A 54773-nucleotide genomic window follows, 5' to 3' on the forward strand; every position below is an offset into this window, starting at 1 on the left:
CGAGGTAGTTAGAATAATCTAACTGTGTCTCGGGACAGGCCCTCACCACAGTTAGAATGCCTCCCATATACCTGTAATGTAGCAGAAAATTGCAGAATCGCTCCAAAACGATTTTAAAATCACCAAAGAATAAACGCGTAAATTTGAAGCTAAAACTGAATACAACTAACGTCACTGATAATTCGTAAGTCCTCAACACTGTAAAAATACGTTAAATAATATTGTAAACTGAACAATTTGAAATGTCACTTTTCTCGATTCAAATTGACTGCCATTTTACTGGAAGCTGTTATCGGAACACCCTGCTGTTTTCCAAAACGAATGCTCACTCAGGAACCGCCCACTACCGTATATGGAAAACAGTGAAACGTACCTTTTGCAAAAGAGCTTGAAGACGAAAAAGAGTACGATGTGCAGTGGACACAGAATTACCGTGTAGAAATGAAAGACGAACAGGCAGAGATAATCTCTGCAGTGCTAATGGGAAAACATAAGTGTTTGTTAGTGCAATGCGGTTAATTTTATTCATCCAGGCCTAGTGAAAGAAATTTTCATCAAAAGAAGATTATTAAACCTTCATATTAATTCAATTTGACACTGCAATGTTGACCTAACCTTATATTTCTTGATTTACAACGTTTATTGGAAGCTGTAAGTTAATTTTCCTGTAAAATAACGGCGTAGTAAAGATTGTAGTACATTTTCCGTAAAAGGCCATATCTCCATATTTGGAAGCTATTCGCTTACACAATGACAAGTTCCGATAAAATGGAAGCTGTACACAGCGAAATTCAAACGCTTAGGTTTTAGTTCTCTTTCTACGCTAATTAAAATGGAATTAATGGCGAGTCAGCTGTGAAAGTAACTTTTTTGGTTGTGTGACATGATTTTACCGAAACATGTACTGAGTGCAATTTTTATTTTGCTACATTGCGGGTACATGTATATGGGACGCATTCTATCGTTAAACCGTATGTAGTACACATTAAGTCGTACGTAGGATACAGTAAGCGGTGTATTCGTGGGCCTCCTTGTTTTTGGTGTACATTTAGTATGACATTCAGTATGACTAATTATTATACATCATTTAATGGAGTGCTTAGCTATATCGTGGGTGTAAAGATTGATTGTAAAAGAAATTAATGCGAACTGGATCACAAATGTTAAAAATATTTATACCTGTATAATCTTCACCCCAGACTTTATCAATGATGTCATTAATAAGTGCAAAATCTAAATTTAAGACACTCCCAAAAGTCTACAGAATTTATGAGAGTTTAAAATAGTATCAACTTTAAAATGTTTAACGGTATAATTAATTCCTTAATTATGAATGTGAAAGACATATAAACTTTAAAATTCCTTATTAGAGATGTATAAGAACTAATAATGAATAAGATGATAATAACTTCTCTGAAAATTTTAAGATTATGAAGGTATATGGAAAATTTACACCATCAAAATCTGGCTAGAATTCATCATAATTCTTGGACTTGTCATGAAGTTGTACCTATGAAATATAGCAACCTTTACTCCCTGAAAGCAGGATGTCATTCGTTCTACATTTATTATAGTGTAATGAATAAGACTGAGTACGACTACAATGTTAAAGACCCGCAATGTCATTAGGACAATGACGAGAGTGAAAAATCGTTTTGACCGTAGAAGACAGATTAGAAAATCTGAGGCCTACAGTTTTTCTTTCTCGAAATCCATTAATAATAGGTCAAAATTAAATTTTACTTGAGTCATGTAAGGAATCTGTGTCTGTGGTTTTACTGTATAGTAGCAGAAGTTTTGCACTAAGCTCACCAGGTGTTTCAAATGACAGAATTGGTATATAAGTCTAAAGTTCGTTGACTTCGTGCGCGCGAGAGTGATATCGATGTCTGGGTCATACCGAATTAAGGCTAAATCAAGTGAAAGTGAAATAGTAAGTGAGGGTCAGGCTTGGGTCTCTAAAAGATCCCCATAACATATGCCCCTTGATTGACATTCGGTACGAGAAGAACTGTCCTCCGTTACTGCCTGTGTGTTACATCACTCCCGGACTATATAACTTTTTCATGTAATTGTGTTCTTAAACCGCTCTTATGTTGAGAATGTAATGGTAGAGATAACATTTACAACTTTTGCTTATTAGTTATCTCTTTTAAATCTACAACTATCGTCGGTTTTTCTCACAAAAGAAACTTGGAAAGTCTCGTGTATTTTGTGAATTAAAACCCCCCAACAAACTCCATTTGGAGAACATATATTGAGCAAAAACGATTGATTAATTGTATATTGTTTAACGTCCCTTTCGAGAATCTTTCATTCTTATGGAGACGTCACTATTGCCGGTGAACGGCTGCAAAATTCAGTCCTATGTTCGGCACTTACGGCCTTTGAGTAGGGGGGATCTTTAATATCGTGCCTGCTGTGACACGGGGCCTCGGTTTTTGCGATCTCATCAAAAGGACCGCCCTAGGTAGTCGCCTCTTACGACAAGCAAGGGGTACTACGGGCCTATCCCAACCCACATCTCCACGGGAATAGCAAAAGCGAAAACATTAATCTTTACCATTACATTTGTTAAACGTTTACTTTATTAATGTAAGAATAAGCATTTTTTCTTCTTTTTGTAGAAATTTTGCAATTAAATTATTATTCTTCTGTTTTGAAATGAAGGTGCTATAATTTCCTTAGTCTGGTTCCCTTCCCACAATTCCCTTCGCACACTGTCCTCGGTGTAGAGAATGTGCGTACGAAATTGTAGGAAGGGGACATGACTCTATAGTTTTTCCTTCTTGGTGTTCGTTGACTTCGTGAACGCTAGGTTGAGAAGCAATACTTGGTAAGTGAGAATTCAACATGGTAGACCTTGTAAACAAATGTTTCTTATCAAGATTGTCACTAGCATAACAAATCCCACCGGAAGTAGCACAAGACATGTATATCACATTACTTCTATATGGAGTTCCAACTTTGGCGTTATATAGCGTCATGTAAGTTAATTCGTAGCTATATATAAGAATGTTAGACCAAAATGTTAAACATTTATCACAGCTTCATTAAAGCATATACTAAACCACATTTACAGATGGCAGGTGGAATTTTTAATTAGATTTTACATAAGATGTCAACTCACGTGGGTATGCAGACTACTAAAGGCAGCACATCTTGCTGCGTCACAGGTGCTGAGTAAGCACTTTATGACTAGTGCTAAATCTGCACGATCTACGGTATATAAAATACCAGTCAATTTTCAGAAATTGAAATTTATATTTTAAAAAAAACAACCTGAAATATTTCAGAATTCACCATTAAGTTATTCTGTTATTACCCCTTCAAATCTATCAAACTGGGAGATTCTGTTGATTTGAAATTAGTAAATATTATTGATAGATGTACGTAAGAACACATAAAGCAAGGTTCCGAAATCAAGTTCGCCGATTGTTACCAAAATGACCAAAACAGCTTTACAGTACATGAAAATCACAATTGATATATCAAAATTCATACATCTTACAATCTTTTCTTGTACTTTTGAAAGTAGAAAAGGTTTACATAATTTTCATAAAATTATATTGGATGTCGCTTTTTCCACTCCCATATTTATTTTTCTTCATTCTTGACGCAATCCAGCATTCTAAGCATGGTTCAGAATGAAGAAGTTTAAGTAGTCTAGAACAATTATGCCTTCAGAGTACTTACTAGAAGTTTCCTGGTTAGAAATTTTAGATATGGATAGATTAGACAGACATTGTGCGTTTTAAAACGCATGGTGCTTCTCGTATATTTAACCTTTAATTAGTTAAGAAATACACCAATTACATTACTGTTTTCACAATGCACTTTAATTTGTAGTATAACGATAGTTTAAGAATTAACATTGCTATTGGTGGGGTTTTTTTTTGGGCCGTTTTGTTGTTGTTGCTTCTTGCATCCCATTGGAAAAGTGCAACAAATTTGAGTTGCACTTAGCGCTACAGTGTGGGTTCTTGATCGTGCCAACGCTTACCGTGGCACGGAATCTCCGTTTTTAAGGCCATGTGCGAGAGACCGGTAACTTTGCTCCTAATGCCGGATGCTTGACGATGGAAGGTGAAGATAACAACAGTGATCATGATTAATGTTACATGTCTTAAAACTTGAAAGTTTGACGTAGTGCCAGGATATCGAGAGAAAAATTTGGTACCTTCCCATCATACACCGCAACCACTAGCCTACCATGACCGGTAATATACATTGTCAATATACAAGTATTAGTTTACGTAATAGTTTACAAACAATTCGATGTACTTAAGATTGGAATTTCAAGTTTTCAAAACAGATGATGGTATGAAATACGACGCTTCACACCCGTTTACTCCATAAAGCTTGAAAGCCACCATAAAGCGTTATAGTTCATAAACGCGCTTCATGAAAAGTATCTATGTGTAAAGCGTTGCAATGCATTCAAAAAATAAAATTTCTTTCTTATAGTTATACTATACGAGTTAAAGTTTTGTAGGAATTTGCGGTCGTTAAAATAAATGTACTATATTTACCAAGATTCATACGCGCAATGTTCACAACTGCAACACATTAATGAAGAAATGGCTATCAATTTGTAATGGAAAAATAACTACATATGTGCATGATAAGATTAGGAAAATATTCATGACATGCGATGTATGATAGCAATAATTACCCACGACATTCGATGTATGATAATAATAACTGAGAAGAAAAAACCTCTCGCTGTGACCTTCAATTCGACTTTTAGATATATCGATGACGTTTTGTCTATTAACAATGATATATTTCACTCATATGTCGATTTGATATATCCCTGTGAGCTCGAAATAAAGGACACCACAGAGTTGTCCACTTCTGCTTCATACTTAGATATTTTATTGAAAGTAGACATTAACGGCAAACTGACAACTCAACTGTATGACAAACGGGATGATTTCAGCTTCTCCATCGTCAATTTCCCATATTTGTGTAGCAATATTCCATTATCACCTGCATATGGTGTTTATATATCTCAACTGATTCGATATGCAAGAGCTTGTTCTGGGTATAGTCAGTTTTTAAATCGAGGTAAGCTACTGACAAACAAGTTGATGGTACAGGGATTTCAACAGTCTCGATTGAAGTCAGCATTTCGCAAATTCCATGGTCGTTATAACGATCTACTTCGTCAATACAACCTCGCATTGGGTCAAATGCTGTCTGACGTGTTTCATACCGATTGTTAAGCCGTTCTTGGCACACTGATTTTGACTGCGGATAACTCCGTTTACCTGATCAGGATATAGGGCTCACGGCGGGTGTGACTGGTCAACAGGGGATGCTTACTCCTCCTAGGCACCTGATCCCACCTCTGGTGTGTCCAGGGGTCCATGTTTGCCCAACTATCTATTTTGTATTGCTTGTAGGAGTTATGAGATTGATCACTGTTTGTTATCTTCACCTTGCATGATAATCATAACTATCCACGACATGCGATGTATGATAGTCATAACTATCCACGACATGCGATGTATGATAATCATAACTATCCACGACATGCGATGTATGATAGTCATAACTATCCTTGACGTGCGATGTATGATAATATAACTATCCACGACATGCGATGTATGATAGTCATAACTATCCACGACATGCGATGTATGATAATCATAACTATCCACGACATGCGATGTATGATAATCATAACTATCCACGACATGCGATGTATGATAATCATAACTATCCACGACATGCGATGTACATGTATTATAGCCATAAAGAGAAATCAAAGATTCATGTCTGTGCGAAAAATTGACTGTCACATTCACTATGCTGTCTGACGTGTTTCATACCTATTCTTATACCGTTCTTGACACACCGATTTTGACTACGGATAACTTCCGATTACCTGATCAGGATATAGGGCTCACGGCGGGTGTGACCGGTCGACAGGGGATGCTTACTCCTCCTAGGTACCTGATCCCACCTTTGGTGTGTCCAGGGGTCCGTGTTTGCCCAACTATCTATTTTGCATTGCTTATAAGAGTTATGAGATTGATCACTGTTCGTTATCTTCACCTTCTAGTTCATTTCTTTCTCTCAAAGCACTGACAGTGGTAAGTAGAATAATGATCATGTTTGCAAATACAACATACAATTGAGTTGTTAGTTTGCTGTTAACATCTGAGACATACTCAAATACGTCATAACGACTTATACATGTACATGCGCGTACAATGTACGTACATGTATATATAGTTATAAACTGGACAAAATGCTATAGATATACAATATCAATAGGTGTATACATTGAGGATTCACTATGTCATACCCCATCGTGTGTAAGTAAGAATCCTATAAAGTAACGTGACAATCAAATCATTCGACTTACATTGTACATGTTTTGTTAACACATAATTAGAAATTTCAGAAATATCTTTTAAAAATAATGATGATTGTATAATTGCCACGAGAATTTTCGAAAAAGAAAAGAAACCGCCTCTTCACAAAATTCGCCTTATACTTGTACCAATCGTTTTGACCATCCAATATACTAGTATACACTGTACTAACATGACAGTATACGTGTAGCCCCAGATGATGTATGTACAGATTGATATTGCATCACTGAGTGACGAACAGCATTGTTCTACTTATAACCTAAAGGCATACATGTAAATTTCTTATGGTAGTCTCCTAATTAAAATAAAGCGTCGCTGTGTAGGTTGAGTGAAACATAGGGGGGTTTATCCTCACCTCCGGAGCTGTCACCTGTCTGTCTTTTCATCGTCATCATTTGAATATTTTAAAGATTTATCAAACCCAATAGCTGTGTAGGTCGTAGACTTGCCAGATTCTTCTTGTGGAAATTTTAACTGTCATTGAAAGATGTCACCTCAACATTCTTGAAATAAAGTGCAGTCAAAAATAGAAAGTTGACCCATTTACCTGATGATCTGATTGTAAGTGTAATGAACTATGTTCGCAAATGAAATAGTGCATGTTTTTAGTGGAAAATATCGGTGTTTTAACACATACAACAATATGTTCATTTAATGAAACTGGTTGTGTTTTACACTATATTGTAAGCCAAAATAGCACGTGTTCTAGAGTCTTCTCCAAGGACAGTAAGTGTTTTGGAGTAGTGCTAGCTGTTTATTCGAAAATCAAGATAACTTTACTGAATTAATAAGATAACTTTTTTGAATTGTAAAAAAAAATACATTTTAAAGAGGATATTCGTAATCCTTACCATTAAAACTAGAATATGTCTAATATCTAATCTTACACCATGCGCGGATCCAGGATATTTTCCGGAGGGTGGACTTTTGGCGAGAAAAGAAAAATGAACCACTAAAATGAGCATCTAAGCATTATGTATCACTGATCATTACACCAGTACAAATGGGGACAGAGAATTTGAAAACCCACACGTCATATACACGTCACACACACACACGTCATATACTGCAACTCAATACCGGGTAGACATGGAAAGACGCGAATTCCTAATTTTCGTCATGTGCTTACGTTTTCTGGCATGAGGCTAATAGACTTGATCGAAATAATATTCGATTTCCCTGCCTGGTTGTACAATTTCTTTTCAGTCAATTTCTACTGATTAACGAAGTAGTACATGTACAGTCTAAACAGTACTGAAGTCAATGATTTGATCACGTGATAATGCAGTAGCATGGGATACCGTCAGTCAAAGGTTTACATTGTGCAGAAGTTTTTCTTTATTAGTAAATTATGTCTTGTCAACACGAATGCGCATTAAAAAGTTTTTACTTCGAATTAATTGAATTTGAATGAACAGGTTACATAAAAATCCAATACAGGTAAAAAAAAAAACATTTTTTTTTAAAAATTCGCCATTCTTATTGTCCAAATGGTAAAATTGTGTTACAAGATGTCGTCCAAGGCGAATTTCAGGACATTCATCTTTTAGATCTCCCCAAACAACCAACTTTGGAGCTCCGAAATAATTCTAAAAAATATTTGTTATTCAAAAGGATTACTTTAAAATTCTAGGCGGGTATGTACAACCTTGGTTCCATAAATTGCTAATGGAGCTTATTGATTACATTTCTAAATTGTGAAATGAATATATCTCTCTCTCTCTCTCTCTCTCTCTCTCTCTCTCCTGTATAAGAAATACAATACAACACTGTCTCTGATAAATGTATTTTTATGAATACGTATACGTCAAGGTCATCGTGTTTTATCGATCCTTCTCAAGATCTCTACCTGTAATCTCTCAGACTGTAACTTTGACTTCCCTTACATTTCTGTATGAAGCTCTCGGAATAGAACGATTGTTGATACGTAACAATTTCACACAAAGGCAAATCATGTCCTTAAAACAAAGTATATATTGAAAAATAAGTTGATGTTACAGGGTGTTCAGCAGTCTCGATTAAAGTCAACAGTTCGTAAATTCTAATGGTCGTTACAATGATCTTGTTTGCAAATACAACATGCAAGTGAGTTGTTAGTTTGCCGTTAACATTTGAGAAAACATGCCAGCTTATAAAGACGCACAATTCGTGCCCATGGAAATTCCAACAGGCTGTTAGAAACTTGATCACCAAAGACAACGGAGATATTGCCAATGAGGACCTCCACATCTTTTTAAACATCAAACACTAGAATACTTGTGTGGAATCAGAGTGGTGTTTAACGAAATATTGCTTTGGATGACTGATTACAAGATATGAATATTGAAATATATAATATTGATATAATATGAATATATGACATACATACTGATTTTGATTACGAATTACTCCGTTTACCTAATCAAGATATAGGGATATGGCGGGTGTGACCGGTCAACAGGGGATGCTTACCCCTCCTAGTCACCTAACCTCACGGTAGAAGTCTGTGTTTCCCCTACTCTAAATTATGTATTCTTTTATAGGATTTATGAGACTGTTCGTTATTTCTATTCCATTAAAATAACGACGATTCCTCTTTAAATGACTTGCTTTTATTAAACTTTTCCATTCCACTGCATTTGATATAAACTAAATTGCAACCTTTTTCGTTTTATTTAGAGTATTATTTTCCCCGCTCCTTGCCAGAGAAAACGGGGACGTAACACTGGTTGGTACAGGTGTTCGTGTTATAGAACGGGGACGTAACACTGCTTGGTACAGGTGTTCGTGTTATAGAACGGGGACGTAACACTGCTTGGTACAGGTGTTCGTGTTATAGAACGGGGACGTAACACTGCTTGGTACAGGTGTTCGTGTTATAGAACGGGGACGTAACACTGCTTGGTACAGGTGTTCGTGTTATAGAACCGGGCAAAACCGTTGTTGACGGAGTCAGCTCTTGGCTTTCTGCCAATTTCACAGTAAGCAATGCATTTTAAAGGGGCATGGACACGATTTGAGCTGAAATTTTCAATTTTTTCTTCTTCCGTTTTTAATGTTCAAAATGTTTAACTAAGGTATTTCTAATGGTCAGCAAAAATTTGAATGTCAGTTGTCGAGGCACATGGGAGATACAGAGCTCACAATTCTTTGTTATGTAAATAGTCTCGTGCCCTGTTTTTTGCTTACATATAAGCTAGATATACCAGTAAAAGTTCGTTTAAAGCAGATGTTTCAATTTACAAGTTAATTCTGAATATAATTTAATAGTTTCGAGTGTTTAGCACATCTTATTTTGTTTTCAACATACTATTTTCTATCAAGCAATCTATATGTAAACAAAAACAAGGCACGAGCCTTGTTTACATAACAAAGAATTGTGAGTGCTGTATCTCAATTCTAATTCAACAGCTGATATTCAAATTTTGGTTAACTATTTGAAATACGTTAGTTAAGCGCTGTAAACAATATAAATGGAAAAATAAAATTTTCAGCTCAACCGTTCCCATGCCCCTTTAAAGTAGAGTATTTTTAATAAAGCGTACATATAAGCATTAAACGATTTTATCTTCACACACGCAAATAACAGGAAACGGGGATTACAGTGCACGTCATCCAACTTGGTTGCAAAATGTCCCATGTTGTTAGCACAGAAGTTGTAAAAGATAATGATTCAATGCATAAGCACATTATTTAAAATATTTTGATAGATAATGATATGCCCCTACCCAAAGCCTTAAATTGTTCAAACCTTGCCAGTGGTCAACATTTTTCAGTTATATAAGTTCCAAGAATGTATTTATGCAACAAATGTAAATTGCTTTGGAGTGGCCTTGACATATTTGATTACGTTTGCTTGCAAACAAGTTTGAATCATTAGCACACATACAAATATATGCAAATTTTAAATACATTCGTCTTAACGATGCATCGATTATTTGGTTATGCTACTAATTCAACCTTATTTACAATAGTATGCAAAACAACTTTTGACTGACCTCCTGTTTTAAGGATTAAACCCATTTGAATGCGTATCCTACAGCCAAATTTAGAGTGATGCATTTGATTCTATTTGTTATCTATTATAGAGGAAATAAACGGAATTTTTACCTATAGCTATACAGCTTAAATGTGGAATGCCATAAAACACTCTGAAGAGACGGAAATAAACACCAGGTTGTAATGAATGTTTTTGCTGGCAAATTTTCATATTGTTGATTTTTTTTTACTTTGATTAAATGTGTGGATAAAGAGGATCTCTAAAATTACATTTCGGGATTTAAATGCCATTTTTTTAAATCTTAGAATTGGATAAATGTAGTCATTATGTGGTCATAAACAATGGTGAACATACACACACATCTACATATATTATATATCATATATACATACATCTACATGTATTATATATCATATATACACACATCTACATGTATTATATATATTATATACACACACATCTACATGTATTATATATACACATACATCTACATGTATTATATATACACATACATCTACATGTATTATATATACACATACATCTACATGTATTATATATTATGTATACACACACATCTACATGTATTAGATATATTATATATACACACACATCTACATGTATTACATATGTTATATACACACACATCTACATGTATTATATATGTTATATACACACAAATCTACATGTATTATAATATATTATAGAGTTTTTTCTCCGACAATCTCGGGAAGGGCGCCTCGAATACATTACGTTCACCGGAAGTACGGTACAAAATGGACGCTTCAAACCATTGTGTGGGTCACTTGTGAGTAATTATCAACATGCATTTATACTTGCTGTGGGGAGATCTCATCGTTTCTAACAAATACTTATTGTGAAAAAGACAATATTTTTTATCGTCGTATTTTTTTTTTTCAATCTTAAAAACATTCATCATGTAATAAATATAAACATATACATGTATAATAGCAATTATAGAGTATAAATAGCATACATGCGATGCATTTACTAAACTTTTCAAAGAGAGACATAAACGCATAAACAAAAAATCAAAGATGTATAGACAAAATCATTTCAAAGTATCAAAAAGTTTATACAAGAATTCTGGTTTTTCCCTTTAGTAATTTAATGTACAAATATGAAAGATACATGGACTCTGAATTATCTGTGAGACCACATCAGCAGCACAGTCTATTATTGTCTCCCAGATAAATTATCTGTGAGACCACATCAGCAGCACAGTCTATTATTGCCTCCCAGATAAATTATCTGTGAGACCACATCAGCAGCACAGTCTATTATTGCCTCCCAGATATATTATCTGTGAGACCACATCAGCAGCACATTCTATTATTGCCTCCCAGATATATTATCTGTGAGATCACATCAGCAGCACAGTCTATTATTGCCTCCCATATATATTATCTGTGAGACCACATCAGCAGCACATTATATTATTGTCTCCCATATATATTATCTGTGAGATTACATCAGCAGCACAGTCTATTATTGCCTCCCAGATATATTATCTGTGAGACCACATCAGCAGCACATTCTATTATTGCCTCCCAGATATATTATCTGTGAGACCACATCAGCAGGACAGTCTATTATTGCCTCCCATATATATTATCTGTGAGATTACATCAGCAGCACAGTCTATTATTGCCTCCCAGATCTATTTTCTGTGAGATTACATCAGCAGCACATTCTATTATTGCCTCCCAGATCTATTTTCTGTGAGATTACATCAGCAGCACATTCTATTATTGCCTCCCAGATCTATTTTCTGTGAGACCACATCAGCAGGACAGTCTATTATTGCCTCCCATATATATTATCTGTGAGACCACATCAGCAGCACAGTCTATTATTGCCTCCCAGATATATTATCTGTGAGACCACATCAGCAGCACATTCTATTATTGCCTCCCAGATATATTATCTGTGAGATCACATCAGCAGCACAGTCTATTATTGCCTCCCATATATATTATCTGTGAGACCACATCAGCAGCACATTATATTATTGTCTCCCATATATATTATCTGTGAGATTACATCAGCAGCACAGTCTATTATTGCCTCCCAGATATATTATCTGTGAGACCACATCAGCAGCACATTCTATTATTGCCTCCCAGATATATTATCTGTGAGACCACATCAGCAGGACAGTCTATTATTGCCTCCCATATATATTATCTGTGAGATTACATCAGCAGCACAGTCTATTATTGCCTCCCAGATCTATTTTCTGTGAGATTACATCAGCAGCACATTCTATTATTGCCTCCCAGATCTATTTTCTGTGAGATTACATCAGCAGCACATTCTATTATTGCCTCCCAGATCTATTTTCTGTGAGATCACATCAGCAGCACATTCTATTATTGCCTCCTAGATAAATTATTTTCCGGATAATCGTTCTTATCCTGAAATTAGCCCATGGCTAAAGTAACAATTTTTCTTTTATATTTTTAAAAACATTTACAAATTGTTGTTGTTGTTTTTATATACCTTTGAAAAGAAAAACAATACACTTTTTATGTGATAATGTACATGTATACATTAACAATAAAGAATTGAATTGAATCGTCGTATTTTGATTGGATATGAAAATGATGGTTACTGTTACAACAAATTCGAGGTTGTTTTTCTGCTGGCCAGAAAAGCCCGAGAATGTGCGTTAGCAGATCCATTATGTTCTTTAATATAACGCACTTAAAAGAGTTCTCTACATTAGCAAATTATGTCAATTACTCATTTCAACATGCTCTTTTCTCGGAGGTGAGAGGTTCTGCAGAAAATAAAAATATTCCTCTCTTTCTGCTTTGTCACTATTACTCACTGCGCAGGTTTACAAAAGTCCACTCAGTTTGATACGCATAACTGTCACAATATCTGATAGACTATTAATTTACAATGCAGGTAAACAAGAAAATTACATCTTATGCATTTTATTTCAAGGTGACAGATATTTTCTGCAAATCTAAAATTGTCATGCAGCGTGTTGATGATTGCAGTATTGTGCGTACAATGTTCTTGATTTGCACACAAACAGAAAAATGCAGAGCATCGACGATGGCGATTGTCAATTTAAATTCTTCATTTCCTTGCACTTGCATTTTCAGAAAAACCGAGTCTACCAAATTTAAGAGCTTTATCAAAGGATGAATAAAGTTGGATTTTAGTTTTGTTCCCCAAAGGTAAAATAAGTCTCTGCACACACGTGATAGCCTCCGGAAGTTCAGCTGCTCGGTTGACCCTGTTGAACTCTACACTTACCGGAAGTTCTTGGGCCGGTAGATCGTCTAAACCCGTAATGAATTGAAACAAATGCGCAGCCTCTTCATCTACAAAAAAGGGGCGGTAGTTTATCAGAGAAAGAAAACAACGACCTCTGCAAAATTACGTACATGGATGTAACTGCATTATCAAAAAAGAAAACAACGATTGGAATGACTTTGCTAACAGAAGGCGAGGTCTCGATTACTACACTTGCATGTCCGCCCTGACTCACACTTGCATACATTTCCTTTGTTCTCTAGTGTTGCAGAACGATCTGCATAAGTTTGAATAGTTGACAGAATTTAAAACATGTGAAGTGGAGGACAGGAAGAAGAAAGACAACCCTAACTTCGGGTACCTTCCAAGTCCTTGAGACATCGTAACGTGAATTTCTTCGCGTCCTCTTCTTCCTTGTCTTGTGCTTTCAATTTCTTCACTTCTGGGAGCAGTTTCTTTTTTATGTAGTCAGCCGTCGTTTTATACTTGCTCCGACACAAATACAAATGTTCAAAGTCCTGCAGATCCTTTGTTAGATCAAGAAAATTCAACACATTCAGGCCTATTTTCAACTGATCGTACATTTCTTTTCTTTTGTCGAACAACTCCCATCGAATCAGTGTTTGAACGTATAACATACGTTTACTTGGCTGTAAAAGAGAATGGTATAGTCACGTGCTTTCCTCCTAAATATCGTACCGAGAACATTGACACTTATTACATCATTGTACTTTCTATGGTGCATCGCATGAAGATATTGATTGATTTATAAAGTAAGTCTTGTTGGAAGAGTGGATGAAAAGGCAAGGCTACCGATATATAGAGTTCCAATCCCACATAGTTTTTTTTTTAACTATCTTAGTGATTTTAGCAAAGATAAATTTCGAACTTTATAACATTATGATACATACCTTTTTCACATTGATATGAGCAACAGGAATATAACAGCATGACTACATGTACATCTGTATTAATGTAAACTGGTTTAGTGTTTTTTGTTAGAAGACTTAATGGTACTCACTGTCACCATGTCAGTGCACGGCCAGCCACAGTTGTCCATGAACCGTTCCTCGTCTTCTCCAATTATTATGTCCAAATCTTCTTGGCTAGTTGCATTGCAGATCTTCGGGGAAATAAAACAACGATTTATGATTCAGATTACCGAGACCTATAGATGAATTAGGATTAAAAATATTGTTTGTATGTTAACAAAATAAAGAGCGGGGGGGGGGGGGGGGGGGGGCTAACATTACGTTGATACACCCTATAGCTGTTTTCAATTCTTACTCGTTTGTCATCAGAAACATATTACATCCCCATTGTACAGAAATTGGTCATTGGATCGTTTCAATTTAATGAAAGTTAAATCGCTAGCACTCTCATTTCGATGGTACATATACATTTTTACATGTACATGTATGTTGAATGAACATATTCTATAAATGAAAGTTGAAAAGAAAATTTACGTTTACAAATGAAATATGTCGGGAAATATGCTAAGGTCATTTCATTCATACATGAAGGATATTTTCCTTTTAAAACTACTTCCTTTTCCATGAAAGGAAGAACGAAATGTGATTGTTTAAGAGGATTAAAGAGAGAACTTTAAAGGTGTGTATATAGAACTATTTATAGATAAATGTGAAATGGCCTTACGGACGAGAATATCTTGTCAGAATACAAGCCTTACATATAAGATTGATATAATGCTCTAATTTCATTAAAGCCAATCAATTAAAAGTCGCATACAGTATTTTGTTTAACGTCTCACTCGAGAATATTTCACTCATATGGAGACGTCACCATTGCCGGTAAAGGGCTGTAAAATTTAGGCCTATGTTCGGCGATTACGGCCTTTGAGCAGTGGGGGATCTTTATCGTATCACACCTGCTGTGACAAGGGACCTCGGCTTTTGCGGTCTCTTCCGAAGGACCGCCCCATTTAGTCGCCTCTTACGACAAGCAAGGGGCACTGAGGACATATTCTAACCCGGATCCCCACAGGGTCAGTACTTTTGAAATTTTACTTTGAATACATTACCTGATTTATATATTCTGTCAACATGGTATTCACTATGTACAAACTACTTAGTTCGTGTTCAAATTCTCGATCCCTCAAATAGCTGACCAGAAATGGAGGAAAATATGGAAAACCAGGTCCCTCGGAAATCACAGAAAGAACTGCAATCTTTCCAAATATTCGAAACATGTCCCCACTCAAAGCTTTTCTATTTAACATCGGTAAAAGATAACTTCCAGGGCCTTCAAACATGCCCAAGGTTGGAGATTTAAATTCTTCGAGAAGCAGGGTAAAGAATTCCCTATTAGGGCCCCCTAGGTTTGTACACGGTTCCTCACTCCTCGCAGTGTGTAACTGAACGTCCAGGGGATTTAGTTCACTTCCTTGCTGTTTAAAATGGTGAAAGGCACCTTGAAAAAGACATGATCTTTCTATTTTGAGTACAACTCTCTTTCCAATCTGTTGTCTTCGTAGATCGCCAAGAACTGTCTGAAAGGTCTTTTTCTGAGACTCTGAAACTGAAAAAGAATGTAAAAAAAAATCAAAACTGAATAAATGCAATACTCAAGAGAGATTGTTATCCGTTTTAGAAAGACATTGCAGTTCATTCCTCGAGTTTTAGACTTTGAGACTAAGATATCTAGCTAAATGTAGTATTCCTGCAAAGTATGAATTTCATTTAATGTTAAATTCTAAAACTCCTCGATTACAATCATGCATGAAAGAGCACCGTTCTATGTTCGTGATTTGCTTTGGAAGGGACACATTATCTGTTAAATGAAGTTTTAATGTTGAATTCTGTTCTTGGTGTAAATAATACACTGGTCTTTTACCCATCTCTCTATTAAAATCGATTTCACGAAATGAATTATTCACCGACAGATCACGTTGCTTTATCATAATCATACCCTACGTTCCTGTGAATAAATCAATCAATATCTTCAAAGAGGCAACGCCTTGTCAATAAAACCAATGTTCATGTTGCTCTTATATGTTTAATTCCGTTCTCATTCATTGTTGTACAAATTTTGCCTTGAAAAATGAAATCTTCAGATTTAAGATGACTGTAAAAGATAAAGTGTTAAAGAGCCATAACTATCTTACTCACGAAGCACTTTAATGTTAAGTTTATGAGTAAAATGGCCGGTGTTTACACATCGATCAATTGTTTGATTCTTATTCCCATTTATTCACTGTACTTTAAAATTAAAAAAAAAATCGCCGAATCTCCGTACATTACTTTATTTCTTTTCGGACGCATATGATTTATTGATGTGTAAATTCTCGTTCAGTTTTATTTTTTGTCCAATCAAAACAATTGTAATGAATGAGATTTTGTTTCTTTTTACAGATTGGTATTTACTATTCAGTACTGTATTTCGTTCGTGTTCATGGAGAGAGAGAGAGAGAGAGAGAGAGAGAGAGAGAGAGAGAGAGAGAGAGAATGTAGAATACGTCAACTATGTAATAGAAATGAGATTAGTGATGAATTTCATTATATAATATTTGTAAAAAAGCTAAGTAACTCAATGTTTCAAGGTATTATTACACAAATCCTAACATTCATAACTTAATCAGCTATTCAATGTAACTAATGGAAACACAGAACAAAAATAACTAGCTAAGCTTACTATCTGTACAGAATGTATATACTGATGTTGACCTATTCTGTACAGAATGTATATACTGATGTTGACCTATTCTGTACAGAATGTATATTCTGATGTTGACTTATTCTGTACAGAGTGTATATACTGATGTTGACCTATTCTGTACAGAATGTATATACTGATGTTGACCTATTCTGTACAGAGTGTATATACTGATGTTGACCTATTATGTACAGAGTGTATATACTGATGTTGACCTATTCTGTACAGAGTGTATATACTGATGTTGACCTATTCTGTACAGAATGTATATACTGATGTTGACCTATTCTGTACAGAATGTATATTCTGATGTTGACTTATTCTGTACAGTGTGTATATACTGATGTTGACCTATTCTATAACAGAAAGCTTAGCTCACTATCTGTACAGAATGTATATACTGATGTTGACCTATTCTGTACAGAATGTATATACTGATGTTGACCTATTCTGTACAGAATGTATATTCTGATGTTGACTTATTCTGTACAGAATGTATATACTGATGTTGACCTATTCTGTACAGAATGTATATACTGATGTTGACCTATTCTGTACAGAATGCATATAATGATGTTGACCTATTCTGTACAGAATATATATACTGATGCTAACCTATTCTGTACAGAATGTATATACTGATGTTGACCTATTCTGTACAGAATGTATATACTGATGCTAACCTATTCTGTACAGAATGTATATACTGATGTTGACCTATTCTGTACAGAGTGTATATACTGATGTTGACCTATTCTGTACAGAATATATATACTGATGTTGACCTATTCTGTACAGAGTGTATATACTGATGTTGACCTATTCTGTACAGAATGTATATACTGATGTTGACCTATTCTATACATAATGTATATTCTGATGTTGACTTATTCTGTACAGAATGTATATACTGATGTTGACCTATTCTGTACAGAATGCATATAATGATGTTGACCTATTCTGTACAGAATATATATACTGATGCTAACCTATTCTGTACAGAATGTATATACTGATGTTGGCCTATTCTGTACAGAATGTATATTCTTATGCTAACCTGTTCTGTACAGAATGTATATACTGATGTTGACCTATTCTGTACAGAATGTATATACTGATGTTGGCCTATTCTGTACAGAATGTATATTCTTATGCTAACCTGTTCTGTACAGAATGTATATACTGATGTTGGCCTATTTTGTACAGAATGTATATACTGATGTTGACCTATTCTGTACAGAATGTATATTCTTATGCTAACCTGGTCTGTACAGAGTGTATATACTGATGTTGGCATATTCTGTACAGAATGTATATACTGATGTTGACCTATTCTGTACAGAGTGTATATACTGATGTTGACCTATTCTATATCAGGAAGCTTAGCTCACTATCTGTAGAGAATGTATATACTGATGTTGACCTATGCTGTACAGAATGTATATACTGATGTTGACGTATTCTGTACAGACTGTATATACTGATGTTGACCTATTCTGTACAGAATGTATATACTTATGTTGACCTATTCTGTACAGAATGTATATACTGATGTTGACCTATTCTGTACAGAATGTATATTCTTATGCTAACCTGTTCTGTACAGAATGTATATACTGATGTTGGCCTATTCTGTACAGAATATATATACTGATGTTGACCTATTCTGTACAGAATATATATACTGATGTTGACCTGTTCTGTACAGAATGTAGATACTGATGCTGACCTATTCTGTACAGAATGTAGATACTGATGCTGACCTATTCTGTACAGAATGTATATTCTTATGCTGACCTATTCTATGACAAGAAGAGCTCTGTTTATGAAGTCTCACTTACTCTGTTGGGGCGTAAAAGTGCCTTTTTTCGATGCTTACTCCTCCTAAGCACCTGATCCCACCCCTGAACATATCTTGGGGTCGGTGTTTGCCCAGCTCTCTATTTTGTTTCCTTGTGGGAGTTGTGAGATTAACCACTGCTCGTTATCTTCGCCTTTACATTAATAAGATTATATAAATGTATAAGATTTACCATGGGGAGACTTAGTTCTCCCGGTTAAACATTCTTTTATCACACACGTTTGTTTTTATTTTGTCTCACACACACACACACACACACACACACACACACACACACACACACATATATATATATATATATATATATTGCTATCCTTTTCTTGCATAATCTTATCCCAGCCTTTACTTTGTTTTCAAGTCATTTGTTCAAGAATAAATGACCAAACCTCAATCTAATTTCATGTCTATTATATAGAAGTTCATCTGATAGGAAGATGCAAATACAAGCTGCGTCAAACTCAGATAACTCAAGTTTTCAAATAGTTGTCGATATAAATATGTATTGCTATCCTTTTCAACGCTTTACTTCTTTGTATTGTAATAAAATAAAACTTTGATTGACTCATCAAATTACACTACGAGTCCACAATGGAAAAAAGGGCATTCTTGTCATGCTCCACCAGAGAAAGTGAGACTTGACACTGCATAGACAAAGCTCTTTCTGGTATAGAATAGATCAACATCGGTATACTTATAGTATTCTTCACTAGTTATTGTTGTTCAGTTAATATCACATATGTGTACGGAGAAAGCGGTAAATTTCAAAATATTATTTAAAACATGTTATTGATAAAATGTAAATACAAGTAAATGAAATATTTGTTTTTTACATTGTTAAGACAAATTTGCATTTTGTCATTTAGTCATTCACCGCTCCGTGTCTCTAGCATAATAATTGTAAAACAAAAAAGATAAGAGTGATCAATAAATGTTTAAAGATCACTACTATATTTCGACTCTGGTCAATCAGCAACGGTTGTGGATAACTTACTTGCTGGTGTTGGTTTGGACGGAGTTTGTCCCCCCATGTTGGCATTACTGGATATTTCCCAGACTTGTTCGGAATAAATAACTGAAATAAAACTAGATACTTGGCAACTAGTCTTAGAAATGCATATGTTTGCAAACATATATGCAAAAATGAATTAAATATTTCTTATTTAAGTTTACGAACATGCTTTGTTCTGAAAAAAAGTTCAAATTCAATCTACTTTACACTATATTTGATAGCATGAAAATTTCGTTTACAAGATCCTCCAAATCGCATCAAAGTGCTAGCTAAAATGTTCTAATGGTGCCTACCTGAGTGGGTAATAAACGAGAATGAGGACAAGCTATGTACAGGTACTGTTTAAATCCCTCACTTTATGACATCTACCCATACCGCTTCGATTACCCACGACGAGGAAGTTTAAAATCAATATTGCAGTGGTTCGAAATATTGTTTGGCAATGTGTCAAATTCTGAAAAACAGGGACAAACAACAGACATCGAGGCTCGGGCATTTAATATTTTCTTGTGAGATCCTCCCATTAAGATGTTGCGTATGATATTTTGAATTTATTTATTGGTCAATTTCCATATCGTGGTCTGTTTTGAGTACCTAGGATATATTTTGAAACAAGCTAGGAGATAAGGTGAGTTTATATTGTGTACGTGTTACCATTACAGAAATTAGGTAGTAACTGTTTTATGCATATTCGTTACAAAGCGGTTTTTAAAAAAGGTGATGGTAGCACTTTACTTATTTTACATTGTAAGCTAGCTATCATAGAATAATGCAGTATTGTGCTTTTGGAGCAGGTTGTGATGACGCCATTGTGTTTGGCAATTTGTTTGAAAGAGTTACTTAGTATTAGTCTAGGTTAGAGATAAGAATTATTTTTCTTTTGTTTTTGGAGAAAAGCATGATGCCAGTATCAAGATACTGTTACATGATGGGGTTGTTGACAAACAATGTGTGTTAAAACATACAGTACAAGGCTTGTATTGAATTTACGGTGATTTGAAGCACGCACAACTCGTTTTACCTCCTCTGAGGTAATTTATTCTGCCAACCCATAAAATTTGTACTAAAGTCTATTTGCTATTGTGAATGTACCTTTGTACTTTTCTGTTGTAAAATAAAGGACAAAATAACCTTGCAATAATGTTTTGCATTTAGCGATAAAAACGCAACGTTTAAAAGCCAAAAGTTTAATTCTAAACACATTTATTCAGAGTGAAACAGGCTGGAGGTATCTGCAAAAACAAAACAGAATGGGTGCCGAAACCAGCTCATCGTTCCAGCAACCAAGCGACAAATTCAAGGTCTGTATTTTAATTTCTTCCACGATCTACAAGTATAAAATTTCCAATAAATTCCATGACGTAAAACAAAAACATTACTGCTTCATTTATATATATATATATATATATATATATATATATATATATATATATATATATATATAATACTTTAGTGCTGTGTTGATTATAGCTGTACATCTCCTAAACTTTACTCTGTACACGTTACAAACACTACCATAATAAATTAACAATATTCTCATCGTTGGAAAATTATTCCTTAGTCTATTTCCCAACAAAAGCTCTCGACTTCGGGCGTTATTCTTCAACACATTCCGCATAAGTAATTACCTTTTACATAATAATACAACAAGTAGTTTAACGACTTTATAATTCCCCAAAAAGATTGCTACACTATGTACATGTATTACCCCCGATTTTGAATAAATATTAGCGATATTTAATTTTAGCGATCTCAACACTTTCACTAATAATGCCAAAATTAAATCGTCGCTAAAATTCTACTTATACGGTGTTATACTTTGTATCATAAACGTTATTGGCACATGTACAATAAATCTGATTCAGAATTCTGACACATTTTATCTTCTCATATACTTCAGAGTGCTCTCAAGAGAGTTGCTGATGTTGCAAACATTCCAACATGTGCAAGTAAGTACGCATTTGAATAAGGTACAAAAAAAAATAAAGCATCTTTACCTTTAATTTTAAGATGATCATTGCACTCTGGTTGGTCTCTATTAGAATTATCCTTCCTGTGGGGATCCGGATTAGAATAGGTCCTCAGTACCTCTTGTTTGTCGTAAGAGGCGACTAAATGGGGCGGTCCATGTCATAGCAGGTGTGGCATGCCGAGCGTAGGTCTAAATTCCGCAGCTCTTCAACGGAAATGGTTACGTCTCCATATGAGTGAAAAAATTTCGATGGGGGCGTTGAACAATATACAACCTATTCTCTTTTAGAGAAGTCGAGAGGCATAGCTTTCATCGACTTCTCTTCGCAAGCATTCATATTTTGATTCTGGAAAACGTGTAAATGCCGGAGTCGGTGACGGTTTATGCTTCGACCGACGTTTCGACTCAGATGTGCCTGGATTTACGCAATAGACAACTTGTTTTCAAACATTTAGCAGTAATGCACAAAACTGTCACAAGGAAATCAACACTTACCTGCTTTTAATTCATTTTCAACATGTACCTTGTCCCGGGTTTACGTTAATTGGTCTTGGGAGCTGTCACAACAGGGGACCAGTTAAGAGAAAGCAAACTGACGTAAACAGAGTTGTGATTTAAACCCGGGACAGGGGCATGTTGAAAATGGATTAAAAGCAAGTAAGTTTTGACTTCCTTGTGACGGTTTTGTGCATTACTGCTACATGTTTGAAAACAAGTTGTCTGTTGCGTAAATCCAGGCACATCTGAGTCGAAACGTCGGTCGAAGCATAAACCGTCACCGACTCCGGCATTTACACGTTTTCCATAATCAAAACATGAATGCTTGCGAAGAGAAGTCGATGAAGGCTATGCCTCTCGACTTCTCTAAAGAGAATATATACAACCAACCCAAAGTTGTCATTACATCAGTAGTATAATACAATTGTAGATCATGAAATACAGAAGTACAGGGCTTCTCTAGTATTACGAATTACTGTACTGATATGCATGTACACTGACTTCGTTTATCTTCGCTTCAGATTTTTGGATGTACAAAGAAAAACTCAGGCCAATTCTGGAACAAATTATCGGAGATGAACAAATTAAACAGTGCGTGAGAGTAGAAAAATCACAAATGTTTAAACTTGCCATGTCACATTACAAAAACAAAATTGGTGAATCCCGACGGGGAAACTTCTTTTCTCGCCACGAGTCGTTGATGATCGTTTTTGACGATTCCAGAGAATTCGACTATGATGGAGGGGGTTATCGAAGAGAATTTTACTCTAATTTCTTTCGGACAGCTATCAGAGATCGAGGACTTTTCGTCGGAGACTATCCTCGTTTAGTACCGAATTTTACAAATGACAGACTGGACGACCTGACTGCAGTCGGTATCGGAATTGTCGAGTCCATTTTGAATTTTGATTGTGGATTCCCATACTTAAATCCAGGGTTGTATCATTTTATGGTAGATCATGAAGATTTTGAACAGTATCTAATGATTGAAGATATCCCAAATCCAGCTGTGAAACATTTTGTCCAACAAGTAATTTTATCAAACATAATACACACAGAGATGCTTTGTCAAAACCGTATAAAAATGCGATCTTCATCGAATTCTATTAACGTTTGGTTGTTTTAATTATTGTTATATCCATATTTTTATGTCGTAATTAATAGATATTGGAATGCAAAACAGATGACCAAATAGCCGCTGTGATCCAAAGCGAGGAGGGGGCTCTAGTAGAACACATTGGTTGGCCAGTGGAAAAACAATTTAATGCAAGTTACACCAATATCAAATACCTTTCAGTAAAGTATCATATTGTTCCAGCTGACTCTGTGCTATGTAGCAACATAAATTCATTGAGCACATAAAAGAATGCATTTACATTTTAAAGAGCCTGATTGAATAGGACTGATGAAATATCAAACATTACTGTAAATGCTATGCCTTAAAACATTGTAGATGAGCAACCGAGAGCAGTTAGTCCACATGCTGACAAGATACAGTATCATCGACGAAAGGAGGCCTGCAATAGATGCACTCAGGAGAGGTCTTAACTTTCTCAAATTCCTTGATAAGATAAAGGACATTTCTTTGCTGGAGCCACTTTTTGTCCACTCTGACGGATATTCAATCAATAAAGAGTATCTTCAGAAAATCTTGCTTCCGGCGCTGGAGGGCCTCAATGCCGACAACGACAAATTGAAAAAGGCGAAGGATTTCGCAATTCGCTCTGTGAAGGAGATAAATGGTAAGGTTAAAAGTTGCAGAGATACTCGCTAGGTCATACTTTGGCCCGTTGATATTTACCGAAATTTTAAAGTACATAATGCAAGAATTGTTTGAATGAAATTGTTATGAAGAGGATAACTATGATATTCAAAATAAAGTGACATTTTAGTAAGGAATCATGGTTGACTTGAATTTATTATTTACAAATAAATGCATTTCCCGCCATTTCGTTTTGAATACCGACAAATGGTCGTCATCGTGAACGATGGGATCAGAACTGACTTGTGTACATGTATATGGGTTGTATACGTCGATCAAGATCTATCAGTTTTTAAATCGAGGTAAGCTACTGACAAACAAGTTGATGGTACAGGGATTTCAACAGTCTCGATTGAAGTCAGCATTTCGCAAATTCTGTGGTCGTTATAACGATCTAGTTCGTCAATACAACATATCATTGGGTCAAATGCTGTCTGACGTGTTTCATACCGATTGTTAAGCCGTTCTTGGCACACTGATTTGACTGCGGATAACTCCGTTTACCTGATCAGGATATGGGGCTCACGGCGGGTGTGACCGGTCAACAGAGGATGCTTACTGCTCCTAGGCACCTGATCCCACGTCTGATGTGTCCAGGGGTCCGTGTTTGCCCAACTATATATTTTGTATTGCTTGTAGGAGTTATGAGATTGATCACTGTTCGTTATCTTCACCTTGCATTAGGATCTGACATGTACACATCGAACCTATGCTTTCTATTCAAAACATTGCTTTTAAAAGTAATTTTCATTAAACATTTTGCTTTCTTTGGAAAGAAATTTACTTGATATCATAGAATCAGATATTTTGAAAATTGTAGCATTTGTTTTCAGTAGCTGGTGGAATATCACGAAGGCTCTTCGCTCTTGCTGTCTTTTGTCATATTCATATCGAAAAATATTTTTAAAACTTTCAAATCTAATTTAGTGTTAAATTTGATTTAACGAATGATTTATTTCAACGGGCTCACGGCGGGTGTGATCGGTCAGCAGGGGATGCTTACTCCTCCTAGGCACCTGATCCCACCTCTGGTATATCCAGAGGTCTGTCTTTGCCCAACTCTCTATTTTGTATTGCTTATAGGAGTTATGAGATTGATCACTGTTCGTTATCGTCACCTTTTTAAAAATACATGTACATGTATATCAGAATGAATATTTTATAGAATACTATTGTCATTGTACATGTCCGCTGTCATACTTCGCACAGTACAATGGAACTTGCGTATAAAAAGTCTAATAATATAATAATACGTATGCTCTGAATTACAATTGTAAAATGCAAAATATTGAATTGATTAAAACCATTCGAACACATTTGCAGATGAAGAAGCAATGGCGCTCTACCATTTCATCACCGGTCTATCAAGTCCATCTGTAAGCCAAGAGGTACTTCAAGCAAAGTTCATTAATGCCAAACCCGAAAACAAGATCCCAGAAGCCATGACGTGTTTTGAAACCCTAATGATTCCTCTTGGGAACAAAAATTATAAGGAATTCAAGGAGTCTTTTCAACATGCCCTAAAAACATTTGACAATGTCGATTATTTGTCTTGCGGATGATTGTGTTCTGTACTGGTGATTAAAATCCATGGCAATAGAATACACAACCTGCTTAGTATGTACTAGTATGTATAACACATTGGGAGAGGGCCTACATATGCTATGTCTGTTGCCCGATCCTACTGAGTTTCTCAATAAAATATGTCTAGATTTAAATTAAATACATTGAGTTTCTCAATAAGATATGTCTAGATTTAAATTGAATACATTGTACGTATCGATCTTCTGCATCTAGAATTGTATGATATTGTGATGTTCTCCCTATTGTTGCCATAACTTTACGAAATGGTATATGTAGAGCATATTATATCAATAATCATGTGGACACTCTATACGTATGTACAGAATCATTTAAAAACTCCTAACGGAGAATTTGCAATTTGAATTCTTGTAATAATCGTTTGTTTGTCGTATATTTTGAAATATGCCGATTAAATATTTCAAATCCAAATGTAATAGTTATTCACAATATGAGTTTTCCATAGGCAAAGATAAGTTCCCTGGTTTATTTTTGTGCATGTGATGTGCATAAACTACCACAGTAGCGCGTGGATCTGGATTAGAATAGATCATCAGTACACCTTGTTTGTCGGAAGAGGCTACTAATTGGGGCTGTCCTATTGATGCGACTGAAACCATTCTTTTGCGACCATTTGCCAACGAAGGAAGGAAAACTGGAACACACTTTAAAACAACTTGAGATTGAAGTACTTAGATTTAAAGATGATTTGAGGGACGTGCCAGAGTTTTGCAGAGCCAGATTTCCGAAGAGAAGCCTCACTCTAGAACCAGATTTTTAAGGGGAAGGTCTCATTCTAGAGTTAGAACTCTGATATGTTGCACTCTAGCGCCAGACGTCCAGGGGGAAGTTTCACTCTGGAGGCCAGACGTCCAGGGGGAAGTTTCACTCTGGAGGCCAGACGTCCAGGGGGAAGTCTCACTCTGGAGCAAACTTCCAAAGACAGTCTCACTCTAGAACTATCTTCAAGGGGGGAGGGGGGGTATCATTCTACAGCCAGGCTTCGGGATGACGTCTCGCTATTGAGGTAGTCTCGAGATCACTATGTAAAACTTATACGGTACCAATTTTGATGCACCAGATGCGCATTTCACAAATAATGTCTCTTCAGTGATGCTCAACCGAAATGTTTGAAATCCGAAATAACTATGAAGTTTTAGAGCTAAATATAGCCAAAAACAGCGTGCCAAAAAAGTGGAGCCAAATTCGTCAAAGGATAAGAGCTATGCATGAGGGAGATAATCCTTAATTTTGAAATGAATTTCTAAATTTTATAACAGCAATTAAATATACATCCGTATTTTCAAGCTAGTAACGAAGTACTTAGCCACTATATAACACAGACAATGAGCAAATACACTTTTCAGTTTCCCCCATTTTATCTTCACTTTCAATTTACCCGTATACTGCAGAAAAATGTTATCATAAGTGATCTACATTTTTTTACCTCTTTAGTTTGTTGGCAAATCTTGCAAATATTATAGTATTTTGTCATATTACACGTAAACATCACAAACATTTGGTTAAAATTATTCAACAAGAGGTCCATGGGCCACATCGCTCACCTGCGTCACCTTAGCCCATATTTAAAGATTTCCCTATATATTCGAATGTAAAACTTCGATCTCTATTGTGGCCCCAACCTAACCCCGGGGGCCATGATTTTTACCAACTTGAATCTACAATATGACAGGAAGCTTTCATGTAAATGTAAACTTATCTGGCCCAATGATTCTTGAGACGATTTTTAAAGATTTTCTCCGTATATTTGTATGTAAAACTTTGATCCCCTATTGTGGTCCTATCCTATCCCTGGAGGCCATGCTTTTAACAAACTTGAATATGTACTATGTCGGGAAGCTTTTATGTAAATTTCAGTTTTTCTTGCTCAGTGATTCTTCAGAAGGTGTTGAAATATTTCCCTTAAATATTTGTATGTACCACTTTGATTCCCTATTGTGGCCCCCTCCTACCTCCGGGGGATCATGATTTTAACAAATTGAATCTACACTATGCCAGAAAGCTGTCATGTACTTTTCTGGCCCAGTGGTTCTTTAAAAAGAGTTTTAATGATTTTCTCTATATATATTTGCATGTAAAACGTTGATCCCCTGTTGTGTCGCCACCCTACCCCCTGGGACCATTATTTTAACAAACCTAAATCTGCACTATGTCAGAAAGCTGTCATGTAAATTTGTACTTTCCTGACGCAGTGGTTCTTGAGAAGATTATTCAAGATTTTCCCTATAAATTTCTATGTAAAACTTTGATCCCCTATTGTGGCCCCATCCTATCCCCTAGTAACATTATTTTAACAAACTTGAATCTGCACTATGTCATGAAAATTTCATGTAAAAACTACTCTGAAATACAGTAGGCACTGAAGTGTACCTTTCAGAATTGGTGTCAAACGGGTGTAGCGATCCATAATTTTTTTAATTTTTATTTTTAACTTTTTCCACAAATATGATCTCATTTTCTTAACTTTCAATTTACACAGAATCCATTTGAAGTGTATATAACGCGATCTGTATCAAAACTAAGAGAGAAATGGTCGACTACGTTATTGAAAAGAGGAACGAGTCAAGCTAGAATTGTTTGTATTGGCGAAATGTTGGATAGACCTTTGAATTATTGAAAGGGTGATACACACCACACGTTACTATATAGATGATGCTATCTATATCGCTATTGTCTGTTTCTATATCATTTTTGTTTCATCCAATTAGATGAAATGATGTATGTATTTGTAACAAATAGTTTTAAAGAAAGCAACGTCATCTCATTGGATCTAGAGCCGAGATGTCCAAAGGAGTATAAGAATCCCAATTGCAACGAAACGGAAAGAGCTTTTTGCAACTGCACCTTTAAAAGCCGATAATGGAATTACACACATGTATGATGACTCATTCGAAGAACCAACACTCGCAGTTTTCAAGAACAACTTAATAAACACGTTCTACAACTTATAATGAAAGATGGAGATAACGAACAGCGATCAATCTCATAACTCCTATAAAGGTGAAGATAACGAACAGTGATCAATCTCATAACTCCTATAAAGGTGAAGATAACGAACAGTGATCAATCTCCTAACTCCTATAAAGGTGAAGATAACGAACAGTGATCAATCTCCTAACTCCTATAAAAGTGAAGATAACGAACAGTGATCAATCTCCTAACTCCTATAAAGGTGAAGATAACGAACAGTGATCAATCTCCTAACTCCTATAAAAGTGAAGATAACGAACAGTGATCAATCTCATAACTCCTATAAAGGTGAAGATAACGAACAGTGATCAATTTCATAACTCCTACAAAGGTGAAGATAATGAACTGTGATCAATCTCATAACTCCTACAAAGATGAAGATAACGAACAGTGATCAATCTCATAACTCCTATAAAGGTGAAGATAACGAACAGTGATCAATTTCATAACTCCTACAAAGGTGAAGATAACGAACTGTGATCAATCTCATAACTCCTATAAGGTGAAGATAACGAACAGTGATCAATTTCATAACTCCTACAAAGGTGAAGATAACGAACTGTGATCAATCTCATAACTCCTATAAAGGTGAAGATAACGAACAGTGATCAATCTCATAACTCCCATAAAGGTGAAGATAACGAACAGTGATCAATCTCCTAACTCCTATAAAGGTGAAGATAACGAACTGTGATCAATCTCATAACTCCTACAAAGGTGAAGATAACGAACAGTGATCAATCTCATAACTCCTATAAAGGTGAAGATAACGAACTGTGATCAATCTCATAACTCCTACAAAGGTGAAGATAACGAACTGTGATCAATCTCATAACTCCTATAAAGGTGAAGATAACGAAGAGTGATCATTCTCATAACTCCTATAAAGGTGAAGATAACGAACTGTGATCAATCTCATAACTCCTATAAAGGTGAAGATAACGAACAGCGATCAATCTCATAAATCCTATAAAGGTGAAGATAACGAACAGCGATCAATCTCATAACTCCTATAAAGGTGAAGATAACGAACAGCGATCAATTTCATAAATTCTATAAACAATACAAAATAGAGGGTTGGGTAAACTTGGACCCCTGGACACACAAGAGGTGAACATGATTACTTCTCGTCGGTTCAGATATTAGCGCGAAGAGGTCATTGACCGGAGTATCTGGAAAAAAGAGCACTTGCCCAAGTTGGCGACCACAATACTCTTTCAAATACAAACACTGCCGATCCTGAGAATCTAACCGGGGTCGCAGTTTTAAAACCTTAAATAGCCACCAAATCATCTTATGTCAAACATTTAAAAGATACACCAAGAAAACGCGAAAAACACTTTCTCCTCGGATACGTAGCATGGATTTTCCCCATAGCATGTTATGCAAGCTGACAAGTAGAAATGGATGAAGAACACCTATAAAGGTCTAAAGTAGATAGCTGCAACATCATACAACAACATGACCTGATCTTGAATACTGCTCAAAATAAGCATGTAGATGAAAAGGTGAAGATAACGAACAGTGGTCAATCTCATAACACCTATAAGGAATATAGAATTAAGAGTTGGACAAACACGGACCGCTGGACGAGCGGTGGAATCAGGTGCCTAGGAGGAGTAGGCACCCCCTGTCGACCGGTCATAAGCCCTATATCTTGATTAGGTAAAAGGAGTGATCCGTAGTCAAAATCAGCTGTCTGACATGCTTCCTACCAATTCTGATTTTAACTACAGATTACGCCATTTATCTGATCAAGATATTGGTCTCACGTTGGGTGTGACCGGTCGGCAGGGGATGCTTACTCCTCCGGGCACCTGATCCCACCCCTGGTTTGTCCTAATTTTAATTTTGTATTCTTTATAGGAGATGTGAGAATAATTATACAGTTCGTTATCTTCACTTTTTCATAATACAATATCCTAAATTAGGCCCAAACTATTCTGTTCAGTATACATATAATAGTTTATTCACTCTTATGCGAGATTTCTTGGAGAGAAGTGTTTCTGGGGATTCACGTATTAATTTTGTGTGTGTGTGTGTGTGTGTGTGTTTCAGTCCTACCCTTGGGCCCCCAGAAGAACATGGAGCATGAAATTAATAAGTATGTTAACATACCTCAAACGATAAACGTGTGTGTGTGTGTGTGTGTGTGTTACTAAATATAAAGCTTCTGAAGATTTGAAATGAAAACGCTAAAGCTTTACTGAACGTCTTCGTGTATCTTTATTTATTTTTTACCTATATATATATATATATATATATATATATATATATATCATCATAAGTGAAAAGGAATTCACATAACGAAATAGACACCTCAACACGAATATGACTGACCTTATCATAAGAAATCTATATACGAAACATGAAAGCTCTATCTGAAATAGTTCAGGAGATATTGAATAGATCAGAATTTTATTAAAAGTAGATCAAACTTCCAGATCAAGATCATAAGGTCAAACACCAAAGCGTAACCCATGTCTCCACATAATAAGTAAAATATTCTCGAGTGGGATGTTAAACAATATACAACCAATCAAAGTATAATACAGTCTAGGAGCATGGTCCTTCATTTGAACAAACTTCAATCCCCTTCAACAAAGGATGATTTGTACCAAGTTTGATTGAAATTAGCCCATTAGATTGAGAGATGAAAATCTGAAAAAATTATGGACAGGTGGATTGTGTTTTATTTAATGTCCCTTTCGAGAATTTTTCACTCATATGGATGTGTCAACAATACCGGTGAAAGGCTTCAAATTTAGGCCTATGCTCGGCGCTTAGGGCCATTGAGCAGTGAGGGCTCTTTAGTGTGCCACACTTACTGTAACACGGATCATCTGTTTTTAAGGTAATCTCCGAGGACCCATGACATTCACACCTGATGCCGAGCGTTTGGCGATGGAACTGTCACTACCTGTTTTAACGACTTTGGTCTGTCGCGGCCGGGATTCAAACCCGGACGTTCTGCAAGCGGCGCAAATGCTCTATCTCTAGACTACCGCGTCGGTTGACAGATGGATGGATGGACAATAACAGACAAAAAGTGATCAGTAAAGCTGAATTGAGCTTTCAGCTCAGGTAAGCTAAAAATGTTTTTATTTATTTGTTGATTATTTTATTTGAAGTGTGTATTTTATTCAATTTTCAATGTTTATTTCGGACACAATTTTAGATCAGTTTTGTAACAACAGGTATTGCATAAGAGCTCTAACATATTGGTCCTGGGAGATATTTTTTTAAATAAGCCATTCAAAAAGTTTAATCATGTTGATTTTTTGTTATCTTCGGAATGTAATGCAATACTGATATAAAATAAAAGTTAAATTTTCTGTATTATGGAGGCCATGCACCTTACAACTGACCAAAAATCACTATAGTAATTAAAAGATTTTCTTTTTAACTATTTATTAGTCAAGTAACGCTGTATAAAAATCTGGAAAAAAATATTTAGCACTAAATGTAACATTAAGCAATTAAACAGCATACCGTATGTTTTACATTTATCATTTTATTTCAGTTTGATTTCACTTGTCAATAAGTCTGATAACATAAAATATATGTATCAATGTAAATTTTCAAGCAATATTGATACACGTACATGTATATGATATCAGATTACAGAAATGTTGCATACAGTCAAAATACTACACTTAATTCATAATATACAACCAAGACTGTTAAAAATATTCCTTTCAAATAATACAACTAACATCTATATCTAAATATAACAATAAAAATAAATAAATAAAACAAAATTTTGTAGCGTACATTACAATAAACTAACAAGACATTGTCAAAATAAATACATGTATATCTTCACATAGCAGACAAAAAAAAAAACCAAGGCACTGGTTGTATCTCCCATGATATTCATGTTTTAACACTTAAAATACCATCATCTTATCTTAATTAGAAGAGGGTTTATTATTACATGTGTATTTCATTCATTAAAGCTGATATTTCCTTAATTTTTCATACTTAAAATGCAAAGGATAATCCTATTTTTTGAATGAAGATCATCACAATGTGTATGTGTGTATTTGTTTTAAGAACTGAACTTGTTTGTTAAAAAATTCATATGAATGCTTGCACGTATTTCAATAAAGGAAAACAAACTTAGAAGAAAAAACCCCCACTGAATGCAAAACATTTCCCTATCATGCAGAGTTATTATCTCCCTTGATTTTCCATTCACATTTGAAATTTGAAAATAAAACAATATAGGACATCTACAGCGTACATATCGATGGAATTCTCAAAATATACAGCATACTAACATTTTTTCATAATGTCAATTTTGCACTTTTATTAAATATGAACTTGTGAAAAGAGAAAAAAATTGAAAAATGAAATATAATTACAAATCATATAACAAATTGTTTCCATAAGACCACCCTCATTTTAGAACATAAAATTATATGCGTAATGGGTCTATTTATGTATCCGCTCTCCTATCACATGTAAAGAAACAAATAATGGGTCTATTTATATATCCGCTCTCCTATCACATGTAAAGAAACAAATAATGGGTCTGTTTATGTATCTGCTCTCCTATCATATGTAAAGAAACAAATAATGGGTCTGTTTATGTATCCGCTCTCCTATCACATGTAAAGAAACAAATTCTGTGTAAGATCAAATCATACATAAAACACGACTTCATAAAAAAGTTTTGAGTAGCTAGTAACACACAGAACTTTGAAGAATTAAACTTTCTGTTGAGTTCCCAGCTCCACATCTTCTAGAAATTCATCATCCCCTGCCCTAAGATTGTCTGTTAGTCTGTCTGTGGAGGCTGTTATAGACAAGACAATCCAGGCTAATATGGCCATACAACAGCGGGCAGTGTTAATGTCCCGCCAGGCAGTAATGTCCTCACCAGCTGATGATAACGTATTGTTGCCCTGAAAGGAGAACAATGTGTATGAAATACATGTACACTCAGTCACTACAAATGATGAACACAAATGGACACATGAGGCCCCTGGGATCAACGCTCACCTGAGTCACCTTGGCCCTGTGATTCCTCTTTAGAAGACTTTTGAAAGATTTTTTACCCTTTTTATTCCAATGAAAAATTTTGACCTCATATTATGACCCAACTCTAACCTCATTTCATGGACTTACATGTACATGTAACTAAACTTGAATCCACAGAACATTGGGATTCTTCAATAACATATTAATAACATGGAGTTGCTGTTCTGGAGAAAAAAAAATCCCTACATTTAATTTAAAATTTAATCCCAAATTTTAGCCCCACCCTACCCTCTAGGGTCATGATTTGAATAAACTGGAATTTGCGCTATCCGAGGATACTTTCATATTAACCATAGGGGCTAATCCCGTTTTGGGCCCGAACTCTGTGATACCATAAATCACAGAGTTCGGGCCCAAAACGGGCTTAGCCCCTGTGATATTAACATGATGAATCATAGCACTTTTGCTCTTGAATTTTTTTAAAAAAGTATTTACCTTATATATTCCCATATGAAACATTAATCCCTATTGTGGCCCCTTCCTAACACCAAGGCCATGATTTGAATAAACATGAATTTGCACTACCTGATGATGCTTGTACATGTATATTGATATTACTAATCAGGGCCATGTTACTCTTGAGAAATAAATTTCTTTTTTACCCTATATAGTCCCATATAAAACTTTGTTCCCCTTTTGTGACTCCTCTGACCTGATGATGCTTGTATATTGATATTACTAATCAGCCCCCCCCCCCCCCCCCCCCCCCCCCCCCCGACCCCATGATGATTTAAACAACTCACATATATCGGTACACTACCTGAGGATATTTGCATATTAATATGACTAATCATGACCCTGTTGTTTATGAAAAGATCTACATTTCCCCATGTAAAGTTTTAATCCTGTATTATAATTCTACCCTTCCCAGAAGGAGGAGGTGTCATGATTTGGACAAAATTGAATCTCCATTATATGTAAGAAAACTTTCACATACGTTAAATCTTTTCTATCCCAGATGTTTTTGATAATATGATTCCTTTATCACACCCACCCTTTTGCTTCATTATCTCCCCTTGAAAGGCGGATGGTTTGAACAAACATGAATCCCATACACCCAAGGACACCCGGAGCCAAGTTTGGTTGAAATTAGCTCAGTCATTTTGGAGAAGATGAAATTGTGAAAAGTTTAGGAAGACAACAACGGCAATATACAGACAATGGACAAATTTTGATTAGAAAAGTTCACTTGAGCCTTTGGCCCAGGTGAGCTAAAAACTAAAACCATTGTGCTTAAAAGCATGTGCCTATGTAGATCTATGGGACATGGAAAATTAAGGTCATTTGAGATAAAATACATTTATAAGTTGGTATTACATGCATAAAGTAGAACATCTTCTTGAGACACAAGCTTCTCACACCTGCATACAAGTACAAAGTGCATACATGTATATAAAATTAAACATTTTTGCATAAATGTAAAAAACATAATATCAAACTTCATTTTAAATGATGAATAGTTAATCCTAAAACCTTCCATTGTTACGCTCTGCAACTGTAACTAACTGCTCTTACAAACTGTAATGGATGACCAGGGAGGGGATGTCCTTTGGTTGGGTGGGTGGGTGAGGGGGGGGGGGTGTAGTTACAAGTCTGAAGATATTATGTTTGTACTCCTTTATATAACAAAAAAATCAGAAATAATATCCATAAAGCTTACGTATTGGTTTTTCCAAAGTTGAGGATATCTGTCATAGAGATTGATTTTATCCTCCAAGTTAGCCATTGAAAGACTGAGGATTAATGCTATAAAATAGATGACAATGGAGACAGTCCCAGTCTGTAATGTGAAGGATTGAAGTATGAATCTGCGTGTGGGACGTCCAATATCAAACCTGAAATATAATATCACACCTTAAAAACATCTTCATGCATGAAAATAAAGCTCACTGGGAACATTGCATAAAAGGTTACAGCATATCCTTACTAGAAATATCACTCGTGCATTTTTTATTTCTATAGTCTGTCTAATATTGTAGGGAGAAATTTAGAGCAAGTGAAGTCCTATTCCCATATACTACTGCACAGTGTATTACTTCTTCTAATAAACAGTCTGAATAAATTTCCATTGGTTGTCTCTAATTAACTCTGCAAGTGTTTGAGTTACTACATGTGCTGTTCTTGTGTATTATTCAATAGACAGTTACTCTTTACATTATCCTTACCTATCACAGGCTGAAATTGTACACAACACCAAAAGAATATAAAACATGCACTGAACTGGCAATGCTAGAATTCGGTAGTGCTCCAGAAAGTCCATATATGAAAAGTACAATAATATATAAGTCATTGTTAGGTGCCACATAGCAATGCCTGCAGTTAGTCCATGAAGAAAGAGGCAGAATGTCACAAACACCCTGTGTGACCCTATAGCAAACAGAAGGGTAGACTCCACTGGCTGTTCAGGCTCTTGTTCTCGAATAGCCTCTTCTTCTGCCCATTTTTTGGCAAACTTGACTTTGTTTTCTCCTTTAAAACCACCTGTACAAAATTTATGAAAAAAGTCAATCATTGGACTTTTGAGAAGAACATTCCACAATAACATGTACCAGTATGCTAGATATTACATGTATAAATTATAGATATATATTTCAATTGGTGTTTTCAACCAATCCTTCGGCCAATATTACATGTACAATGTTTGCTTTCATAAAAAAAACCCACATACTGTCTGTCTCAATGAAAAGTTTCTCCAGTGGCTGACTCTTCAAAACTGCAGTCTCTGTTGTGTACGGGTGCACACGTACTTCGTCTTGTTCTTTTTTACTTTTGGGACTCACGACATCCTCGTGTATGGTTTGTAACTCTGCTGCAAGAGTATCCCCCCATTCATCCTCCTCTCTGGGAGTGGCTGTGGTCGAAGCTGGCTTCTTTTTCTTCTTTCCTTTTTTCCTTGGTGTGCCACTTCCTTTTGTATCTTTTGATATGAGACTTGCTTTGCTCCCAGTTACATCCTAAATGAAGGAAAGCATAATAATTTCATCCAGAAATCAACTTTGTATCAATTGATAAACGATTTTTTAACATGTATGATGATTTGAATTTATAGAACTATTTTTCATTAACCAACAACCATATATCATTTATAGTGAGCTAAGCTGGCATTGCGAAGCGACGTGAAATGATTATTCATTTCAGTCATCACGTGATTTATTCTTCATCAGATGAAAAATTATGAGGATTACAAATATTGTTCCTGGAAAAAGGTAGCCGTCATTGCAGTATACTTCATTGACAACCCCGTAGATAAAATAATTAAATTGCTTGGAAAGTTACCACAAACGTTTTAAAATTTTTAGACAAGTTTTCTCATACGTCCGTACGTTTTGTTAATGGTTTAAAAGAAAAACACAAAAGACGTCACAGTGCACTCTTTACATTGACTGCATTATATTTCCCACATCAAATGAATACAAGCATCAAATGCGTATAGTTGTGTTGTGTGATTTTTTAAAGGGATGTTAGGAGTCTTCACTCATCTCAACAGTCACACCATCAAACATGTTATTTTAAATTAGATGTTATATATGTATATTCTTTCTTCAAAGTTTTAACCTCATCTGGTATTAATACAAACCACTCTAAATAAGATTCTTTGACTGACAATAACCAGTCCAAATTTCAAATAAGAAATTTTCATGTCAAATTACACGTAAACATGTTACAACACATCACATGGTTTACCTGATGTTACCAATTTCTCGCATTAGAAATTTATGATTGCCATCTTACCTCTTCTTTACTAGCTGCACTGCGGGCTGATGTAGGATCCACTTCGCTTTCTTCTGTGGACGCGGGTTTCTTGCGTTTCTTCGGAGTTGGTTTGCCAGCGGTTTCCCCCTCTTTCTTTTTCACAACCTTTTTCTTTGTTGGGGTTTCATCGGATTTTGGAGATGTTGTACCGTTTGTTTCCACGCTTGGAGCTTTCTTCTTCTTCTTTCTCACAGGCTTTTTCTGTTCATCACCACCATCTCCTCCATCGGAAGAGATGGGAGGGAGTTTTTTACTGCGCTTCGGTGGATCTTCTCCAGTGTCCGACATTTTTGTTGTCAATGTAAATTTTGTCGTAAGCGGCCTTGGAATGATTATTGATATATAGAGAAATGTGAGCTTTCTTGAATATGAAAATTATCTAAATATCTTTATTTCATTAAAAATTTGATACAAATAAACATTAGTGCGCCAGACATTTAAAGAAAATTACAAAACAAGAGAAAAGACTATCAAATATATCGGGATTGTTATTCTAATACAAGGATGTCGATCCCGAAGTAAAAAAAAAAAAAAATGACTGCACCAAAGAAGTCGGTTCTCTTCATCTGCCTGGGTATGTTAATCGGTGTCCTATGCTAACTTGTTGATACTATATATTTTGTTGAAATACTAAATATGACAGTAACAGTGTATATATGTGTTGTATTGTTGTGGCCAAACAGTCACTCAGTAATTATGTACAGCACAGGTGCTTGGCCTTGGGTCTTACAGTTACAGCTGTACACTCGGAATATAAGATGAGTGATCGCCTTCAAGAAACCTATTGAAGATTATATCACTTTTGAAGGGGGTAGCGCTTTTTTAGATTAAAAAAAATATTTGAGGGTTAAACTATTTACAATGCGAGTTTGAATCACTTGATGAGTTGAAGTTGATGAAGATGCTTTGAACTGAGCAGTGTCCAGAGGGAGGTCATTCCAGTTTTTTATAGTGTGTGGGAAGAATGAAGTTTGCCAAATTTGAGTTCTACAAGATGGATTTTGAAATGAGAGTATATGCATGTAGTGTAACTGAGAGGTGGGTGAGTATGTCTATTTTTTGAATGATCACATTTTCATACCTACCTACCTATCTATCTACCTACCTAGTCCTATTTTGTACAACATGGTAAGCTATATGTCTGTTTGTCTGTCTGCTAGTTTTCTCCATTGTAGGCTATGTATCATGTCACTGACACTAGAAGTGTTGCTGTGTTTGTCAGTGATGTATCATGTCACTGACACTAGAGGTGTTGCTGTGTTTGTCAGTGATGTATCATGTCACTGACACTAGAAGTGTTGCTGTGTTTGTCAGTGATGTATCATGTCACTGACACTAGAAGTGTTGCTGTGTTTGTCAGTGATGTATCATGTCACTGACACTAGAAGTGTTGCTGTGTTTGTCAGTGATGTATCATGTCACTGACACTAAAAGTGTTGCTGTGTTTGTCAGTGATGTATCATGTCACTGACACTAGGTGTTGCTGTGTTTGTCAGTGATGTATCATGTCACTGACACTAGAGGTGTTGTTGTGTTTGTCAGTGATGTATCATGTCACTGACACTAGAGGTGTTGCTGTGTTTGTCAGTGATGTATCATGTCACTGACACTAGAGGTGTTGCTGTGTTTGTCAGTGATGTATCATGTCACTGACACTAGAGGTGTTGCTGTTTGTGATGTATCATGTCACTGACACTAGAGGTGTTGCTGTGTTTGTCAGTGATGTATCATGTCACTGACACTAGGTGTTGCTGTGTTTGTCAGTGATGTATCATGTCACTCACACTAGAGGTGTTGTTGTGTTTGTCAGTGATGTATCATGTCACTGACACTAGAGGTGTTGCTGTGTTTGTCAGTGATGTATCATGACACTGACACTAGAAGTGTTGCTGTGTTTATCAGTGGTGTATAATGTCACTGACACTAGAGGTGTTGTTGTGTTTGCTAATGATGTATCATGTCACTGACACTAGAGGTGTTGTTGTATTTGTCAGTGATGTATCATGTCACTGACACTAGAAGTGTTGCTGTGTTTGTCAGTGGTGTATAATGTCACTGACACTAGAGGTGTTGTTGTGTTTGTCAGTGATGTATCATGTCACTGACACTAGAGGTGTTGCTGTGTTTATCAGTGATGTATCATGTCACTGACACTAGGTGTTACTGTGTTTGTGATGTATCATGTCACTGACACTAGAGGTGTTGCTGTGTTTATCAGTGATGTATCATGTCACTGACACTAGAAGTGTTGCTGTGTTAGTCAGTGGTGTATAATGTCAATGACACTAGAGGTGTTGCTGTGTTTGTCAGTGATGTATCATGTCACTGACACTAGAGGTGTTTGTCAGTGGTGTATCATGTCACTGACACTAGAGGTGTTGCTGTGTTTGTCAGTGATGTATCATGTCACTGACACTAGAGGTGTTGTTGTGTTTGTCAGTGATGTATCATGTCACTGACACTAGAGGTGTTGTGTTTGTCAGTGATGTATCATGTCACTGACACAAGAGGTGTTGTTGTGTTTGTCAGTGATGCATCATGTCACTGACACTAGAGGTGTTGTTGTGTTTGTCAGTGATGTATCATGTCACTGACACTAGAGGTGTTGCTGTGTTTGTCAGTGATGTATCATGTCACTGACACTAGATGTGTTGTTGTGTTTGTCAATGATGTATCATGTCACTGACACTAGAGGTGTTACTGAGTTTGTCAGTGACATACCTAGCAGCCCATCCCTGAATTTTGTTTATGTCCTCAGACAGTAAAGTATAGGTCCCTCACTGAGCAGGCATACTATCTCTTGTCCAGTCTTACTAGGGATTATAATGTAAGCCTTCTTCTTTTCTGAAAGTGTATAAGCAGAATTTTTAGCAAGGATTTAATTTTGGCATTATTAGCGACAGTGTCGAGATTGCTAAAATTGAATATCGTTAACAATTTATTCCATATTGGAGATAATGGCTATCTTTCTCGGAATTATAAAGTTGCTAAAATTAGCTCTCACTATAAATATATTATATATACCCATAATTCGCTAAATTTGTGTCTCACTAAAAATACCATTTACAATATATTCATTGAGCAGTCATATACTCTTAGGACAGTCTTACTAGGGATTGGTAAGCCTGCTCCTTCACTCACTTACTGTGAGAAACATAGACCCTCCACGACAGTCCTCCAGCAAACATGGTTCTGGGCTGTTCTAACTGGTATCACACGCCTTAAATTCTTTCTCTGTATCACGCCTCCAATTGTTTCTAGGTTGTCCCCTCTTTTTCTTACCCTGCAGGGTCCAAGTTAGAGCCTGGCGTGTGGAGCCCGGGCACTTCTTCCATCTGATTTGTAAGTCCATCAGCTCCTGCCCAGCTCTCCTCTACAGTTCCTCGTTTGTGATCCTTTCAAGTCATTGGATGTTAAAGATGTGTCTGAGACAGGTATTGTGGAATGTGTTGTTTTAGACATTCTCCATGTCTTAAATGGACTTAACATTGGAGTTGAGGATCTGCAGTTTGGTGATCATGCAGATGTCGTTTTAGACCTAGATGTGAATGCTGCTCATGCCTTGCCAATTCTTGACTGTGCCACCCTGTCTGTCCACCACACTCCCTAGTAAATGAAGGAGGAAGAGGAAAGGTGACAGCAAACATCCTTGTTGAACTCCGGTCTTTATCTCAAAACACTTGGACATCTGTCATGGCATGGTAGGTGCTGTGGATCAGGGAGGAAACAAACTTCTCAGGTACTCAGCAGTGCCTCAGTAGCTTCCGCAGTGTCACTAGGTCCAAGTTGTGGAATGCTTTCTCATCGTCGATGAAGTTGATGTAGAGGAGGAACTTCTACTCCAGTGACTGTTCTCTGATGATATACAGACTGGCTATCTAGTCAGCACATGACCTGTGGCATTGAAAACCTGCCTGCTGGTCGCGGAGCTTCACCAGGGGTCCACTGTCTTTTTCATCCTCTTGAGAAGATCATCTTTTTGAGGACTGCCGAACACTGACAGGTAGTTTCTGCAGTCTCTCATATCTCCCTTCTTTGATGAGGAAGCCCTCCTTCCACTCCTCCAGGATTTCCTCACTCCTCCGGGATTTCCTCTCTCCTCCGGGATTTCCTCACTCCTCCGGGATTTCCTCTCCTCTGGGATTTCCTCACTCCTCTGGGATTTCCTCTCTCCCCCAGATCTTCTTGACTAGTTGGAGTTAATATTTTTAAAGTTTCTTTTAAGTAATCCTAATATTATATTGTTTGCTGTTTTAGTAATATTATTTATGTGCATGTTTCATTTATCGTACATGTATTTTATTGGTTTTTAATTGTAGTAAATGTGTTGCGGGAGGCCATTTTCTATATACTTTCTCAAATTCCTAGTTTATCTTAATTATTTGGAAGAGTTTTACAATCATTATTTGATTTGATGGTGAGGTGAGCAATTATGTCATCTGCAAAGAGGTGAATTGTGGAATTTAAGCACAGAAACATGCATGTAACATATGTATGAATAGTAGTATTTATATACATATGTAAATAGCTAACTTGGTTGTCTGTGCCCACTATTTATATATTAAGAACCAACCCTCTGTGATGTACAAATCTACTGTCAACTCTAACCAGTCCTTAAAAAAAGTGTTGACTGAAGTTTTGTCTCAAAATGAAACTCAAGCTAAGATTCTTTGTCACTGCTGATCTCTAGTTTGTATTATCTTTAAACTATAAAAGCATATACCCACTAAGCTGCAATTTTAATAAACAAACAATATAAAACATAAATCAGGGGCAGATCACTCCATATTTCCAGTGTATAGTGGATTGGTAGGCTCAAAAAAGTAATTTCTGTAACAACAAATTAAAAACAAATGAAGCTTTATTTTGTTGAGTAAATGAGTGAATATACAATGTATTTGTTTTTTGAAAGGTTGATACCATCAAGAAATGGGAGGATTTGATAATGAAGTCCCCTCTCAAATTAACTGAATGCAGGATCTCTTTAATGTATATAGTCAAGAGGTTCACACAGTTAGATTATACTAAGGTTTGATTTGTCTGATGTGATTTACATCTATTTTTCATTTTTATAAGCCCTAGTAGATGGTATATGATTCAAAGTTCAAAGGTGAAAAAAATTATGGAGCCAATTAAACATTATACTAATTAAGCACTGGAAAATCAGATAGGGGAGGGGGGGGACTTGAATGGGACATAATGTTTTACACCCGTGTCAGATTCTGGGATATCTTCAAAGAGTTAAGACACAAATTGGGGAGTAATGTGGACCATGGCACAAACTCAGGAACCTGGGTTCGAATCTAGTCTGCCATGTTTCTTCTGCCTTGTTGTACAGTATTGTTTATATGCCAAAGATAATGGCAGAGACCAAAAGGCATAAATAACAGTTTCTGACAGAAAGTTTACATTGTAATAAGATTTGAATTTAAGATGCAAGTATACAATGGAAAAAAAGAGAGGTGATTATGAAAACTTCATGATGCAGAATCTTTGGGGAAAATAAAAGTTTATAATCAAATCAATAAGATGTGTATGTCATTTATTTTTCATTATTTACAGGAAACATATGTCGATCGCCCATATCAGAGGCATTGTTTATAGACCTGCTGGAAAAGAAAGGGGAAAGAGATTCTGTAAGTTTATGTGTGTATGTGTATATAGATGTCTGTTGTAGGTGTGGTCATTTTGACAGTAACCAGATAATGGCGTAAAATAGAAGGAACAAGGAGTAACCATGTTTTTTATACACGTTACAACATGTATATTTTTGATGTAGGACTTTTGACAATCTGAGTAAAATCAGCTCCTCTTTTTTTAGCTCACCTGAAGCGAAGGTTCAAGTGAACTATTCTGATCACATTTTGTCCAGCGTCCGTCTGTCTGTCCGTAAACTTTTCACATTTTCGACTTCTTCTCCAGAACCACTGGACTAATTTCAACCTAACTTGGCCAAAAACATCCTTGGGTGAAGGGCTTTCAAGTTTGTTCAAATGAAGGGCCATGTCCCTTTCAAAGGGGAGATAATCACAAAAATGCAAAAATAGGGTGGGGTCATTTAAAAATCTTCTTCTCAAGAACCACTGGGCCAGAAGAGCTGAAATTTACATGAAAGATTCCTGACAGAGTGCAGATTTAAGTTTGTTAAAATCATTGCCCCTGACCCTGAGGGTAGGATGGGGCCACAATAGGGGGTCAAAGTTTTACATACAAATATATAGGAGAAAAAATCTTTAAAAATCTTCCTCCTGTCTGACATGTTTCATGCTGATTGTTAGACCGTTCTTGGCACACTGATTTTGACTACAGATAACTCCGTTTACCTGATCAGGATATAGGGCTCACGGCGGGTGTGACCGGTCAACAGGGGATGCTTACTCCTCCTAGGCACCTGATCCCACCTCTGGTGTGTCCAGGGGTCCGTGTTTGCCCAACTTCCTATTTTGTATTACTTATAGGAGTTATGAGATTGATCACTGTTCGATATCTTCACCTTTCCTCTCAAGAACCACTGGGCCAGAGAAGTTAACATTTACATGAAAGCTTCCTGACATAGTGCAAATTCAAGTTTGTTAAAATAATGACCCCCAGGCGTAGGTTGGGGCCACAATAGGGGATCAAATGTTTAGATGTGAATATACGAGGGCAAGTCAATTTATTTTCGGTTGAGATTCGACACCTCTTCTTTTTTGATGTAATTGCCCTCTTGTGTGATGCACTTAGACTAACGGTGTTCAAGGGCTGAAAAAGTCAGGGTCCTTTCTGTTGACCCACTCCTCAACTGGTGTCACGACTTCTTTGTCAGACCGGAAATGACGTCCACAAATATCCTTTTTCAAGGTTGGGAATAGGAAGAAGTTGCTAGGAGCTAGGTCAGGCGAATAGGCAGGATGTGGTATTAATTCATACCCGTTTTGCTTTACAGTATCCATTGCAACTTTGCAAGTGTGGACTCTCGTATTGTCCTGTTGCAGCAAAACATCTTTAGAGAGTTTACCTCAGCGTTTTTCACGGATGGCAGTTCTCAGCTGGTCTAGCAAGTTTACATAGTACACTCCAGTTATTGTACTTCTGTTGGGTAAAACGTCCAACATAATAACGCCTTTTGCATCCCAAAATACTGTGACCATCACCTTGCCAACAGATGATTGCATCTTGAACTTCTTTGGCCTCAGGAACCCATGCCCTGGGCTTTATTGTCTGGCTCATAATAATGAACCCAAGTCTCGTCTACAGTCACCAGATGCAAAAGAAAATCATCTTTTGACCTAAAACGCTTCAACAAGGCGCTGTATACTGATGCTCTGGTTGCCATTTGCTCAACGCTAAGGGATTTAGGGACCAACTGGCTGTTAGCTTGCGCATACCTAAACGATCATGTAAGATTGTTGAAACACTACCATGTGAAATGCCTAATGCCTGCGCTATTTCTTCCACCTGAAATCGCTTATCACAGTATACCAGATCCCGAACTTTCTTACACATTTCTTCGTCAGTGGCATCCGGTGGGCGTCCAGACCAGGCTTCATCTTTTAAAGACATTCTACCGTGTTTGAATTCCCCTACCCAGAATTTAACCTGAGCATAAGATGGTGCAGAAGACCCATTAGCATCGGCTAACTCGCCGTGTATTTCCTTACCTGTTTTACCTTTTAAATACAAGTACTGAATTATAGCACGGTATTCAACTTTAGATGAAAAGTATGCCTTTGCATCACTAGCCGTGTTTAACATTCAATATCTTACTAAAGAATGACTCAAAATGCATGCTTAAAATAAAGTTTACATGTATCTTATCTTATGATCTAAGAGCAGAGTAGTGAAGTGGGACAGTCTGAACAAGGTACATTGTACATGTATTCAGGTGGTGAGGTTAATTACAAATAGTTGCTGATTACTCAAGATGATCTAAATGTTTATAGAGAATGGAGCCCAAATAAATTTTCATATAAATTGAATTTCTTTTGACTGCTCATTGAATTGTCTGTAATGATGAATTCATTATATTGCCATCCCCACTTTATTGCCGAAATTGGTCTTGAACAGAAGTTGGCAATATATCGAAAGAGCACTGTATTTGGATTTTTTGAAATCACTCATTCCTTAGTAAAATGGTCTTGATCTACCATGAAAATCTATTGTGTGTCCAGTCCTAATATAGCTGAATATAATTACATGTAATAAAGTTATTGGTCATCCAAAATCTTTAGAAAAAAGTTACATGTACATGTATTTGATTTGTCGTACCCAACCAACTAAAATGAATCTGCCCCTCTGATTTCTTTCTACACCTTCTTATGATAAGATTTTTTGGTCGATGTTTTGGTATTCTTATGTGGTAAATACTTATGTATCTCCGTGGTGCAGTTCCTCAGTTTCAGGTTAACAAATTGTCATAGCTATTTACAGCCCAACAAGTAAATATTTTTTTGTTTTTTACTGTTTTCTGTCCCATTCAAGAATTTTTCACTTATGTGGAGACATCACCAGCTGCAGGCGAAGTGCCACAAATTTTGACTTATGTATGGTACTTAGGGCTATACCAGTGAGGGTTCCCTATCATGTGAACACCTACTGTGACAATGGACCTCTGTTTCTATAAAGTGATATCCAAGAGACCAGTGCCTTTCACTTCTGCTGTCAGAAACTAAGTGAAGGAACAATCACTTCAGGACTCTCACTACCTATGTTAAACAGCTTAGGTTCAGACAGCGCTGGAAATGAGAATTGATCTGTCACTACCTATGTTATACACATTAGGTTAAGACAGCGCTGAAAATAAGTATTGGTTTGGGCAAAGCAAGTGTCCTAAACTCTAGGTTACTCCGACCAGTTGATTGAATATAAATTTAACATGTTCAATAGAGAAAAATAAAATAGATATTTTTTCCAAATTACACATGCATCTACCCAAATTGTTTATGAACAGTTGAGAGAGGACAAAAAAAATTCTAAGACTTGTTAAAGGTAGCATAATATTTAAAAAGGATACAAACTTGGGTGTTAATTTTTTTTTACCTCTGTAGTCAAAGACAGTCAGATGTACAATTGTAGATGCCATTCCTTCTATTTTATCCATTGGTGACATGATGTGACTGTGTTATTTCCTCTGCTATTTATGAAGTTAAATCTTTTGTTGTGTGTATATGATCTACATTTAATGTGCTAACGATATTCTCCAGATATTAAGAAATCTTAATGTTTTTTGTGTTTCAGTGGAAGGTTGATAGTGCAGCTATTATAAATATGCATGTTGGTCAAAATCCTGACAGTAGAACAATGAAGACACTGCAGAAGAATGGAATTACCTCCTACAGCCACAAATGTAGACAGGTACCACAATTATCTCCTACAGCCACAAATGTAGACAGGTGCCACAAATATCTCCTACAGTCACAAATGTAGACAGTACAATTGCCTCCTACAGCCTCAAATGTAGACAGTACAATTACCTTCTACAGCCTCAAATTTAAACAGCACAATTATCTTCTACAATCACAAATGTAGACCGTACAATGACTTCCCACAGCCTCAAATGTAGACAGTACAATTACCTTCTACAGCCTCAAATTTAAACAGCACAATTATCTTCTACAATCACAAATGTAGACAGTACAATTACCTTCTACAGCCTCAAATGTAGACAGTACAATTACCTCCTACAACCTCAAATTTAAACAGCACAATTACCTTCTACAGCCTCAAATGTAAACAGGTACCACAATTACCTCCTACAGCCACAAATGTTGACAGGTGCCACAATTACCTCCTACAGCCACAAATGTTGACAGGTGCCACAATTACCTCCTACAGCCACAAATGTAGACAGTACAATTACCTCCTACAGCCTCAAATGTAGACAGTACAATTACCTTCTACAGCCTCAAATGTAGACAGTACAATTACCTTCTACAGCCTCAAATTTAAACAGCACAATTACCTTCTACAGCCTCAAATGTAGAGAGTACAATTACCTCCTGCAGCCACAAATGTCGACAGGTGCCACAAATATCTACTACAGCCATAAATGTAGACAGGTACCACAATTACCTCCTACAGCCACAGATGTAGACAGTGGCACAAATATCTCCTACAGTTGCAGATGTTGATAGAAAGTTTTTATTTTTTTGATGGAATCACCATACCATCCATGTCGGTCTATCTGAAAACAGCTGTTTTCCTTCCAACTTTTTGCGTAGGCCTTAATTTTCTATTTTATGGATGTTGTAAAATGTCATGATTCCAAACCAAGGTCATTTGTTCAAATTCAAGGTCACCAGTAAAAAAAAAATTAAAGTCACGGTCCTTATGTATGACACAAAAGCTTGCTTATGATCATACTGTATTATGATCCTGAGTCAAGGTCATTTATGTCAATGTCACTGGTTAATTGATTTTGTTCAGGTCATAATTTTGTAATTGGAGAAACGTTAGCAATAAATGTCATCAAATTTAATCATTAGTAGAAGGTCAGGTTTTTATGATCCCCAAGTTAAGATAGATTCAGACATTTAACTCATCAGATAAACTGGTGGATTTTTGCCAAGTGCTTGTGTTAATTTCATTGGAGAAATCCAGATTTAGCATGCATTTCAATATTCACTGAGGTAAGATATGGTACTGAAATCATTTAATGTAAAGCCGATTAAATAATGATGACAATGGACTTTTGATAAGTGTCTGATACAGAACTTGGAATCTTTTGTCATCATTTTGTATTCTATTTTTTTTAAATTTTGATTTTGACTGGATTACTCCGTTTACCTGCTCACAGCGGGTCGCCAGGGGATTCATACTCCCCCTAGGCACCTGATTCAACCACTGGTATATCCAGGGGTCCGTGTTTGCCCAACTCTCTAATTTGTATTCCTAATAGGAGTTATGAGATTGACCACTGTTCGTTATCATCTTCACTTTTCTTTCAAAATAACCTGTACACACATTAGATTATGGCAAACAATATACCATGTTTAGGTGTTATTGTTTTCACCTTGAAATTCTTCATTATTCTTGGGCTGCAAATGGTCATTTACATTTATCTTGATAGTCCTACATGTACTGTATACCACTACATGTACTGTATACCACTGATATTTTGTGAGACTTTATTTCCTTTGTAATGCCTTATTATCAGCAAAACTTTAAAATTGTTCATCAGCAATTGTACTAAGGAAACATTGTAATTCTTGTGGATATGCAGTGTTGTTAGGGTGTCCTTTTATGGATATTGTTTCTGTACAGTGTTACCTTAAATAGATTGTGTATTTCATTGTGGTTTGAATTTCATGGGGTAGGGGTACCTCCACGAAATGTAATGATTCCCGATATTACATATGTATATACATGTAGAATTATTTATGAGAATCTTAATGTCATGAATTTACAAATTAATTAATTAACAGTACATTTAACACATATACATGTAGTATACATACATGACTGTATATATATATAGTGTACTACTCTTTGGCAGATTATTGCATTTTTTTAATGAATACACAGATTTTCTCAATTTCAGATTAAAACTCCAGATTTTTCAGATTTTGATTACATTATCGGCATGGATGATGAAAACATGAGGTAAATGAATAAATTGGACAACATTGTTAAAGGTGTTTAACTCTATCACTCTATTTCAATACTATAGCGTCTTGACTGTCATATCTGTAAACGAAACTGTTATAATATCCTCAATAAAGTCACCTATTAGGAGGTGTTAGTTACTCACTGTCAGCTATATATGGTTGTAAAGGGTTAAAAGAATGTGTGGGTGGTTTTTGTGTGTGTGTGTGTGTGTGTGTGTATTTTCCTAGTTCACTATGATTTACAAATCATACTATATCCATTGTTAAATTTTGTCAGTTTTACGGAATCATGTTATCTACGTAGTTTTATCATCTTTTCAGTGATCTGGAAGGCTTGAAACCTAAGAACTGTAAAGCGAAGCTGTTGATGTTTGGCGATTATGACACGGACGGAAGCAAGACATACGTAGACGACCCATATTACGTAAGTTGTGTTATAATTATAGGTTATAGACTTTGTATGGGAAAATATGACAACCAAGTTTTTAGGCGCGTAGACGGACCGAGCTTGCAAGGTCCGTCCGCGACAAAAAACGAGGTCGTCATATTTCCCATACAAAGTCTATAACCTTTTTATTATATACTTTCAATTTCATTTAGAAACTAACAATAATTTTATTTTTAACAATAACTTTATCGGTTTAACTGAGTAAAAGATGAAAAACACGAAAAATTTCAAAATTCACGGCGTAGAAATTTGATTGTGACGTAATGTTTGCGGGCCGGAATATATGCCCGCAAACTTTTGAAGAAAAAAGAAGAGATGAAATTGAAAGTATATAGTAAGTATAGTTATTCCTTGACTTGAATTTTTACATTCAGGTTCACTTTATGGTCTATGAAAATTCAGTTATAAATGATTTAGTGATTATTTGCAGAATCTTTCTTTTTAAAATTAAAAATTCAATTGAAACAAGAACTTGATATAATTTGATAGTTGAACAGGGTTAAAAAAAAAATGTATGACCTTAATTCAAAATTGGAATTGTAGTGGTAAAAAAAGAGGTGAATTTTGCTTTTACAGAGTTCTGATATAAAAGCCTTCCAAGACGTGTATGACAAAGTGTCTAGGTGCTGTGAGGGTTTGTATGACAGCGTTGCCATGTAACAGAGCTGCAAGCCTATCTATCCTACACCTCAAAGCTGATGAAAAAGTTCTGTTTGCATTTGTACAACTGAGATGCAGACTGAGTGATAACTATGTTACACAGTTTAGAATTCATGTTGTAGCATCATTTCCATAATCTAAATTTACCAGTTTAGCTGATTTATCCTTTTCTTTTCTTTCCTTTTTTTTTTTTTTTTGCCCATAAGGATACTAAAGAAATTACTGTATGATGAAATGTAAGTAATGGTGCTCTACCAATGAGAGGATCTAAATGTTTAGAGGAATTGTACATGTACCTCATGCATGCATTTGGTACCAGATTTATTATTATTGAATGATAGGCCTTTATCTTTCAGTCATTTCTTTCTTTTTTTGGTTAAAGCAAAATAATGGATTAGAGGGAAGAATTGATTGAAAATAGCAATTCTTGTGTTAATTGTCAATAGCTGTTGAAGACTGTCTGAATTTTTTTTGTGTATGCAAGAAATATCCATAAAATGTATTATGCTTTGCAATAAACACTTTTTAAAATGAATAAAACCGTTCTTTTGATTTTTAGGTCACCTGAGTATACTTGAGCTCAGGTGTCCTATTGCAATTGGTTGTCGTTGTGCATTAACAATTGAACATTTTTAACTTCTTCTTGATAACTATCATTCCAATTCTTTTCAAATTTGTTATGAAGAATCTTTGGGGGACATAAATTGTAAATTTCAGGACACCTGGGGCCCTAAGGGTGGGGCAAAAACTGCCCAAAATTGATCAATTTCCTAAAGCTTCTCAAAAACCACACATTTAAGAAAAACTAAATGCATGGTGATGTAGAGCAGGAAAGCCTCTACCAAAATTGTAAAATTCATGATCCCCAGGGTAGGGTTCTAACCCCTAGGGTGGGACCAAACTTACTATATAGTGTTTGTGTTAAACACTTGAATAACATCTTTAGTGCTATTGATACTAAGTTGAAACTAAATGGATATCTAGAAAGATCAGGTAGTCCTTTACCAAAATTGTAAATTTGATGATCCCAGGGGTAGGGGTTTTGGTATTAGGGTGGGGCCAAAATGATTAGTTATTAAATGTGTGAACAATAGAAATTTTTAATTTCTTGATAACTATCATTCCAATTCTTTTTAAATTTGGTATGAAGCATCTTTGAAACAAGGGGGACATAAATTGTAAATTTCAGGATTCGTAAGGGCGGGGTAAAAACTGCCCAAAATTGACCAATTTTCAAAAATCTTCTCATGAACCGCATTAGCATATAAAACTTTGATAACATATTGTAGCCACACCTTACCCCTGACAACTATGAATTGAACAAACTGGAATCTACTCTATGTCGGGAAGCTTTCATGTAAATTTCCACTTTCTGACCTACATGTACATGTAGTGGATCTTGAGAAGAAGATTGTTTAAAAATTTCACAATATATCTGAATGTAAAAGTTTGATCTTCTATTGTGGCCTCACTCTACCCTTAGGGACCATGCTATCGGGAAGCTTTCATGTAAATTTTTAATTTTTTGACCCAGTGGTTTTTTGGAAGATTTTTGAGTAGACTCGCATTGCAGATTCACCGCTTCACTACCACCCTAGCTCATACGCAACTGAATATAGTGTGACTGGCAGTGTATGTTAATTGATTTGTTAAATAAAATAATAATAATAAATAAAATTTATATAGCACTTTATATAAAACAAGGGCACTTTACAAGGGTAGCGGTGAGGAAAGCAACAATAATAAAAAAAAAAAAAAAACAACAAACAATTAAATGACAGTATGACATAAAATTTGACATCTATAGAATTATCAAAATAAAACATTATTAAGTTCGATAGTAAGAGGTTTGTTTTTTGTCAGTAGAACACAATGCTAAGTATCTAAAATGTACTCAAAAGCTAAAACACTATTGGCATAAATGTTCTAGGGGAAAAAGTAATAAATATACCTATTTTAAAATAAGCAGACTCACAAATCCTTGCCGTGCACATGAAAGGTGAAGTTAACGAACAGTGATCAATCTCATAACTCCTATTAGCAATACAAAATAGATAGTTGGGCAAACACGGACCCCTGGACACATCAAAGGTCAAATACCATAACAGATCATAAAATTCCTAATAATGTCATTGTTTGTGAAAGAATGCGGAAATATTTCATATTCATCGTCGATCTAAAACTGTAGGTCTGCAACTGAATACAGTTGGGAGAAGTTGAGACTTTGCGGATATGAAAGCAGACACTGCATGTCTTTCATTGAGTTTAAGATTTGATAACATTTCCCTAAGATCTGAAAATTCACTGACATTAGTTAGACCTAGATGTCGAACCTCCACATATGGAAACATACAAATTGGTCGGCCGTCCGTTACACATTGATTCTGACTACGGATTACTCAGTTTACCTCATCAAGATATAGGTTTTACGGCAGGTGTGACCAGTCGAAATTGGATGCTTACTTCTCCTAGGCAGCTGATCCCACCTTTGGTATATCCCAGGGTCCGTGTTTGCCCAACTCTTATTTTGTATTCCTATGAGATTGATACCGTATAAGTTTTACATTGGTACCGTATAAGTTTTACATTATGACCCCTGGGTCGAGGCCTTTGCTGGTGGACTGTTAGTACCCGAGACTGTTAGTCCCCGAGGGTCTCTACAGCCCAGTAGCTCAGTACTTCGTTACTAGCTTGAAAATACGGATGTATATTTAATTTGTTATAAAATTTAGAAATTCATTTCAAAATTAAGGATTATCTCCCTCATGCATAGCTCTTATCCTTGGACGAATTTGACTCCACTTTTTTTTGCACGCTGTTTTTGGCTATAATAGCTCTAAAACTTCATTGTTATTTCGGATTTCAAACATTTCGGTTGAGCATCACTGAAGAGACATTATTTGTCGAAATGCGCATCTGGTGCATCAAAATTGGTACCGTATAAGTTTTACATTGATCACTGTTCGTTATCATCACCTTTTCACTTTTCATTCAATTAGTCTCTGGAAGTCATCAATGAGGATACGTTATTCACAAGCATACATACAAACTGGGATAACAATATCGCATAAGATTGATTTTGTATGCCGATATCTTTTGCATTGCATACCGTTTCCATTTGTGCTAACGCAACTGTTGAATGTGCAATTCTGGCCAGAACTCGCGGTTTTGATTCTCCACCTGAGACGGCTAAAAAGTGAACTCATTTCAGGAATTTTACCCTTCATTAAGTTTGATTTCCTTTCAATATACACATGCATACCAAAAATCAATTCAATATCTCAAGGTGTTTTTAAAAAGTCCGGAAAACTGGATGGTGCTGGAGTTTTGCCTACACATAATGTTTTCTCCATGGATCTGCACCGTCATACATCGCAAGTCTTTTAAATGTATACAAGCCAAGTCGACCATTATGGTCAGAATGAGTTTCATTCCAGTGGTGCTTTTTGGTCATGTTTTTGTGTTTTCTAAACTGATGTGACACTCCATGCTGTTTGCTTGCAATGTTTTGTCAAGCCTTTTGAAAAGATGACCAGTTCTTCTCCATCGCCTGCTGGCAAAGTAATGTTATATGTAACAAGGGAGAACAATTCGTGCCCATAGGAATTCCAATAGACTGTTGGAAGACCTGATCACCAAAGGCTGCGATGATGTTGTCAATAAGATTATAATTTCAACTTCAGAGTACTTGTACTGAGATGCTACCGCAAGATCCTGAATATCTAGTACCGATACCACACAACAAAGGAGAAGGTCAATTTATAATAACGAATCGTTAGATCACATGAGAGTCTATTAAAAAATTAACGGATGAAGATCTTCATGTCTGGCAAAGAAGCAAACAATAGATGTTGCTAGAAAGTAACATTTGGGAGAGGACAAGTGTGTCTTTTGACGAATAGCATGACCCCTGGGTCGAGGCCTCTGCTGGTGGACTGTTAGTCCCCGAGGGTCTCTACAGCCCAGTAGCTAAGTACTTCATTACTAGCTTGAAAATACGGATGTATATTTAATTGCTGTGATAAAATTTAGAAATTCATTTCAAAATTAAGGATTATCTCCCTCATGCATAGCTCTTATCCTTAGACGAATTTGACTCCGCTTTTTTTGGAACTCTGTTTTTCCCTATAATAGCTCTAGCAAGTTTATTGTTATTTCGGATTTCAAACATTTCGGTTGAGCATCACTGAAGAGACATTATTTTTCGAAATGAGCATCTGGTGCATCAAAAATGGTACCGTGCAAGGTGAAAATAACGAACAGTGATCAATCTCATAACTCC

General features: G+C 36.0%; 4 protein-coding genes across 8 annotated transcripts; 2 read left to right on the forward strand and 2 right to left on the reverse strand.

Annotated features, from left to right (window-relative positions):
• Nucleotides 1–12860: 12860 nt before the first annotated feature.
• Nucleotides 12861–20600, reverse strand: LOC125646661 (uncharacterized). 2 transcript variants are annotated; one of them, XM_048873135.2, is made up of 6 exons: nt 20489–20600; nt 20178–20258; nt 15695–16191; nt 14675–14776; nt 14015–14303; nt 12861–13721 (listed from the first exon to the last, which is right to left on the reverse strand). In XM_048873135.2, the coding sequence occupies exons 2-6, from the start codon at nt 20212–20214 to the stop codon at nt 13474–13476; spliced, it is 1173 nt and encodes a 390-aa protein (XP_048729092.2). In that variant the 5' UTR covers nt 20215–20258; nt 20489–20600; the 3' UTR covers nt 12861–13473. The 2 variants fall into 2 exon arrangements, with proteins under 2 accessions (XP_048729092.2, XP_055998658.1); XM_056142683.1 differs by lacking the exon at nt 20489–20600 and adding an exon at nt 20403–20475.
• LOC125646660 (uncharacterized) lies at nt 15618–26440 on the forward strand. Of its 4 annotated transcripts, none has more exons than XM_056142682.1 (7): nt 15618–15658; nt 21407–21496; nt 22096–22144; nt 23187–23695; nt 23830–23931; nt 24119–24407; nt 25751–26440. In XM_056142682.1, exons 2-7 carry the CDS (start codon nt 21446–21448, stop codon nt 25987–25989), a joined length of 1239 nt encoding a protein of 412 aa, XP_055998657.1. In that variant the 5' UTR covers nt 15618–15658; nt 21407–21445; the 3' UTR covers nt 25990–26440. The 4 variants fall into 4 exon arrangements, with proteins under 4 accessions (XP_055998657.1, XP_055998654.1, XP_055998656.1 ...); XM_056142679.1 differs by lacking the exon at nt 15618–15658 and adding an exon at nt 20658–20823; XM_056142681.1 differs by lacking the exon at nt 15618–15658 and adding an exon at nt 20696–20838.
• Nucleotides 26441–32493: 6053 nt separating this feature from the next.
• On the reverse strand, nt 32494–38305 carry LOC125645946 (transmembrane protein 237-like). The gene is made up of 5 exons (XM_048871967.2): nt 37778–38305; nt 36714–36999; nt 36211–36526; nt 35706–35880; nt 32494–33909 (listed from the first exon to the last, which is right to left on the reverse strand). Exons 1-5 carry the CDS (start codon nt 38084–38086, stop codon nt 33712–33714), a joined length of 1284 nt encoding a protein of 427 aa, XP_048727924.1. The 5' UTR covers nt 38087–38305; the 3' UTR covers nt 32494–33711.
• On the forward strand, nt 38246–51031 carry LOC125645947 (low molecular weight phosphotyrosine protein phosphatase 1-like). Its single transcript, XM_048871968.2, has 6 exons — nt 38246–38372; nt 43361–43434; nt 47015–47131; nt 49317–49378; nt 49705–49807; nt 50408–51031. Exons 1-6 carry the CDS (start codon nt 38333–38335, stop codon nt 50489–50491), a joined length of 480 nt encoding a protein of 159 aa, XP_048727925.1. The 5' UTR covers nt 38246–38332; the 3' UTR covers nt 50492–51031.
• The last annotated feature ends 3742 nt before the right edge of the window (nt 51032–54773 follow it).

Source organism: Ostrea edulis, chromosome 6, assembly GCF_947568905.1.
Source record: "Ostrea edulis chromosome 6, xbOstEdul1.1, whole genome shotgun sequence".
NCBI lineage: Eukaryota > Metazoa > Mollusca > Bivalvia > Ostreida > Ostreidae > Ostrea > Ostrea edulis.

Coding starts and splice junctions, on each gene's coding strand:
- LOC125646661 (XM_048873135.2), bottom strand. CDS start 20,214: ATGGGGGGACAAACTCCGTCCAAACCAACACCAGCAA. Junction 14,777..15,694: donor TGACAGAATATATAAATCAG/GTAATGTATTCA, acceptor ATTTCCCCGAAG/ATCTGCAATGCAACTAGCCA. Junction 14,304..14,674: donor CGTGCACTGACATGGTGACA/GTGAGTACCATT, acceptor TCTCTTTTACAG/CCAAGTAAACGTATGTTATA.
- LOC125646660 (XM_056142682.1), top strand. CDS start 21,446: ATGGGTGCCGAAACCAGCTCATCGTTCCAGCAACCAAGCGACAAATTC. Junction 21,497..22,095: donor AACCAAGCGACAAATTCAAG/GTCTGTATTTTA, acceptor CATATACTTCAG/AGTGCTCTCAAGAGAGTTGC. Junction 24,408..25,750: donor CTCTGTGAAGGAGATAAATG/GTAAGGTTAAAA, acceptor ACACATTTGCAG/ATGAAGAAGCAATGGCGCTC.
- LOC125645946 (XM_048871967.2), bottom strand. CDS start 38,086: ATGTCGGACACTGGAGAAGATCCACCGAAGCGCAGTAAAAAACTCCCT. Junction 35,881..36,210: donor ACAATTTCAGCCTGTGATAG/GTAAGGATAATG, acceptor ATTATATTTCAG/GTTTGATATTGGACGTCCCA. Junction 33,910..35,705: donor AACTTTGGAAAAACCAATAC/GTAAGCTTTATG, acceptor TTCTCCTTTCAG/GGCAACAATACGTTATCATC.
- LOC125645947 (XM_048871968.2), top strand. CDS start 38,333: ATGACTGCACCAAAGAAGTCGGTTCTCTTCATCTGCCTGG. Junction 43,435..47,014: donor AGAAAGGGGAAAGAGATTCT/GTAAGTTTATGT, acceptor TTTGTGTTTCAG/TGGAAGGTTGATAGTGCAGC. Junction 49,379..49,704: donor ATGGATGATGAAAACATGAG/GTAAATGAATAA, acceptor TCATCTTTTCAG/TGATCTGGAAGGCTTGAAAC.